The sequence below is a fragment of the Colossoma macropomum genome, unplaced genomic scaffold (genome assembly GCF_904425465.1).
Source record: "Colossoma macropomum unplaced genomic scaffold, Colossoma_macropomum, whole genome shotgun sequence".
In the NCBI taxonomy this organism is placed as follows: Eukaryota; Metazoa; Chordata; class Actinopteri; order Characiformes; family Serrasalmidae; genus Colossoma; species Colossoma macropomum.
The window spans coordinates 35,589,840-35,661,928 of NW_023494791.1; the positions used below are offsets into that span (position 1 = coordinate 35,589,840).

General features: G+C 40.4%; 1 protein-coding gene across 1 annotated transcript; it reads right to left on the reverse strand.

Moving 5' to 3' along the window:
• Positions 1-1,358: 1,358 nt before the first annotated feature.
• On the reverse strand, positions 1,359-43,615 carry LOC118810845 (hedgehog interacting protein). The gene is made up of 13 exons (XM_036574940.1): positions 42,815-43,615; positions 37,641-37,833; positions 29,573-29,717; positions 26,324-26,525; positions 19,367-19,518; positions 18,395-18,568; positions 17,257-17,400; positions 16,957-17,078; positions 15,352-15,475; positions 14,669-14,799; positions 13,303-13,387; positions 5,015-5,163; positions 1,359-4,707 (listed from the first exon to the last, which is right to left on the reverse strand). Exons 1-13 carry the CDS (start codon positions 43,073-43,075, stop codon positions 4,511-4,513), a joined length of 2,079 nt encoding a protein of 692 aa, XP_036430833.1. The 5' UTR covers positions 43,076-43,615; the 3' UTR covers positions 1,359-4,510.
• Between the last annotated feature and the right edge of the window lie 28,474 nt (positions 43,616-72,089).

Consider the following 72,089-nt stretch of genomic DNA (forward strand, 5'->3'; position numbering starts at 1 on the left):
GCGTTTCCATATATCTGCCAATTCAGCCTAAAGCAGTTTATCCATGTTCATTAACGCTGACGTTGTAAGTGTATGAGTGCTTCAGCATGGACTGCATGTTTAATTCTAAGGCATAATATCACATTTGTTGCCAGTTCCCTCCACGCCAACAGAGGTCTCACTCACCTGAATACTAAATCATGCTGACACCTGTTTCTAATCAGAAGCCATTTAGTAGACTATTTAAGTTGTACCCTGACCTAAGTTCAGTGCAAAGTCTTGCTAGGTCTGTCCTTGCGATTCTGAACAGTATATTTCTTGTATCTCCTCTCCGGTTATGACCCCTTGCTTAAGTATTACGTTGTTGATTTCTGGATTGTGTTTTTGGACTGTTGGCCCTGCTCTGCGTGAGGTTCTGACAGTTTTGACCCTGCCTGTCTCTGTTCATGATTCCCCAAATTCCACAATAAACCTGCATTTGATTTCAGCTACTCTCTTCGAGGTTCATTGTTACACATAAAGAGATCAGTCAGTGAACGATATTTAAAGCTGTGGGTGGAGCACACATGATTTTATACCAGAAATGTAGCCAAGCTGTTCACATTGCATTTACACACAGATCCTATCACAGCATAGATCTGAACACATTCCGATCACAAATGCAGTTTAACTCGTCTTTTAAAAGCATATATGGACAACATCCAGATATGGGATGCATTTTAATGCCAAGTGTAATCAGGGCTGTTGAGGCCATTACGACAGACTTCTTGTCTGTGCATTGTAATGCCAGTATATATAGGGCACCTTTATTAGTAGTCAACGTTCAGAGTTTAGGGTTTTGGCTCTGAATTATCTTTTGGGAAATGTTGGGCCAGCAGCCACACTGGCCTGCTTGGCATCTTCTCAACGTCCCTCTGTTCACTGTACCTTGCTGATGGGGATGGGACACTTCTCTGGAAATTTGGCCGTTGACGTACAAGAAATGAGACACTTCCCAGCATTGAGCCACAACAGAAACCGGGGGCACCTATGTAGAGCAAAAATTAGTTTGTACTGGGAATTTTTTTTCTTTGCGGCGCAATGCTGAAATATTTCTAAACGCTGGACAGTGTGGACACCCCATCGCTTCTCAGTAGGCCATTATAATTGCTATGGACAGTTCTGTCTAATCATTGCTCAATCCTGAGTAGAAGCAGCCAAGGCATCGAATGTGCCTTTGTCAAACAAATGCACCGTTATGTTAAACCGCAAGGATCCATAACTGTTATGCCATTCCTTTTGGGTACACGAAGTACAGGGTAATTAATTCGTGGAGTGTTCTGCACCTTTGGGTAAATAACAGTGCAATTGGTCTTGGAAAGAAATCTAGCAGTCTTGCAGCAAGTTTTCAAACATGCTATACACTTTAATAAACATAGTGATATTTCTGGGAGGAAACTGAGATAGCCCTAGCTTTATTTACAATACATGATCAAATTCTTCACATGAAACAGTACAAACATTGTAGACAACTTAAATAACTTTATGGTGTAACTACTTAAATAATGAAATAAAACAAAACAAAAACAAAAAAGGGTTACTCTATTCACACAAACACCTTCCCAGCAGCTCCGATGCAAGTTTCACATTAAGTGCTAATATTACAGAATAGACTTACAGCATAGATTCCTTACACTTACTGAAACCAAGACAGTCAGTTTCAAATCGAAGACAAGATCGTCGTTAGCGTAATTTCTCAAAAGAATGTAACCCCCCTGTAATGCTGAAAGAGAATTAAAAAGTGTCTAATGATGTATATACCCAAATACTCTACTATGTAATAACGTATGACCCTATTTATGAAAACAAATGATCAATCATGAAAAAGAACAAACGTTACAGATAGATGTAAATGTACTTTTGGATGAAATGGATAGTTTTCACATCTCTTTGGATGCAGGTGAAATGATTCAAACCAACCAACCAGTAAGGCCACTCTCTGCTAAATGTGATGGAAGATGTGGTCAGTACAAAGTAAATTCAAGTGCAACAATGATAAAACAGCACAATGAACCACAATCGAGTAGCAGTACATTCGGCAGTTATTTTGTAGAGTCCAGAAGTTTTTTTTCTGCATGGTATAAAATGTTTTATTTGGTCAGTTTGCTATGGGGATGACCTAGCATTGTGATTCTCAGAATAATCAGTCTAATCAAACATTGTTTTGTAATGTTCCATTGGCAATATCATATATGATTTTTTGATTACTCATAGGAGCAAGTTGAACGTATACGATTACACATAGTTTCATGTCTGTAGGCCTCTCTTAAAATTATTATACCCCTCCCCACTGGACCATATCAAAAGTAAAACACTGGCATCATTTACTAACTTTGAGTTCACAGACAATTATGGCAAACTAAATGAGCAAACTGCCTCAGCGTCTCAGAACTGTCTAATGACTGAACCTGGAAAATCGTAATGGCAGATTTTTATGCACAGGTGGTCAAACTTTCTAACGGGTGATGAGATGCTTACAATAGCTTAACATTATCATTTGGGAACTGTGTAAGTGTATGCATAAAAGACAATATACAATATGAATTAATTCATAGGCTTAATGTAAAACTGCTTTCTATTAACACTCGCCTCTGCCATATATTATTACACTTAAAAAAATAGACCGTCCTCTATCAAAACAATAGTAATACTATATTATTTTGCAAAGCTAAGTAGTACTTATCGTAGTACAGTACTATGAGAAATGTACAACACTATGCTTGTTCCCTTTCAAAAAATGTGACTGAATACCATTCAGTGATTAGAAAAAGATGTGGACTTTTGATTATGGAAAGGACTGAGTGATTGACAGTGACCTATTTCCATTATTATTTTTAATAATAATTATAATAATAATAATAATAATCCTTTGTACTTGTGGCAGTGTTACTAGCTCAGAACATCTGTGAAATGGTCTTACATGCTTCCTTACGAACAACATTTATAAGAAACTAGCTTGTTTCTGTGCTGAATTTTAAACAGGAACAAAAAGATACATAAGCATAATGAAATGTACTATAATACATTATTTGTACTGAAAGCAGCGTGCATGGTCATGAAGAATATTGGAAAATAGCATGGTTGATGCCCCGATGCTAAACCAAAGTAAATACAGCTCGAGGGCATTTTCTCAGCGTACCAGTTAAAAGCCATCTCCAAATTAACAGTGTAAGAAATGGAATAAAAGTGACTGTCAAAACATTCTTGATTTGCAACTCAACATATTGTCTTTATATAAAATACACACTGAATACAACCAATCTCCAGGCTTGACTTTTTAGGATTCCCCCAGTGACTTGTTAACTCCCTAGATCATTTCACAAACTGCAAGCAGACTGGCATTAAGTCCCATCTGAGTGACTCTGTAGCACAGGTTTGGGTGAATATGAATATATATTCAGGTGGAATAACGCTTTGGCACTGTGTGCTGTCAGCATCTTTCTTCAGTTCTTCGGACTAACCCTTCTTTTTTTTGCTCTTGGTGTTCACATCTCAATGGTGTAAGATGCAAGACTGACCAAAAGAGTGGATACAGTGAAGTTCATTATATTTATTGCCATGATGGTTATAAGGCTAACCCTTTGGTCAGGGGTAGCGAATCCAGGGCAGACGTAGCTTCCCATGGTACGTGGTACGTTTCAGTCATGTAGACTGTCCATTTGGTTTCCTGAAGTGAGCCTTATTACTTGTTGCAAGTCTCGTATTTTCTTTGCTTTCTATGATTTGTCTTCCATTTTGTGCACCTCTATTGTACATTGGGTGTCCCAATGAGTGTCCAGCCCAGGGGTAGAACATCCAAACTGAGCTCAAATGATGAGTCCAATTGTTTGAGACATCTGAAAGGTCCTTTTCACTGGGAAACTTCACTTGGACCTTACTATAGTGGAAGCAGGAAATAGGGCAATGAGCTTTAAGACTTAAGCTATAAGCTTTAACCTTTGTGGCATAACAAGCTTGCAGTGTACACAGGGAAACATGGTCACTCCATTTAGTGTAATCCCTATAGCTGTGAGAGGGGTTCTTTTGGACGCCCAGCTTTATCACTGCCTATGTATGGCTGTGTATGATGTGTATGGGATAGTGCTTGGAGATCCAAAGCATGTATGACTTAAGAAAGACTCTCCTGGGCAACATCTGGGTTTAATCTTACTCTATAAATAAATCTATAAACCAATGTTACTTATGAATTTGAATTTTAGCTTGGGATTATTGTTTAAAAAATATGTAAAAATGAAAAAAAGGTCAAACTAGGTGATATGAGGATGATTTCAAGTGAATTGGTTGATATTTGCCTCAATAACCAGTTTTTAATGCATCAGCCAAATATGGAGCAATTACCAACATGAATTGAACTCTGTTGGTTTGTCAGGTGATTCAGACACTGGGATGCTGTTGGATGTTGGGGGTGGGGGTGTTCTGAAGGCAAACCCTTGAACGCGTCCTTAAAATTCAGTCTTTGGGCTGGAGTGAACGGCTTCTTCTCCCTGCCCTTTTATACGATGTAACTGGTGAGGTCCAGCAGATAAGACGTCATGTCAATGATGTGATCCAAGATGCCATCTTTGTCTTGGTCCTCTTGTACGCCACGCTCTCCCTTCTCACACTGGGCTCCAGTGAAGCCTTCCTTACAGAAGCACTTATTGGGTTCGATGCAGACCCCACCATTGCGACAAGCAGGTTCACACTTGGCTGGGGAAAAAAGCAAAAACTGGCATAAAACACATTTCTCGCTTTGGATGTGTATCAGTGTCGAGCTAAAAAGAAAAGTGGTGTATGGAGTCATGCGATTGATCCACGGCTCGGATGGAATTCTTGTGTGTGAAAGCAAACCAGCCATCATGAGCCCCTCCCCCAGTCGATCTAAAAATCGGTCCTGGGTGTGAACTTAAGTGTTTGGGACAAGTGTGAAAACACACCTAATTTAACACAGTTACAGTTAATTATACAGTGTGTTTTCGTTGGTGCATGAGCTTATGTGCACGTATGTGTGTCCTACCTCGTATGCAGAAGGGACCCTCCCAGCCGTTGTTGCAGCAGCACTTGCCGGTTGGTGTGCAGTGGCCGTTCCTGCACTCCCGTGAACAGGAACTGCTTAGCATTTCAGGAGCCTCCACTGGCCGCCGGCATTCCTTAGGGACCTGGGGCCTGCGAGAACAACAAACCCCTTGCTATCACTTGGGTCACATTGTGTGTTTGGTAGAACATCCAAACTGTTGCTATACTGGTTACAAAGCTAACCCTTTGGTTTGAGGTAGTGGATACAGGGCACTTGTGGGGCTTGTACATTTTAGTCATGTATACTCCACATCTGCTGATGTGAGCCTTATTATACTTGTTGCAAGTCTTAAATTTGTCTTCCATTTTTTCACACCTGAATGTCCTACATTATACTGAGCTCAAATATTGAGTTCAGATTTGGGTCATCTGGAGGATTTTCTCACTGGGAAACTTTACTTTGGACCTAACCATAGTGGAAGTGTACTACTTGACGTAACAGTGGCTCCTGCAGTGTAGAGAAAACATGGTCACTAGCCCCTAAAGCTGTGTGAGGGGTACTTTTGGACACTCAGCTGTATCACTATGTGTGTGTGTGTGTGTTTAATTCTCCTTCTCACTCCATCTCTTTCTCTCTTGCATTTTTAGCATGATGAAATCAGTACACCTGATATACACAAACAGTGGCACATGTACTTGACCAGCATCTCCTCAGGGTTTAATCAAGTAACTGTATAGGGATGTACAACTTTTAAGAGGATGGATACATGTCTCTTTATTTCTCTCTCTCTCTCTCCCTTAAAAGAAATGAAAACACACATGGACATAGAAAGCAAATTATTATTAGTAGCAAATGAGCCTTCGTATGATGGATGACGCCACTTTTTTTGGCACGGCAACATCTGGAAACGGACACAATAGCGTTTTGTGTGTAATGGGGCTCGAATGTGAAAGTTCGCCGTCTTACTGAGGGGCTGCTGATGAAACTGTGAGAGCTTCGGCTCTTCAAACATCCTAATACCTCACTCCGCTAAGCACACTGGCTAATGAGCCAGGCAAATCTCTTCAAGGCTGTCTATTACTGAGCAGCAGGGCTGTTGACATACCCAACAGGCGCACACTGTAATTGGACTCCGCTGAAGTAGTAACTGTATGGGGAACAGGCTGGAGAGCACTTGGTTAGTTCACATCCTGTGTGTCTCACTGGGAGTGGTGCATGGGAAAGCGAGCGGGTGTGTGCTAAGAACACCCGCGAGAGGAGTGGAAAACTGCATTACAAGCCACTATTTAGGCCATTCCTCATAATCTACACTTAAAACCTTTAAGGTGTTTAATCCATCTTTGGGCCAAAAGAGTTTCAGTATGTGCTTTTATCAATAGTTTGGAAAAAAACAAGTGTTTTCCTCAGATCAAGGAAGACATTTTGATGAACATGAAGCAGTGTGCTACAAAATATACCTATAATATTAGGAAATAGAAGTTAAATGTTAACAAAAAAGATTTTTACACTTAACTGAACAGTGAAAATGTTGTGTCCAAATGTTTGACATTGTATATCGTATGTAATAAGCTTTGATTTGTCTTGCCTCTCGTGATGGGCTGTGGCCTAGAGCCTTTAGTTTTGTACATGCATATGTTGAGGTTGTCAAGATTTTAATACATATTGAAAAAACAAATTTGAAACACTGAAATCAAAAAACGCATTGCCAATACTCTTCTGAACTCTTCTGAGGGTCTCTCATTTACCAGATTTTGTGGAAAACGCAGTCGGTGCTCAAAACTAGGCATCTAGTTGCATCCCATCAGAGTAAAGTGGACGTGAATGGTGGGGTTTATGCTATGGACATACCCACACTTAATTGACCCACCCACCCATGCTTTCTTCTGAAGTCACTTAAATTCTAGGGATTGAGATTTTTGAGGCTTAGTTTGTTAGAGGGCAGCACTGCTTGTACAAAGCAGGCATTGACAAAATTCTGTTGGAGGACTTTTATTTATCTGTGTAATATATAATTAGAGCTCTGTAGAATCACAGAGAGAGAGGCAGAGAGAGAGAGAGTGAGATGATGGAGCTCTGTGCTGCCCTGACAAGCTCAGTGACTGATGGTAGGAGTAGGGTAGTAACAAGAGGGTTCTGGCAGGCTGTACTGGGGTGACGGGGTTGGGGGGGGGGTCTGTGGTGGTGGGGGGGGTAGTTCCCATGCTTCCCATTGCTGCTTTCACCACCCGCATCAACTCTCCCCTTTCTCTCATCCACACTCGGGCTCTTTTTTGTGCTGTTGTGACAGGCTGTATGTTGTTAAAACAAAAAAAAGAGGAAGAGAAAGAAACAGAGATGGAGGGTGGAAGAAAGAGAGGGAGAGAGAGAGAGTGAAAGAGAGAGTGAGAGACAGAGTTAGAGAGAGAGAGAGAGAGAAGGAGGGAGGCACTCCCCGGAGGATTGGGCTAACACTGTTAATGACGCGGGGGTCAGTGCAGCTACTAAACAGTTTGCATTACTGGCAGGGTGGCCGTGAAAACAACACCTGCTGCTACGGCCCTTGACAAAGGCAGCTGGGTCAACAGGCACTGTGGGAATGTATCAACTCCGGGAGGCCACTTGCATAAAACACAGACTGATAAATTAAAGGAGGGCCCGGGCTTATTAGTTTAAGACTGTCCCCGAGCCTGCCGTTCCTGCTGGCTGAATGGGAGGCTGAATGCCTCAGCTGCCTGTACGCTCTTTGTTCCACTAGGGTCTGTTTTGACCTGGTATGCCATCCTGATCTTACATCCAATCCTCCACTGTAGCTAACTACATGCGTAAATCATCACCTCAAACCACTTAGAAATCTCAAATATATTTTTTTACGTAATATCTGACTGGGCATGTGCTGATATTGAAAATTTGTATCTTCATAATTACCTAAACTTTTTGGTTTATGATATTATTATATTAAAAAACTATATGTTTAAAGCTATAGAAACTATATTCTGAATGGCATTTTTTAATAGCAGTACTGTGTAGGTGTTCATGCATGTACAATATGTGCAATAAAATAATCATTAAAAATACAGAACAGTCTTTATATTAATGCTCACTATGTGTATAATTATGATATACACTGCAACCGTTTCTGAGGGGTGTGAAAAATTCTCCAGCATAAAATTCAGCATGGAATATATCAGTAATTTCTGATAAAACAATGACTAGTGTGGAATCCTGTATTCCATAAGTAATGTAGTTTATCCACCTATACAATAATGTTACTTTCTGCAAGCGCTTCACTGGTTTTTCCTATATTATGTTAGCATTAAGCTAAAGGGGTTTCATACCTCACAGCTCTAGCCTACACATGGACCTGAAGCTTGTAACAGACTTTTTCTTTAACTACATATATTGCAGTTTTAAAGTGAGTTCAGTAAACATTTCATCTTAAAGCCCAACTCTGTATATTACTGTATTAGCCTGTTAGCAGACTGCCAAGTTCGTTGTTATACAAAATTATGTTGTATGATTAACTTTACGACTGTATAACTATGTTATGTGTAACTATGGATCATTCTACCATTGCAGTGGAAAATGGTGTCCCACCAACTTTGAAACAATGAAAATGAGCTCGAAATAAGTTTAATCTACGGAAGGTTGATGTCTGTATATTCTTTGCTCTATTCATAGAACAAAACCATGATAATTCTTCTTTTTGATTTTTTTTTTTGTGTTTTAGTCATATTGTGCATGAAAACAGTGTGACTTCACCACTGCTGAAGTAATATTTTTATGTAAAACAAAAATTTTGATTAAAGCTATTGCCTATCCATGATTACTTTCGTGTAGAGAAAAGGAAACTCTAACTCAGAGACATCCATGGTCAGTAAAATCTCTTTTTATATTTCTGATAAATATGGCTGAAATATTGACGCATTCATGTGCTGCAAAAAAGATTGTTTCAGTGGTGTTACTCATTAAACAAACGTTTTAAAAATGTAATTATAAAAACAAGATAAATGCAATATTTGTAATTTTCTACATACAGTGTGACTTTGTGAGCAGCACAAAAGTGGCAGTGGACTACATTTCAGAAAAGCTCAGATTTGAGTAATTTAGTCAGTGGTGTTACAACTTTACTGATGTTCAGTATAACAGATTACATTTCACACCTGAATTACGTATCAACATTCATACCCCATTTGCCACTGCAATGGTACAATGACCCATGTGTTTTTGTGAGATCCCATATTTTTTGCCCTTCTAGCCTAGTGGGATGTGCGTTTTCATTTTTTTTTTTTATGAAATAAAAAGTTCTGTCATGCTGTGAATTGGTAACTTGTTTGAAATGCAGCGTCAGTATTTTAGAACATCCACAATAACATTATCGTGTTCAATATTGAGGTTTACTGAATTAACAATTACCAGCACATTGCTGCTGTTGGAACAAAACATTGTATCTCCAAAATGATAACTTTACAGGAGAAGGAAAAAACTTTCTTTACTTTTAATGTAAGTCAATGGAGCCAGACTTGTTTCTGTAATTTTTGGCCATTTCTTTTGGTCCATTCATCACGAAATTTACACCCAATGTTAAGGGCAATAGACATTTTCAAAAACTGAAAAACTAAATGGAGATAAAAGGTTTTATCCTGACAGCAGCGACAAGTCTATTTCTGACTCTGTATTCCATCACTCATAAAATGGACAGAAATACATTGCATAGCTAAATACAGTTGTAACACCTTTTTTAAAGCCTGAATTTTACTTGTAAATTGGGAAAAATGAGATTTTTGCAGTTAAAAGTTCATTTCAACCCACTCTCTGCTGGGTTATAAAGAATGACATGCATGTGCAGTAACTTAAGGGTCCAATATTTCTGAGCCTTTTTCTTGAGAGACACTTTTATTTCCCAAGGCTTAACTTGTTGGATTTGATTATAAAACATTTGAGTTAGCCATTCAGTGTGGTGGGCTGCAAGAATTTATACATCGACGATAGCAGAAAGAGCTTAATCATGCAGCACACCACGACTTCTCCGTCCTTTTTGTCATCTCTCCATTGTCAGGCGCTCTTTGTGGTTACATTGTGTCAGAAAAATTTACTGTGTATTGTAGCTGTCGGCTATTCAGTGATGCTGCGAAGGGCCTTTGTCGAGGGGAGGAACGTGGTTGAGAGCTATTGAGATTTAGGGGAGAAAGTCAAATAAAAGGGTCTATGGCTAAGCGCTGGGACTATAAAATGTGAACACTTCTTGGAGGCATTTGTTGCCTCCCCTTAATTCACACATACACACTTTCTCTTCCTTGCTCGCTCATGTGCATGCATACCCGCAAACACACACAAACACACTCACACACTCACTCCTTCACTGAATCACACACGTGCATACCTCCAAGCTTGAAGAGAAAAGCCTAGAGTGATTTGTGGCTTCCATAACTAAAGCACTTCATTAAAGGCTTTCAAAGAACCCATTCAGAAAGCAAGAGTTTAGGTGCTGAAATTTGAATAAATTGAAAGGACAAAATCAGTATGATGTGTAAACTTTATATACCATACTTTTTACTATCTTTTCTTACCCAGCATGAAAAGGACAGGCAGCTTTCGATGAAGTTAAAATGTAAAGCATTGGGCACGTTGCCACTGTCACACAGTCCCTTCAGCTGCTTACTGAGTTTCAGCACTAAGAATGATAAAACTGGCTAAATATGTATGGTTCTAATGTGGCACCCTGTCTGTATTTCTATACCGAGTTGAGAAAAGCAACATTTTGATGCTTAAGTGTCACATTGCCTTGTAATCACTTTGCAAATTATAGAAAAGCAGCAAAACATTTCCTTAAGCTAAAGAATGCATGCTGACAAGGAATTGTGTCAAACATTTCTTGACACAAGTGTTAATGTGGACAACAATGAGTACGGACTGGTGTAATTGAAATACTGCTATGTAACCCTTACTACCTTATATTAATTATTAGCGAGTTTTGGGGGGTTCCATGGACCTTCAACATGACACTAGCTTAACTGAAACCAATCTGTGTGAGACCATAAATATTTTTCGACAGTTCCATCTTCTCCATCATTGCCACTGGCCAATAAACAATCCCACAATCCTCCACTGTCCACATGGGACATGCACATGTATACGTTTCAGCGTGCTGTGGCCTATTTATTATTCAACGTAAGCGCACTGACAAACAGACGCAAATGTGTGCAGTCACCCTGGCGCGACATGTTTATCGAAACATCTTAGACATTTGACTTGATGTGATGCATTTCCCCCTCTTCAGGGCCTGAAGCCGTTTTACTCAATAAAGCAACATGGTGGATCAAAATCAAAACATGATGTGGGTGTTTTGAAGGCCTCAAATTCTGCCAGCACACAAGATTAAAACACACAACCACACTAATGCCATAAGACCCAGAGGGTCTCAGGTACCTCACTGCAAGACCACCCCTCATGATAGTGCAAGTGAGGTCAGGGGTGTTATCCCCATCTCCTCCGTTTGGTAATGAGATCCCACAAACTGACAGGGTGTGTAAAACAGCACACCCAACACCGCAGGTCCTACAGACTAAACAACCCCAATCGATGGTGGAAAGAATTGTTCCTCGGAAAAATGCAGCAATGCCAGAAAACATAAATAAAAAGTGAGTCCGAGGGGCCTGGGCAGGGAGGCCCGTGGAAACATCTGTTGCATAATTAATTGAGTTAGTCTTGGGTGGCACTGTCATCACCTAGGAATAATTAGAAAGGCATCGATTCTGATTGTATTTCCCACAAAAAAAGAAAACAGAGTGGTCCAAAACTTCATATGAGGCTGGTTTTTAGGGTAAAGTTTGACCGGACATATTTCCACCATTGTAGTGGTTGGAGTAATCTCACCTGCTACGTACAAGCCAAAAGTTTCAAGTCTCCATGGGAAAAGAAAGAAATAAAGAAGGAAGAAGAAAGTTGCAGAAGGAAGAAAGAAGAAAAAAGGCTTTACGTGCGATTGGTTTGAATTAGAGATTTGACTGATCTGGCTGCGCCTGCTGTAATGTCTTTTTGCTGAAACGATACATCAGCTGTGTTGCTGCATACTGCATACATCTCACACTTTGGCAGTGGTTTTGTGGGAATTTGTACGGTTGGTGTGTTCCCGATACACAAAATGTCTTTCATATGCACTTGGCTTGACTTGAACAACGTATTTTAAAAATCTGTCATTATCAAAAAAGGTTTTTAGTGGCGCAAAACACATGGGACAAATTACGCTATACTGCAGAAGGCGAAAGCATACATGCAAAAATGACTGAGCGCTGTAGTAGGGAATCCATTCACATCTGTATTTGTCACCATGAACTCTGAACACGTCAACCTGAAAGCAGCAAGGCCTGTGTGAGGCTGAGTTTTTGGTGGATTCAGCACAGAACACGCACTGACACATGAACGTTCTGTGCTGTCTTAAGGAAAACATTTGTGCTGTTGACGACAGGTGTGCAAGTCTCGTCAAAGCTCGGAAAATATCCCAGCGGACCACACATGCATCCCAGTTAACCGGTGACGCCTGAACTGCCCTGACAGTGTTGGTGTTAGAAACACGTTACACTAACATTTGGAAATGGTATGCTTACTCTCCAATTATGGCTGAGGTTTGTGTTGGCTAAGGCCGGCAGTTGTGTGATGATTTGTTTAAAGGGGTACGGTCCCTGTGTGTGTGTGTGCGTGCAAGAGAGAGAGAGAAAGAGTAATGTATTTAGAAAGAAGGAATTTAGAAAGTCCACACTAATTCCAAACTCTTATTCTCAGCAAATCCACTCGTAAGAGTCGTAAGCTCACCACCCAAATGATTAGGCTGCAGCAAACCAGCAGAAGCAAGAAACGCAAGGTTTGTTTCACAGTGCAGATTGTACTGATGCTAATTACACTTCGTCCAGCACTGTTTTTGGTTATCGTGCTGGTAAAATGCTGGCTAATGTCATATCCGAGGAGCAGAGAGGAATTCATGTTGAAGACTACTGCATGATTAAAAACATATTTAGTTATGTAATGACATTTTGGAATTCATGTGAAGTTAAGGATTTATACTTATGTTCAATTTGCTTCACTGAGCTACATTTGCTTGTTTCATTATACTACAAATGACAAATATCAAATTACACCTTGCGTATTTTGTCTCTGTCAATAACTGTGATTTCTATGGGTTAATATGATGGTCCTGAAAGGCTCTGATCACCTGGATAAAGTGTGTTACATGAGGGTTGGAAATGCGGAAACTTGGTGGATCTCTAGTAGAAAGAGAGGAAAGGGCATCAAAATACGAACTAAGCTGACAATACCTTTTAGGGTCCACCAGTTTGTAGAGTCTCCCACTGTGTGACTGCATGGCCAAGCTTTTGGTGGATGCTAAGATGTAGACCTCACCTGGTAAAAAAAAAAGAAAGATTGAGAAGAATGTGAGAATGTTTGTGTCTGTGTAATGTTTGTTAGAGTGTGCTGTTATCCATATTCAGTGTTGCTGCATAAAACGTGCTCCTGCCAGCAACCTTCCTGTGGCATTGCACTTGATACCATGACGTGTGGATGTTTTGAAAGGGGGAGTAGGGGGAGTGAGTGGATCCTCATGACTGGGACTATGTGAGTAATCTAATGAGCAGCAAGCCTGCAGCACAGCATCTTGCGAGTAGAGATTGTAAACATGTGTCAAAAGGACTGCCATTTGGGCCTGCAGCCCAGCCCTCAAATGAATCCCTCTCACAAATCAGCACCAAATGCTATCTCACCCTCGCAGAGCCCCCATGGTTGGCAGGCGAAAGGATAGAGCCCTGCTATGCTTGTTCTGGGTGCTTGGAACGAGGAGTTCATGTTCCCCATGATATTAGGCAGAGGGATGGTACAGTATGACGGAACACAAGCATGCTGCGAATCACAGAAAATCAAGAGTAACTCAAAGGTCTGATTTCCAGCAAGCTCTGCAAACTGACCCCATGGTTTTGACAAAGAGCAACTTCATCACCGAACTTGGCACACATTCTAGATAAATGACCATTCTGGAGAGCAGGAGAGAGGCCGTTACCAATGACGGCAATGTTAAATGTGTGGTTTATTTGAAGGAAGTGACTGCAAATGGAAACCGTACACACTGACAAATCATTCTGACCTTTGAATCCTGGTCATATCATCTGTCAGCAGCAAGAGAGAGAGGAAGTAATCTGTCAGGAAGCGAAAGAACTTTTGTGTCATAGTGGAATGTGCCATGGAGGAAAGGTATTTTGTAGTGGGAGTTGGAGGAGGGATTGGTTTTCCATGGTGACCCCCGCTTTGGCAGTCTCTGTTCTGTATCATTCGGATGTCTTCTTGAATTTGACTCTTTTCCTGGAAGTCATCTTCTGTATCCTCTAGTGAAGTGATAACTCTTTCAACAGCAAGGCAAAAAGCGCCCTGAAGCTGCACCCCTTTTCTCACCCTTAAGGTTTTCCTTCTTAGTAACAGGTTTTTAAAAGCCTATTCCGTGAGTTCTGCAATGGAATTTTAGCCCATGAAGCTTTTTTCTTTGAATAAAATTCAGATGTTGATGTTAAAAAACAAAGTAATTAAGTTAAACACAACAACAAATAATAAATTGTTGTTTTGTCACTCAAACCTTTTATATGTACAAAGTAAAGAGTGACTTTTTAAGAGAGGGTGACTGGAGGGCCCACTGACCTAGTTCATCCTCACCAAACCCCAGGATGTGGCCTACCAATGAGGAACCGCATGAACTGCTACTTCCAAGACAGAGTGGCTTCTCCTGCCATGGCCGGTCCTCAGTAGGCCTCTGAAGGATCCTGAGGTTCCTGAAACACCAACATGACAGTGGTTTTACAGTCGAGTCATTGATGACATATCTGGCCCTTGTTTTTTAGAAGGGTGTGGATATTTTCAACAGTTGTACAGCTTGGTGTCTACAAACACCTTGACTTTTACATAAAACAAAAACAGCAGGACACTGATACTGGAGGCAGATGAATTACAAACCAGCTTGAAGTGTGAACAACCTAAGGTCATGGGCAAATGACATGGCAGGAAACTTAATCTCAATTTTCACTGCAAAAAAATCCCTTTTCCTCAGTAGGGCGGGTGAACATGTGTATATTGGCACAGATAAAACCACCGGAAAGATGTCATTTGGCATTTGTAATCGTAAAGATTAGCACTAACTCCATAAAGCTTGGTTACAAGCGCATCAGACCAAAAGGATAAGGAAGATCTGTAAGGACTTATTCTGTTTGTTTGAAAGTTAAAATGATTTTAGACTTTACTGTGTCGACATGCAACTAAGGGGGTTTGCTGTAAAACTGAATGGAACACACTCAAGGATAGCATTGCACTTAACGTAATCAACATACCCATTTTTGTCACCAAATACGTAACTTCCATAAAGCCTTCTTGACTGACAGCCCCTGTAGATGAACCCTCCTACTGGGACTGCACCACCAGTAGACCCCAAGTCGAAGACTGATGGTTCATTTTCTATGGAAACAACCATGCAGAAACACCACATGTAAATTCTAAAGCAGAAAAGAAATGGCACAGCAAGTCTATATACTACTGTACAATTTTGATACAGCACAAGTACCTCTGGCTATAGCTTGTATAGAGAAGTCTTAGTCACTTTAAGCAAACTTCTCAAGACATGTAAGCACCATCGTTCCATGTTTTCACAAGTATTAGTAGGAATATTGACTTCGAAATACCAAGATCCTACATAACTAATTTCCAGTACTTTTAAAAATGAGTCATAAAAATGACAAATTGTTCTGCTGAATAGCAAAGGGACCATTTTCCTGCTTATAATCTAAAGGTTTACCCATGTTTACTGCAATCTGTGGAGTGTGGTTGGAACTAACCAGGACTGGTAATGTTAAAAAACAATGTAAACCTAAAAATTGCTGGGAAAGCCATTTCACAAAATGTCCTCATTAACGTCCAGTTCGTGCACTATTAAGTTCATGTCGTGAAAAATGATTACAGAACAGAATGGGCCACAGAGGACTGCAGAGGTGCCAGTGTATAATGAGCACTTGTGTACTGTGTGTGTTTGAGATTTTGTGTATAGCAACAAAGGTTATAGCAGCTTTGGGAATGGCCAATATTAAAACATTAGTCACTGCACTACACAGTGCAGTTTAATAACATAAATCAGTCAGCGTGGTGATGGGTAAATGGGCCCACTCTGTAGGCTTTCTTTCTTGGGCATGTATAAATGTGTTGGTGGAGTGTATGATAGGGTGGGGCCACACTTGTTGGGTGACCTGGTGGGGTGGGGATAGTACAACACTGCAATCCAAATAATTCCCTGTTTGAAAGGAAACTGCATTTCCGAGAACTTCTGGTATTGATTAGACTCTGAAGTATTAAGGGATCAACTAATGTATTGGTTTATGTGCTTGAACTGCACTAAAGCACAGTCTACATGCACACTGTATCTGACAGCGATAAATCTTGTTCATGGACACAAGCTTGCATTCCCCTAGCAATATTGTGCAAGCAGAAATCCTTTTGAATCATAGCAAGTATTTATATAAAGATTTTCTCCTGCTTCGCTATGTTCTGCAGACACAGTTGGAGATGTCCCAAAGAACATATTTCTCACATTCTCAAAGAATTCACAGTTATATCCCTGAACACTCCAGCCGTTTGGTTTTCAGGGAAAGCAAACAACACATTCAGGGAACGCACTTTCATTACATTAGAGATGCTGCGTGTTCTCCGCATGAACAAGTTTTCTTCATCACATGAGAACTAAAGCTGAAACTAATCTATGACAGTAAAATTAGCAGGAGTGAATTAAGTTTGTATAATGTTTATATTTTAACACCATATTCAGTCAATTTTAGCAAGTAAATGAAGAATCTTAGAAACAGCAGTTATTGTGGCTGACAGTGCTAATTTGGCTAATGCAGACTGAAAGCTAATGCACAGTTGCGTCCTATCAAGCTGTAAAGACATACCGTAGTCTTTCCCTTTACTGATCTGCAGGATCCTCCCTGTTGTTGTGTTTCTTCCTGTGGAGTCAGTGCACAAGATCAGGAGGCTCCCATTGGTGTCCATGCGAAGCTTATCGACTGCACACCTAGGACAGGACGTTGATCTTATTGGTCATTTTCCTACCTTGGATACACCTGATATAAACCAGCAGCTAATTATCAAGACATCAATGAGTCGATTCGGGTGTTCTTCAGCATGGAACATGATAAACCACAGTGGCTGCCCAAGCTGCCCAGTTCACCTAATAATTTAAAATCACTCACCTGCCTGGATCATGCAGCCCATGGGCGAAAATTTCAGGTGGCTGATTGGTGCTGTTGAAGTATGGATTATTCCTGGGTATGACATACGGAGTGGAGCAACATTCTGTGTCCACGTCCACCCTCAGTACAGATCCCGTGAAGTCACTGCAGCAGCAAATATCTCTCTTAGCAGGCTGGCAGAATCAGAGAAACTTAGCAAAAAGCAAGGCGTCCCACAGAAATGGAACCCAGATTGCGTCCCAGTTAAGCCCAGAATGTTAACCGTTATAAGCTGCAGTTTTTTGTTTTGCAATACTGTTCAAATGAAATTATGTAATTCATAGATAATTATGAGTTATGCAAGAAACTGACCAACCCATGCTCACTGTTCGTTCATAATTACTGTTGCTAGCTTGGACAAAAGAGACCTGACAAAAAATCCATGTCCTCAGTTTATCCTCCCAGTGTGACTTTTTACACATATACAAAGAAAAATCATTTTTACATCAATTAAACATTCTAAATATGAGTATTTTGGCAAAAATACTGTGCGTTACAATTTCTCACTGTGTTGAATTAGATCTTTGGCAACATTCTGTAAAGCTTGGCCAACTTGGCAAGAATTGCTGCGTTGAGCATGGATAGGTCACTCACATTTACATTCAGTTTACATTTGGTTGTTTTTTTCTTCCCGATGTTTGTTTCGATGTCAAGAAATAACGTGGCATAAATTGTCAAGAATGTTTTGCTTTGTGCAAAACAAGACAAAAAACAACTTTTCATCAAATTCAAATCATAATAAAATATCTCCTCTTTTACTGTAGAACAAATGCAGCATTGATTTGAAATGCATTTATTATTGCTGGTGATCTTTTATTATTATCATTTAATATTGCTGGTGCAACTTCTAAAGGTTAAGCAGAATAACACTAAACTATGCACAAAAGAAACAACTGTACAAGGGGGTGTCAAACTTTTAAGACATTTAGAGCTGCCATTCTGCTGAGTTTAGTGTTCATTATACCGCATATATGAAGGGCTTGCTAGTTAGCTTGAGGTAAATTAAATGTATTAAATCAAGAAAAACACTGAACCCTATAAAATGACCCTCCATTACTGAAGTCTGATGCCCCTGTATTACAGTGTTCAGAAGAATCACCTCAGACCGTCCATCTCCTCCATATCATCCAGCGTGATCATGCCATCACCCAGGAAGATATGTAGAAGGCCATCGGGCCCGAAAAGCAGTTGCCCTCCTAGATGTTTCCTGTGGAGCTCTGCCACTTCCATTAAGACCCGGGTGGTCCTCGTGTCCACCTGGTTGGGGTTTTTCCTTGAGAGAAACACACGATGTAAAATTAGACACAAGTCTGAATACAACAAAATTACCTATCTATGCCAAATGATCTGAATTATTCTTCATAGTTGAACTAGTTGAACTAAAAAATCTGGAAGAAAAATGTTAGTGAATTAAATATGTTTTTTCTGCGGATTCCCTTGCATGCATTTATTTTCACTGCAGTATCAGTGTTAGTGGCTTAAGGTGCATGAATTGAAGTAACTAATCCTGCCAAAGTGTCATCTTTCAGTGTCTGTGAGGAAATTTCTATTTTCTTAAAGACAAAAATAACAGTTGAAATACATCACTCTAAATGGTTCTTACAGCTCCAGCTAACTTTTCAGTTTGGAATTACCCACAGGTTAAAAATACTATGCCACAGTATCCCACCTACATAAAACTGCCAGGTTTTGAATTGCCATTTGAAAAATGAAGTCTTTAAACTGAACGCACAACTATGATTATCATCATAAAACGTAATAATTAACCTAGCTTTAAGTGACTTTGCTTTAATCGCTGAGTGTTTTGTAATGCAGCAAAGAATGCAAGCACATCAGAATCAGAGCAGGAACTGAGCCTACATGATTAGTGTGCAGAATAGCGTCTTAAGGAGCATCAGTGAAATTGTTAAAACTCAAATTGTTGAAACTTATATTCTGTGACACCATAAGTCTTTTAAATCTGTTACATTCATCTGCTGAAAAACTGAATAAAACTTTTCAATTGTATTTTCTCCATCTCTTAAATTGGTCAGTCTGAGATAACAGAGGCCTGCGAGTGGTCCCTTGTTACCTGGACACTGTGTACTCGACCACACGGAGAATGTGGTCGTGAGGTCCGATGGCCCAGCGCTCCTGGTTAGTCGTATAGGAGACGTAGAGCTTTCCGTTTTTCTTGTAATTGGGATGGAATGCCAGGCTTAGCAAGCCCCTTTCATCTCCTCCCTGCAAGTCAGATGGGGAGCACAAAGAATCCAGAAGTTAATTATGTCCCTTTTTTTAAACCAGCGTAGGGCCAGGCCTAAAGCCAGGCCCCCTGTGTCCCTTTCTGTCCCTTCCTTTCTTATTCTCTCCTTTTCTATCTTGCGCTCTCCATATGGGAGCCAGTTACCCCCATGCCCTCTTGCTTTTTTTCTCTCCCACCCCCCTCCTGCCTCTCCTTGACTACTGCATTACAAACGATTATAAAACATTTGACTCCAGCACCCCCCCCCCTTCAGCCACCCCCTGTCCTGGTTATGTGCGGCCCGTCTTTTGGGCCCTCCCTGCAGCCTCCACTGCACAAGTGATTTGTGGGTGTAATCTTTGGGGGATATCCGTGAACGCAACGCCGAGCGGCTGAAAGAATTTATTAGCTCGCTGGCAGTTCATAGAGAGCACAAAAGTCCAGGAGTCAATCAACCCCAAGCCATCAGACTCCACCTCCCTCTCTCTCTATCTCTCCCAAACCCACCCCCACCCAACCTCCCTCCTTCTCTCTTTCTCTCTGTTTTTTAATCCGTGCAAAATCTGCAAGAGGAAGGGGGAAAAAAGGAATAGAAACAGGGGAAAAAAACTAAACAAAGAGCGAACTGCCAACTCCCACTGTCTTGGCAACATGTTTAGAAAACACTGAAATTGCTTGTGTAATAGGTAAACCTTTGTCTCACCCCGGAGGCAGCTACATCACTTGTCACAACTCTGGTGGTCCACTCATCATAGTCAGCTGTAATAAGCAGCTGTATCATTTCAGTCCCTGGGCAAAGCAATCAGGTTGGGCTTTCCTCTTTTCTTGTGCACTCCCTCTCTTTTCTTTGTAACAAAAATAAAAGGAATGAACAGAATGCCAGGCTTATGTGTTAAGAATGAGTGAATGAAGGTGTTTCGAGAGAAACCCCTGGCCTGTTCTTGAATAAGGATCGCCGTAATTCGGCGCTCTGGGATGGGGATGGAAGACGGGTGGAGCGTTTTTGCACCACAATGAGCCGAGTGCTGGTCGTCCAGTAAACAAATACGGCGTGCGTGGAATTAGGCCGTTTATGTCAGTCCTGCAGCATTCCTTCCCGATATCTCACAGGAATTAGGCAAAGAGAGGTCTTCTGTTGACTGCTTGATTTAACTGTGTGGTTCAGCACCCATAGCGAGCCAAAACACACAGATCATAAACTGGTCAGAGAGGCTCTGTTAGGCTGAGTCGAACTAATCCAAGTTGGACGAGCCAGTGGCACAAATGTGAGCGCGAGGTCCGCGCCATCTCTGGAATGCTCTGGAGGAGAGTGTAAAAGATCTTTAGAGATTTGAATAATCACACTCGGGAGCCCTTTCAATCCAACCACAAAAGCAGGAGAGAGTTGTGAAAGTTGACAGATAAATAATGACTTATGGGCTCAATGAGCTCAAGCAGACATTTGCAGTTTTTTTATTAAATGCCTGTTTCAAGTGCAAGTTAGCAAGTGCGGTTGACGGCATGTATGCATATAGAAGAATGGCTTTGATTGCTAGAACTGCCTTGAAACACTTGACCCAAATGTTGGACTTCTGATGCACTGACCTGAATCCCAAAATAAACACCAGGGAGGTCAGGACGGGAATTCCACAGAGTCATATGATCTCCAGCCATGGACCACCGAGAAATGGCGATAAATTAACTGAAATATTAGCCTTCACTTGTGATTCTGTCAGCAAGTAGGTACACTCTAGCAATGACAGTGGGCCATAAGAAACAAACACTAGTTTCAGGTCTGTTCCCCTGCATCCACACTAACAGCCCTTACTCCATTCATCATTAGTGTAACATAGTGAAATATCAGCAGAGGTGGGTTGCTGGCAGCCTCATGTCCAGAGAGCAGGTCTGCTTAATTGGAATGCTGGCACAAGTTGGTGCCATCATCTAAAGCCAAGGCGGTTTAACCACATATTTGCAACCCCCTTGGGATTTTATAGGTTGGCAATCCTGTGAGACTTCTTTCTGACCATAACGGGGGACTTTGCTTGGCAGGAAATAGACAGGGTAAGATAAATATCTGCCTATTCATTTTAGCTCAGATTGGATTTAAATAAACATTGTAAGAATGAATGAAGTTCTGGTGAATTTGCAGTGCATTATGCCAAACCACATTCTCTTCACTACTGAAAAGCTACTGCCATTACTGTGGTGATGTAAACTGGTCCATTTGTTCTTAAAAAACCTCAAAAACATGCTGTGTGTGTCTCTTTTACAACATCCACAGAAGCAAGGGCAAGCAAGATAAGGCTGTAACCATCTCTCTCGCTAAGGATGTTAGCAAAATACCAACTAGAGCCAGGAACTGAGAACAAAATGTGCTACTGCCCCCCCTCAACCGGCCACTGGCAGCTGCTTGGCTTTTTAGGGCATGATGCATAGCTTAGCTTGCACATTGTTGCAGAGCACCTTTTGATCCTTAGGCACTCGGGCAATTCTATATAAAGAATCCTGGAGCTAATAGGAGAAATGAAAACAATGCCTGCCTACATCAAAATCTTCAAAAAATTAAAACACCTCTTTTGCCTCCCTAAATCCCCCATACCCTTACTTATGTGACAATGTTGGAATGGTGGCAAAAAAAAACCCTCTTTCAAATGGAGAGAAATGGATCATATCTCAGATAATAACCACTACTTGGAGTTGATGCAGTCTGGAGCAGACCACGAATCTTCCTAATGACTTCAGCCGCACATACTTTATTGTTCCTCAGGTCAGTCCTCAGACCATCTAAACCTTCCTCTGGAGCTTAATACAATGCGGGAGAAGTGTAGTGAGATGACAGCAAAGGCAGTGGTCGTTTCCTGAAGTGATCTGTTAAAAAAGGGGGGTGAGGGGGAGGAAGGAGGCCATTTGTCAAAGCTGGGGTACTTATCTGAGACAGGGCTGAGAGCCCTCCTGCACATCTGACTGAAAGAGCTCAACAGCTGTGTGTGTAGTGTGACAGAGAGCATGACATGCCGTGAACTATTTGTTTCAGCAAGACGTACTTTATTGCAGCTGGCTGCCCTTGCACTGGCTAATATACTACAATAGAGCTGCACTCACATTGCCTACAGATGTCTTCATTGCCGAGCACGTCTAGCAGACACAACAGCACAGCAGTTCTGTGCTTTTGTTGCTAACAGTTCAACGTGCAACGAATCACGGCTAATCACCATCTCCCTTGCGCAAATCTTTTAAAAGATCAACACATGCTTTGAGTTTTTCCACGTTACTAGGAGGACTGGAGTTCATTTCAGCATCTGGAAGAGGCTGACTTGACGCGAGCCCAAAATGAGTTAATTGGTGAAGCCCTGGCGGTTAACGGCGCTCATGCTCTGCTCAATCCAGAGCCTGTTAGTGGCTGGCAAACCTGGTAAACACCCCGCACAGCTGTAATAGCGTGCATCCTTAAAGCAAGCAAGATCATTATCCTGCTGTCCCGCTCATAACCATGCCACAGCGGTGAGCGCAATGCACAGCTGAATCAGGCACATAAAGATGCACCAGCCAAAAAAAAAACTTTCCTCAAATGGTACAGCGAGGAAGTGCAAACACTTCTAACAAGCTGATAGCTGATTGGCTCAACTGCCTGTCAGATGATATTGTTTAACTGTCTCATTTGGGTAGGACAATTATGGTACCTAAAGAAAGAAAAATAACATTATAATGAGAGGCAGGATGATTTAATGATCGTGAGGAGAGAGAAATGAACAACGCAGAGTCCTGGCTTAGAAAAACATGATTAATGGAGGACAAGAGGAAATTAGTGACAAGGTCAGTGGTTTCTAAACCTGGTGCTGGAGTATCACTGCTTTGCATATTTTAGTGTTTTCTCTGCTCTGACACCTCCCCACTTGAACTCAGGAAGGGATTGTTAATTAGCTGATTATCTGGATCAGGTGTGTTACATCCAGGAAAACACCAAAACAGTTGTGAGTTGGGAACCACTGGACTATGTGAACTATGCCAGCAATCTGAAAAACATAACACGCAGCCGGAGAGATGATGACAGGGGGAAATGTGCGTGTGTGAGGACAGACAGGAGATAGGGTTTCATCCGAGAACACCCACGGCGCTCAGGGAACCTCCCGCCGGCAGACGGCGCATTGTTTCCGAGCAGGTCGGCTTAATTGGCAGTTGGGGAATTGAGGGTCTGAGGAGATGTAGAACATTAGAATCAAAGTCGTGATAAAACACTATCGTCCTCCTAGTGGCCAAACAAGGGCCCAGAGGGCCTGGGGCCCAACCGCGGACACAAAGGGAGTAATGTCCTGTTGATGCTTTGCATAAACAGGCAAGCTCGTTGCAGCTCTCTCTGATAACGGCCTAAACTTCACAGAATAGGGCTCCTGGGATCGAGACTCTCTTAATTGTCATAATGATTGTTTTATCCGCAGCCAATTATGTTTCATTACGATAAGGTGCAGGAGGCCTTCCCAACTGAGCTTTTGCATGTCCAATTCAAGGAATTCCATAATCGTTCTTTCTCCCTTGGAAAAATAGGAGTAAAAAAAAAAGAAGCATGCAAAGTACGCAAACTTCCTGTCAAAACGCTGGCTGCTTCCTCCATCTCCAGACACTTTCTCAAATAAACTCTTTCAAACGCACAAACGCTGCATTTGCTGTGGGGACGGATAAACATCCGCAATGGCACACGCCATAGCTGAGGCTGACAGACGTGCACAGGCTAATTCGACAGCTGGACATGTACGGGAGGATATCCCATAATCATGTAGCTAAATTTCAGACTCATGCTTCTATCCTTCGCAAACAAGGATATAAAGTTGCCTGTACTGGCAGTGTACATGACAGCATGAAACCCCATGTCATGGGTCGAGAGCACAACTGTGCATTGTTGCATCCAAGCTCTGATATCTTCCTCAATTCACGCTTTGCCCCGGGGCAGCAGGAACAGGGGTAAAAGCAGGGGATTCATGGAAGTGCATGTAGTGATTGTGTTTCTTTAAAGTTCATTTTTTGTGGGAGAGCTTCAGTGCTCTCTCCTCAGGTCTCGTCTGTGAAGGTGCCAAAGCAAACTGAAAAGCAGCATATCTTTCAGGGCGAGCGGTAGCCTCCAGTTTTCTGGAAGTCAGACTTCCCTGATGGTGGGAGGCCAGGCTGGATGGATGTCAGATAGGTGCTAATTCTCCCTCAGAAGTACAGACATGTCCACAGCTTCCTGTCTGGAGCAAAACCGCAAAGCAGTGCGGTGTGCGCGAGCGAGTGTATGTGTCTCAGAGGGAGAGCTCCTCTCTGCTCTCTTCAAACCCTTCATTATGACCATGCCTGACACTAAATACATACGTTTAGTCCTACCATACAGGCCCTACATGAAACACAAGCCAACTTTTAGAAACATGTGCTCACACACTCACACTGACCTGTGCTATTCTAAGAGCTCTTTATAGTGATATTACAATCAGTCAACAGTATTACTATTAAGGTAATACTTCTCTGGCTTAGTTTTCATTGTTGTAGGTCTCTCTCCTTACATTAGCCTAATTCTGATGTATTTATTGCCTGTTACTATATCTTTTCTGCAAAGCAGCATTTTTAAAAAGCCAGAAGAGCTTGTCGTAGAGCATAACTGTTGGGTTATATTGAGTTGGGTTATGTAATTATATGTGCATGAATGTGTCAAAGGTTATTATGAAGAGAAAAATATACCAGGACGGCCTCAAACCAATGCTAAGCCTCAAGAAGGGAAAAGTCACAATTAGCTAAAAGTACATCACAAACCTGTAGAGTTCTGGGACAAAATCCTGTGGACTAGGGGTCGGTGATAGGCAAAATGCAGTAAAACAAAAATGCCTAGACTTTTTCACAATACACAACACGTATCACAATATTTTGACGGATATAATGCACTAGTAGTGTCACATTTAAGAACTGCCATTAAAGACAACAGATACAATGGTTATTATCCTGTGTTTCATATATTGCAGCACACTTAATCCAAATAAACAAGAGTGACTTTTAAGAGAGCTTTATAATAAAACATGCAGTCGGTCAAGTACTGACAATATCTGCAACATACTCAGAAATGCAAAGAGTTTATCAAGTTAACAAAATGTATCACAATAACAAAAAAAACGTCATAATGCCCACCTACTATGCACATGAGACAAAGATTGGCCTGTACCAGAGTGATGGAGTGAGAAATGTAGGGAGAAATGAAGGAACTGCTTATTATCAAAAGCAAACTGTCTCAACTGTGCAACGTTAGCAGAGCCGTTTATGGCTGCTGGTGAAACTGGATCACTTGCCTATGTTTTGTCTATATTGATGCGATAGCTGATGGCAGCAGCAGGATGAAATTCAAAAAAATACCTCGAAAGTGTGACGATGACTAGAAAACGTGGAGTTTTTCCAAGTCCAAAAAATGGACTGTCACCCAACTTAAACTCAACTGGGCATCATTACCTTCACTGTAGACAAGTGCGAAGGCAAAAAGGTCCTGAAATAAGCAGAAACTGAAACTGCATTACAGGCGCGGCATGACATTAGCCAGAGTCTGTGATATCTGTGGGCCACAGCCTTCAGGCATTAACTGAACTGCAGAAAATTGCAGAGGAGTCATTGATTGCAGAAGCTCACAGTCTGCACTTTAACCTCATAGTCACTGTTTTATTTCAAATCCAGTATGCTTGCGTACAGAGTCAAAACAAGTCAAAACTGTCTAAGCGTCCATGTTACTGTTAATGTGATTGTCACTGAAACACATTTATTTGTAACATATACATATATTTTTCACCCAAAATTAACTTTGTATGTAAGTTTTACCTTAATCCCTGTCTGCACCAGTTTATGGATGTCCAAGAAGGGCTCTTTGAGGAGCTCCATGTCATGCGTGAGGATGCGGACGAAGCCCTCCTTCTCCAGGATGAAAAGGCGTTGAGACCCATCCCCACAGTGCACCACAGCCACAGGCTGCCGAAGCCCACTAAGGATCTCCTGGGCGCAGTAGCAGTTGTGCTTGTGCTTCCTGATGAGGAGAGTGGTCAGATTAGCAAGGCTGTTGTTAACGTGAGCTTTCTCAACTGAGGATTTTAAAATGATTCCAATCACTAAATCAGTGACAACGCAAATATGTAATCCATTTAAAATTAAATCAAATATCTAAATCACACACAAAAATGGCTGCTAAAAAGATTAACTGTGTAATACTGATAAATGTACTCCATATATTTATGTATTCGAATTGAGCATGACTGGCCCTGTAGGAAGAGCACTGACTGAACGATTGCTGTCGAAGTTTGTTTAAGGAAGACAAGGGGTGAGATTTTAAGCAGTGAAACAATTCTTCCATTAACCCAGATCAAATTTGACATTAAGGAAAAAGGCCGAACAACAAATATATATGTTATATGTGGGCATCTGTGGTACAGGTGCACTTATTTGAAGGTTTTGGCAGGCTAGGAGGTATTTTCTATTGGGAGCAGAATAGTAATGGAATAGAATGTGTGTCAGGTCCCTCTAGTTTAGTAGAATCACTTAACAGATGACTCCCTGGGTATATATGCACCATTGGGAGCTGATTAAAGATTATGATGCTGAAAGAGGCCTCAAGACTCACAATTAGGGGACCAATCAGGCCTGTCATGATGATGAAATTTTAATTGTCACACAAATAATTGTGAATATTTTGTCTTGAACTTTTTATGGCACTACAATTTTACAGTCGTAATGCATCTAAAATGGCTTATTAGCTACCTTGATTATAAGTTCTTAACTTATAATCGCTTAACTTATTGGCAAACAGCTAATCAGGATACATAACATACTCGCACAAATTTCTGCAATCACACAAAATCATGTAATGTGAACCAAAGCTTACTTTTTTTTCAAGAATGACAATATGAGCAAAAACATGTTCTGTGGCTGTTAGCATAAATGCTAATGCTTGTATTATGACGTATTAGTGATACTTCTAAATATGGCAATTGACACCTGAACATTCCATTTTGCTAATGTCATTCTACTTCTGGAACAGTGCTTGGTGACTTTATCCTCACCTAAAGGAGTAAAGAATCGTTCGTGGGTTTCAGCTGCAAGTGTTACCAAACACAGAGAAGAATTCTAAAACTGCTGACAGAAACAGCTCAAGCTTATATATATGATCTATTTAGCACTGTCTTGTATTATTACACCTGTACTTTTGTTGGTTTCCTAAATCCCCTGACATGTATCATAATGTTTTCTGCTTTTTTTAGTATTTTTATGTATTTGACTCAATGGACAGAACAGAACAATTCAAATTCTTTGTGTTGCAACACAAACATATGACTGTGAAATATAAAAACTACAAAATAATCACAGTCAGATCAAATAATCATGCCTAGGATCAACGTAATGTCACCTAAAACTGATATTTTCATATCAAGGGTTTTCTTCACAACACATTAAATGTCACTTTCAGGTGTTTTTTTCATGATATGTGTTGTTATGAGTAGGCTTTACACATACAAACGTATCAGTGCTAAATTAAGAATTTATTTATTATGTTATTTTTTCAAACCTCTTTGAATAAACCTCTTCACATGTCCATCCACCAAACACAGGTGCTGATTCTGACCTGTTAGATTTATTATATTTAAGGATGAATACTAACAAATTACACTGGTTCTGCAGTTTTGCTATGAAAAATTACATATGGAAAATCTTCACTGCAGTTTAACTCCACTGTAGTGAGTGTAGTGAAATAGAACAGTGGGTGTTCATCTGAAAAGTCAGCAGTTATTAGTGTTGTTTTCTATACTATGTAAATGTAATTCAGTAAACATATTCACATTCTGTTTACAGGCTGAATGAACAGGTACAAGTCTGTTCTTCTGATATTTACTGTTTGTTTCAATGGCAAAAACATAAAGTATGTCTTTGCTTTCTACAAAACAAGACTGTACACACAATAATAACTTTTCTTAAAAATCAAAACATAACACTTATAAACATACAATGAATATAAATATGGTATCAACTGTAAGTTTAAAATTCACACTTTCAACAGAATTTCTTGGTTTGGTTAACTGAGTTATGAATGAGAAATAATTAATATAAAATTACCATATGCTTTTGTTCATTTTAACCAGTTATCTAATGAAATGTATATTACTGCAGATCCCCAAAGTGTGCTTTCAACATACTTTTGGATGTCCAAACTATGCAAAGAAGAGTGATTCACTACTTCTGGCAAAGAGCAAATGAAATGAACTGGTGGGCTCCAGCTCAGTGCACAGACATCCAAAATGAATGAGCAAATTAACTCAGAGGTCTTTAGACTCAGGCTGGTTGAAAGCCTTGTTCTAAAGACAAACACTGTCCGTGGTGCTACTCTGGTTTTATCAGCTGAGGTAGCGGCTTTTAAAGACCGTCTCTGATCATGTCCTTTCACAAAAGCTTAAAGTCCACTGGCCCAGATCAGAGCGGCAGCAGTATAAGCACTTTCTTTGTGCCCTTAAACCTGGCTGAACCGACACTGGACAAACACACGGAGCTCAGCCATGGGAAGGGGGGCAGTGGGCCAGGCCACAAGCACATGCAGGAATATTTTGACGCATAAGGTCATTCATGCATGTCGTGTCTCTAGTGACCTCTGCTTTCGTCCAGAAGCAGCAATCGATGGCTTGCTCGAAGGGACACAGTTAAAACACTGAATTAACTGCCGTGTGAAAAGTATAAGTGTTTAGTAATCACCAGTAAATGAAGGCAGTCATAGTTACTTCAGCGCGTGTAGTTTGCTCATTATGGAACACTGTTTATCAGATGAAAATCCAGCAATTTGCTGTAGGTATTATGAACCAAGTAACTCTTCAGGGGTGTTTGAGCAGGGTAAAAGCCAAACTGTGCTGGAATAAGGCCCTACAGGACTCATGATGGACCCACTGAGTTATGGGTTTTACCAAAAAGCAAATAAATGTTGCAGAAACGTACAGCTTAGCACTTAAAATGTTTTCCTTTTTCATTAATATTAAATGATTTTACTTATCAAAAAAGAAACCCACATATCAAAGAAATGCGGTCGCGTGCACGTACCTGTTGATTGCTTCTATTCTCTCATCTCCTAAATAGTTGGAGTCTTGGCCCCGTGGGAGCTTTTGGTGGAAATCAGGAAAGCACAGGCCTCCGTCCCTCCTCCCGTAGTACTGGCAGAACTCGTCCACGTCAGCTTGGAACAGCTCTACCAAACACAGACAGACAACTGCGCTCAGCCTGACATACACACCACACAGTCTTTAGGGGATGATGTCATCACCTCCAAACCCGGCCGAATCCCCCGTAGGTAAAGCTGTTCCCCAGGCAAGCTCGCGCAACTCCAGACACTTCACCACAGGCTCAAGCTAAAGCCCATCTGTGGCTATGGTGCAGCAGTGGGACACTATGAAATGTCAGCTTTAGCAGTTAATGTTATTGTTGCTCACTTCACAAATGTGAACCAAACCGCTCTTCAGCCTGAATCAATGACCTGGAGGTCACAGACAGCAGAGAACTTAACTGAGCTCAGTAAACTACCCTGCTCTCTGATTCTGTGATATCAGCACAGCAAGATACAAAAAAAACACTTTCAGTCATGTGTGGCCTGCATGTGGAAGTGTTAGACTTTCTGTTTAGCTGGAACATGTAGGTCAAGTCCAAATAAATGGTGAAAACACACCCAGGTTTGATTGATTACGCTTTGCAGATTAGATGTGCTTTTAGGGAAAACACCCTTACTTATTTCTCTATTAACAGCCAGCATAAATCTCTCAACATTCTAAAAGATACAAAATGTTGGCCAATAAGGAGGCATGAATGATAAAAACTGTTCGTGTGGTGTTTGGTTAAACTAACAGTTCCCTGGATGCTCCCTGCAGTATGAAAAATTGGTATCAACCGATTAAACCAAATTTTTACAGATCAGTATCAGCTATATTGAACATAATCAAATTCAGATGCTTTACTAAGATTATTAAGGCTATTTCACCTCTTTTATATTACTTGTTTTGCTCTGTATGTGCTATTTATGTTGCAGAGGTGACGTAAACAGTCATTATCCACAACTTACGTCAGGGAGGCATGTTTTAAGTAAACAAATGGTTTAAATGTCTGCAGTAAGGAACTTTTTTATAGAAAATAAAAACAACAACAGCTAACTAATATCTGCAGTGCCAGCATTTTGACTGCAGTTAAACTAGCTAGCATTCCTCAAAACATGATTAAACCATAGGTAAAGTGTGGATGTTTTACGCTGTTATACGTTTAATAGTAACAGTGCATTCAAAGCAAGGAGAAGCCTACCTTGCACATGTTAGAGCAAAACGAAATATGACTACATGAAATGTTCATTTCAATAAGGCGGCCAAAAAAATGCATGAGTTCAGATTGCATCATTGTGTACTTCCTCCTTTCATGTGCAGGAAATGTGTATGTACACGATGGTTTATAAACTAAATTATTAGACACACAGGGCCCCCTGTACTAAGCTTTTGGCAGTTTCAGGTGCAAATCAGATGTATTCATCCCACACAACATCCAAAAACCTTGCAGGCTATATGCATTATATGCTATATGCATGGAAAACATAGGAGGATGGTGCAGAAAAATGGGAGAAGATATTGGAAGTGCGGCACATTACATAGACCACAGGGTTTTTCTAACGTTTAGGCACCAATTTGATGAGAATTTTTTCTCTGCCTTTTAAAATCAGGTTTAAATGTACAATAATGTCTCAATGTCATGTTGTTGGTAAACTCCTATAAAACTGGCACCTAACATAGTAAAGACACAAGTCCCTGCTGAATAACAATATTTTAACTCTCAGTTTCAGACTGCCTGTATGAAGAGACACAGCATAAAATGTGCTTTGATGCAGATGCAGTAAGTCCTCGCAGGTGGTGTTTCTTAAACTCTGTTTTTTTTAGGTAGACTGGAATTACACACACCTTCAATGTTTTGGTGGCAAAAACAATTTCCTAACACTGCTATTTCTGAACTTTCATCTTCTCTATTGTCTCAGACCTGCGGACTGTTGAGTTATTTCACTGTGGCTTTTAAACCCTGTGTGCAGTTAGTAGGCGGCCCCATGTGTTTCAATTTCAAACACATTGTGAGCTCATGTTGCAGTCACGTCAAGACACATTTTGTGCTGCACATGCACAAATGTACCTCTGGTACTCCTTATTAAATTGGGATCAGGGCAAAAAGAAATTATATTGCATGTTGTTTGTTATAAAACTAACAGGCAGACCATTTCTTTCTCTTTCTTTCTCTTTCATTGCATTTGTGATAAAAAAACCCAAAGTAAATAAAGTGGTCACTGGATATTTTAGTTATATTTGAGAGCTGTTTATTTCAACTGGATGTCTGCCTTACCTCTCGCTTTACCTTGGTGACATTTACAGCATAGCTAAACACTATTGTTTATAATTCTGGTATGCACTATATTCTAGGCTGTAAGTGTTTGTTGCATTTATCCCTAATGTACTACACAATATCATCAAAGCACGCAACAATTCTGCTTAGACTATATGCAGGTGAGAGTTAAACATTTATCTCACTATCCATGTTAGATACAGTTTAGCTTTAGATCTACAGTCAGATATAGATAAGAACTTTCACCCCATGCAAGCCATTGTCATGCGATCTAATAATTCGACTTGCCGTTTAAAAAAAAAAACACTCCCAACATTCACCCCGTTTGCGAAAGACACATCACTTATCCCTACTAACAGCATTGCTGAGGCATTTCCAGCAATGTCCTTCCGTCTGTGGGCCTGAAAGGCAGCACCCGGACCTGGGGGTGAAAATCGCGCTGCCTGAGTATCGTTAGCAGCCCCACAGTGGCTTAAAAACAACCAGGCTGATACAGTTTCCTCTAAGCTAAACCCTCATGGGGGGAGACAGCAAACACACCAGGGATAGAAACACAAACACACTCCTTTCCTTGCTTTCATCTTCACCAAGTTCCTCCACACCGCCTGACAAGTGTGTGTGTTTGTGTGTGGTGGTGGTGGTGGTGGCGGTGGGGGTGACCACACCAACAACAGAGGTGATAGGATATCCCCAAACATCTAAACACAACACAGAGATCAAACACACACCCCTACACAGCCATGCCACCCACGCACAAGCCATAGTGGTTATCTTAGGCCTGCTGGAGTGTGAGTGCTGAGATAGGTCTAAAAGTTACCGTGCGTCATAGTGGTATGCGGGAGTGAAGCAGTAAATGCCTTTCCACTGCCCATCAAAAGTTTTTCAAGGTATTTTTCATAAAACATTACACTAATCTAAATGAGTATTAAATGTGTTAAAAAGTGTTATGATAAGAGAACCATTATGGGTATTTTCTTAATTGAAGAGCAAAAAAGTCACATTTTAAAGGAATTAGAGGTTTCCCCAAACTTTTGGCAGGCTGTGTTCAGATGTATAAGATATATTAGATATATTTGCCTTTGTCGCTGTTGATAAAGAACAGTATTTAGTAAATCGTCACTGTCTGAACAAAACTTAGTATCTCAAAATGGTAACTTTACAAGAGAAGGAAAAAACATTCTTAACTTGTAATAGAAGTTAATGTAACAAGATTGTTTTTTAAAATCATTTTGGACTGTTTCTACTAGTCCATTCATCATGAAATTTTAACACAAGGTAACTGGAATTTTAAAATTAAGCAAAAAATGACAGAAATATAGATACAAGGTTTTTGTGCAACACTGATTAAATTCTCCTCTTTCGATTGACCCAATCATTTTGTTGGCATTGCACCATGCTGCCCTTATTGTTGGATGATCTGCAATAGTTCCTGAAAGAACATGAAAGCACATTTAGAACTGAATACGCATCAGTAAGAGCTGTTTATTGATTGGTTTAATCATAATAATAATTAATCTTAACTGAAGTGTAAATTATATTCCATTTTATTCATGTTTTCTGGCTCAAAAAGGTGATCTGTGACACAAAGCACAGTTTAGTTTTCTTGGATCACTTTCTTTCACGTTCTTTCAAATAAATGCAAAGATAGCTTTGAGATATCTCATTAAACTGCACAAATGGAGCATTTCTGCACTGATCTTCAAAGGTTAGTATATTTCCATGGCGTGTCTGTAAGCAAGCAGGTCAGTCTGATGCACCACCATTCATTTTAAGCCCGCTGATCAATACTGACATCCATACAGGCAAATACTTTGGTTTACTAGCACTAAAAAACTTTCATCAAGAGCAAAGATTAAGTCAGGCATGTCATTTAAAAAGCATATTATGCTATTCAAAAGAAAATTTGGAATGTTTTAAAATTATAATCTTCAGGCTGATAACGTTTAATGAGGCAGTGAAGCAATGAACTGTAACCTGTAACAGTCTAAAGTTGTGGTATCCATGCTGCTCTAAGACTGTAGAACACAGGCCTGTTGCAGACTTTTGTTTTTGCTTCAGTCTTGCACAAGAAACTGTTGAAAATATTTTTTTTTGTGGGGGGAAAAATAGGGCCGTAACATTAGAAACATTCAAATGAAGAAAACTTTTCTGTACATGAAAAATCGTCCAATTTGGGCAATTTATTGGGAACAACATAACTAAAAATATGACAAAATTACTGTGTGGCCACACACTGTCTCTGCCTCTCTACAATACGTCACGGTTGTATTGTACTGCCCTAAGAGGGAGGGGGGGAGAGAGAGAGAGAGAGAGAGAGAGAGAGGCTGTGTCCACATCCCCAGCACTATGGTTATACTTCCATCTGGTTATCTTCCAAAGCAACCTGGGTGGCCACCCAAAGTACTTGACATCTTGATGCACTTCAGCAGTTTTACATATACACAACCTTTGTAGAAAAATAAATGTGTCATTCGTCACCACATATGCTGATTTTGGAGGGGGAGGAGGGAAGGGGGGCTGAGTCTTTAGTCTTTTTGGCCTGGACTCCTGTTCTCTTGCCTTTACTGCTTTCAGGCATGCCTCTCTCTCTCTCTCTCTCTTCTTTACAATTCCGTACAAGGCTTCTGAATAGACAGAATTGATTGTTTTTGAGCAGCAATCAGTTTTAAATGGACAATCAAATATAGTGTAGATTTTATGTTTGGTGGGGGGGGCGGCGGCGTTGATTTACTTGTGCGTGTGTGGCCTGTGTTCTGGAGACCGTTGCCTGTTTGCATATCTTCCCCATCTAATCTGTTATGCCTACACAGATAGGAAGAGGTTTTGGCCCAGCAGCCAACTCGTGCATACCATTCCATCTGATGGAATGCACCAAACAGTGACAGTTGCAGCCCTGTGCACTGACCCACCCAGGCAAACAGAGGAAGTTTGTTTCTGATGTCATTCATGCTATGGAGAAAACATAAACCCTGATATAGCCCCACTCCTTACCGAATTTTTTCCATTTCTGCCCAGCAGCAAGCCGGTGTTGTTTGTGTTTTTTTGAATGTACCACCAAGAAAAACAAACTGATGATGTGAGTGGCCTTAAACAGCTGGTATTTTCCGCTGCATCATGCAGAGTGAGCGTGTGTGTGTGTGTGTGTTTGTGTGTGTGTGTTCTCCTGGTGGGGCAAGGTGTCAGAGTCAGTCATGTCTAGACCATAGTTGCGCACACACACACACACACACGCACACACACACACATACACACACACACACACACACACACTCCGAACACATCATGGTGAGCTCCAGTGACGTAAACCCAGAGACTTGCCAAAGAAGCATGGGGAAGAAACTGGTCATAAACCATGCATTCACAGCTCCAGATTGAGGGACTTTGTTTGGGGTGTGTCCACTCATGGGTGTTGAGGTGTGTGTCTGACAGCTGGGACATGAGAGTGTGTGTGAGAGCACCACTTGGTCCAGGGCTGCTTAGAGCGGGGAGATATAGATGCACAATAATGGTAAATGTTCGCTGCTCTAATATTAACGACCGGTAAATGGTACTTTACATTTGAATTTCTGTGTTTGGGATTTTTTAAATTGTGCATGGCCAAATAACCATTTTTGACCACAAACTCATGCATGTTCACCAAATTATCTGGTAAATAATAAACATTGTCAACTGATATTTAACTCAGTGTTTAGCTAATGCAATAAGCCACAGAACTGTAACAACACCCCATGATAAAATCCTTATAACACCTCGAGTGGCTTATTGCTTTTATAAAATGCCAACAACATAAAATATGATAAAATACAAATGCTGAATGTATCAGTTAATTTCTAAATAATAATAAACGCAATAAACAATTCATCTGCCAAGAAATGGAGTTTGTGTAGCGCAGGCTATCTACGCAACTGTAGAGCGCTGAACGAGGACAGGAACTTTCAGTCACCCATCAGTGTATACTGCAGTCTTTTCATGAACTTTTACAATTATATCATAATATGTCAGTGTTTAACGTTGAAACATTAGCCCTATAGGTTTTAATCAAATTAACACAATATAAGTATTATAATAATACTATTAATTTCTACTAGTGCATCTATGTGATTTGAGTTTATTGCAGATCTATACAATACAAGGACATTTGTAGCTTGTAATACATTAATGTAAATATTTTTTTACTTTGTATGCTGCAGTTTTACAGTGTTTTAAAGTAAATATTTCAGTTCAATTCCTAACTCTAACTCTGAATATAAATGGCAGGACATATTAGCCTGTCAGCTGTTTGCTGAGTTGATCAGCCTGTTTCTAGTTGTTAAGAAAATAAGTAAACAATCCCTGTTTCTTACATAGGGCCTGTTATGTACCATTCCAGGCCATTTATTTCATGTATGAAGGACTGAGTTTATATTTTGTATCTTTAGTATTAGATATGTTGGCTTTACATGTTAAGTAATTAACAAGGCTAGTGACCTTTTTTTGTTAATTCTATTCGTTACTTCTTTTACTGAGTGCCTTGCTATCCCTTTGCTGCTGTAGCACTGTGAATTTCCCCATTGTGGGACTAATAAAGGATTATCTTATCTTACATGCATGCTGATGCCTGGTCCACATATATATATATATTTTTTTATTTTTTATATACGTTTTATAAATCTGAATCTCTGGGTGTTCTTTCAGCCAACAAAGCATGGGATTTGCATCTCTGACCATAAATTCATGCATATTCAACAAATTTATCTGGTCAAATCCAAGCACTGGTTAAGCGGCTTTTACCACATTTTAAATTGCACCAAAAGCCAGAAATATTTAGAAATTCACATAATCCTTCCAGTGGAGGGACTGAAATGCAGTGTGCCTGGTGCTGGAGGAGCTTAGAGAATTTCCAAAGCATTGTGTGGGATGGCATTGTGGGGAAAAAAACACAAGCAGTAGGCCCTGAACGCCAGAGCTTAACTGTTGACTAATTAATCACTCAGCTTTGTTAGGGTTTGCCAGAAGCCTCCAGCACCATATTTGTGTGAGTGTGTGTGTGTGTGTGCGTAGTGTGAGTCATGACCCATAAACAGCAGTGGCCAGTACAGCGGGATAAGGCAATACCATGGCACAGTGTCTTTGCGTAGCATCTCTGGAATGGTAATCCTTGTATTCTAACCTTTACTACGGTTTTCGTCAAACATTTGGAAAGGGTTTGGATCTGACGTCTTTTTCCGCAGGCTTTGGACTAAGTAAGCATGCTATAAATGTACATGTACTCACGGAACAGAAAAGGTGGGGAGCTCTAGTGCAGAGTAGTACAGTCGTTCATAGTAGTCTTAACTGTTCATCATGCAAGGATAAAGGTGGAATTTTGCTAAGATGCTGCTGATTCTAAAAACGAAATATTTTTCTACACAAGCGTTTGGTTCATTGTTTCAATGCAGCTGAGGTTTTCGTAACAACACAGACACAAATCTACACTGCCTGTGAAAAGTTTGGGGATGCCTAGCTTAATAAAATGTTTTTACTGAATCAGCATATTTGCTTTGTCGGTTGGTAATAACTTGCTGATGAAGGAAGGAAAACAATATCACACGTCTAAATAATTGTGAGAGTATTTGTGACAGTGCGACCTTGTGAATAATGCCAAAGGTCAGATATTTTATCCCCTTTTGATGTCAAGGCAAGTTGTCCATCACATCTTTTGACAGGCAGGGTGAATAAATTTAAACCAAAACATCAAATATGATGTCCTTTTCATATGTTGTGTGTGTGTTACCTGGTACATGTCCCCTGCAGGTGTAGTAGAACTCCCGGCAGTACTCAGGGCAGAGGCGGGGCAGGTCAGGCTCGCGGTACCGTGAGGACTCTTCCTCAGGCGAGTGGAATAGCATCTGGGCATGAGGAGAGCAGCGGGCACACTTTATCTCCTGCAGCAGTCTGGAACATTCCGTATTATTGGTGGAATAGATCTGAGAAGAACAGGCAAGGAAAGGTTAAAATTATCACAATGATGCTGCCATAGAAATGTTACAGTTTATTTAAGTCTGAGTTTAACTGTTCAGTCTTCATGCCTTGGTTTGGCTATGTGGGAATAGTATTCCTCCACACGTGATCAAAACAGTGCAAAGGTTTAATCTGTATAGCCACTTCAGTCTTAATTCCAGCCCATTAATTCTATGATTCACTGTAAAACTGAATGGAGGAAGGCGTTTGAGTGGTCATAAAAGTGTCAAAAAATTGAACATTAAATATAAATTTATGAGCAAAGTAGCTTCTCTCTAACGTTATACGTTCTCATGTTTAACAGCCATGAGATGTCTGATCTCTTTATTCCACCAGAGGGCACTGAAGAGCCTCCATCTTATGCATCAGTCAAAGAAGGAAGCATAGAAAGACTACTGCAGTCGCCTAAAGGCTAGCGTACAGTGAACGATCGCTTGACGCGACCAGCACATGGTAGCGAGTAGCCTTAAGACCCCTGGGTGTAACTTCACTTACTTACTTACTTATTTATTCATTTGTTTGTGATGGTGGTGGTGGGTGGGGTTATTTCGAATATTTGAATATTTTTCATATAATGTCTTACAAATTCCAATATCAATAATATTTGACTGAAATACCCACCCCTAGTGAATTCATCCTCATCATTTTGGGCTAAAATATGGTAGATATTTGATCTGCTCAAATATAATGACTTACACTGGTTGCAATTTGGGAGCGCTAATGTGACAAACTGCATGACGTATTTTTCATGCTTTAATTAACTCAGGGGCTGTAGAGCATTTTAACGTGTCTTGCACCAATTAAGCTGAGTTTTAGATCAAGATTAGTTAGTACAGGCTTACAAACTGTTAATCTGCTGTTACATCTCACATGCTGACATCGTTCTGTGCCAAAAAATTAACGAAGCAGAGTGAAATGGAGCACAGCGAGCGTAATCGAAACGTTACCAAACAAATGTAAGCAAATAGATCTGGGTTGAGAAAATTAGCAGGCTTATTTACGTAACAAATTAGCTGTAATAAAACAACGGTGTAATGGGCCTCCCCTCGGCAGGCGTGCGCCTGTGCCCCAGCAGCAGCCGCCTGGTACACACTCGCGAGCTCTGTGTGAGGTCCGTGTGTAAACACCAATTTAGAGATAGACAGGCACATCATTCCACCGCTGGTATCAACAAATTAGCGGTCTGTCCAAGTCAATTAGAGCTGCAGAGTCTACATACACTGTGGACTACCTCAATAGGAACCTATATCCTAAAGAATGTTCAGGTTTTTCCTTAATAAAAATAGACACTGGATGTAAAAACAGTAGCAGCAGCCTTGAAGCCTTAATTTTCTGAGTACTTTTGTCCATTTTTACAAATAGCAGTATCTCGTATAGCATCAGAAACCACATAAACAAGTCTGTTTGAGATTACTTACATTGATTTGGCTTGAGGCAAGTGTGTGATAATTCAGAAATGCCCAGTGCTAACTGGTGGAGTATGAGCTTCCATTACTTGTTAGCTATGTTAGCTTTAGCTCCAGTCCAAAACTAAATAAGCAAACTTCAGACACCAAACATGCCTTGGCTGATTAACATTTAAGGGTAAAACTGCAAATACGGACATTGATGCCAACCTATCACTTTAACCCATTAAACGGCCAACGTTTATCATACACTTCTATAACTTAAAAATAACTCCAGTTTGCATTGTAGTCTATGTATTTACTGAATAATAAGCCATGTCATGTAACCAGCCTGGGTTTTAAGGGGTTAAGTTACTACTGCCATTTAGAATAGACAGGTAAGAAAGGAGGGATGGGCTAAAGAACTGCTCCCATGACCACACACATGATAAGAAAGATAAAACTATTATAATTCTTCAGGACATACTGCATGTGACAAGCCTTTGCAGAACCAGGCTGTTACAGAGAAGCATCTCAAGCTCTCTTCCCTTCTTGGTCTAGTGCTCTTGGTTGGTTCCCCAGCTCCAAATCGCCCATTGATTTAGTGAGCCATGGACTGGCACATGGTCCATGGAGAGGAGCATTTGTGTGCTCTCAACCATGCCCTGTGCCCATATGCTGCTGGGATGGGCTCCAGTGATGCCATCACCCACATCACAAACAAGAGGACTTTTGTTTGTTGTGTTAGGGGAAAAAAACACTCAGAAATATATATGTGCTTTACAAATTTCTGTGGTTCCTAGAAAAAGTGGTGAAAATCATCAGTGCACGTAACGCAGAGCATTTTGAAGTCATATGTAACTCTTGAAAAATTGCTCCAAAAGTAGGCGTATGTTGCATGTACGTACTAACTCCATTACTCAACAGAGAGCGATTAAGGCCAGTTCATACACCTAGGTCTACATTAATGTCAGTGCTGTAAATGGTTGATGCATTAAAGGTTGAGAATAATCCATTCTAGTTCTTTTATTAAGCCGACTTTATTTTTCAATGACATAAAAGTCTACATTTTAAGTCATTTTCAACACATGGTGCACATTCTATGGCCTGATTACAAAGACAGCAAATGCTGCATGCCTGTTTATTATTGCTGTCCTTGAGTTAATCAAGAATCACCCTGACCGATCAGTGGGATATGTGTTAGCAGCTGGTATGGTTACTTATTAAGACTTGCACAATTCCTTTTGTCAGTGAAATTGCCAGAACAAACATATAAACGCACAAAGACACACTTGAAAACAATTGCTTGTCATTCACCCTCAGACAATGGAGACCGCCGAAGCCTCACAAGGTCACGCCATAAGAGGCAACCAGGAGGGTGGGAGTCACATTGCGTCATGCCATGCATGGATAAGCAGGAGTGTGTGTATATGTGTGTGCAACTGGAGATTCATGTCAACAGCATTAATAAGATATGCAGTCACAGATCACTTTTGAGACTTTTGGTGGAATCCCAAATTAACCTGGAACCTACTTTTTTTTTGCCTGCCCCCCCCCCAAAAGAAGCCAACACAACTCGGGCGAGTGTTTAACAGCTTAAGCAAAACACTCTTGGCCCTCTGGGAATAGGTGTAAGTTTTGCGAGGGGGTGGGGGAGCAGGACAAACACTCTCTCCACGGCATTAACACTTGGACAGAGCCGAGGACTTGGGAGAGTGATGTTCTCCAGCTTCACCCATTAGTGAAACTAACAAACACAATGGTGTTGTTGTTATTCTTTTGCCATAAGCTAAAAAGACTCCGTGTGTGGGCAGTGTAGCAGGGAGGAGGAGATGTCGACTCCTTTTTGTTCCATTCAGCCTCATTCCCATTTGCATGACTTGAGCAAATTAAATGATGCAATATGGCTTTTTGTCACAAACCAAAGTGCAATGCCACCCAGCCACATATGTTGATTTGCTGAGGCAGTTTACATGAGAAAAGAGGCACCTCTGCATTCACTATAGAAGCTGTTTTTATTTGCTGGATGGTTGAATTTTCACTTGCAGAAGCCCACGAAACCAAAGTCACATAGAATACACCTCAATCACACCTAAATCTGCATGCGCATAAAAAAACAGCATGCTTTAGATGTTTTCTGCATGATTTGTTCAGATAATAACACATGAACACAGTGACAGCTTTTCTACTAACTTATTCATTAAGTTACATCACTTCTACACATTTTAATGGCCATATGTGAGCTTGCTCGAATGCTTGACCGCCCAGACAGCCTGTATCACATGTGATAAACACCTCACAACCTGCGGAAATATTTCATTCACAGGAGCTGTGCACTTTAAAGAGGAACTCCACCGATTTTTCAGAATTCAGAGTGGTATGGTGTGAAATGCTTCGTATTAGGGAAACCTTCCAAGTCAGAACTGTTCACAGCAGTGATGATAGGAACCAAACATACACCTCTAAAAGCTCCTTCAGAGAAGGTTATTACATGAGATGGTTATGAATATGCTGATGTCTAGTAAAACGGCTATATTTGCACTGTAATCATTGGGACCTTTGGTTCCTATCACCACCACTGTAAAGAAAATCTGTGTTGGTAAGTTTCTCTACAAATTAAATCACATCAGATCAATCTGACTGACTTTGAGTATATTTTAGCCACTGAATTATGGAGAAATTTTGAAAAATCGACGGAATTCCCCTTCCAATGAGACGCGTGCGTGCATTTTAGCCCCATCTAACAGTTAACTCACTTCGTCTTATGCAATGCTGCCCATGTGCTGTTTCTGATTGAAGCGTTTCATCGCCGTGCACGAGCACGTTGCTATGAGAGCTCAACGAGCAGCAGCAGTAGTACAACAGAAGGTAAACACATCAAAACATAGCCCATGCATGTGAGCAGACTTCGGTACAGGCCGTGAAAGTGAGACGAGGCTGAAGTTAGCTTCTTACCAGCTTCTTAGTCGAATTTTCCGTTCCACCTTAAATTGTGCGGCAGTTACATTCTGGCGCATGCACGCCGAAACGCCACTGCTGCGCCATTTACGGTGGAACGTACATTTCGAATATAAAGCTGGCGAATAAGAAATCAACTTAAGTCTGGTGAACGTGAACACCGAGCACTCCAGGGACAGTCTTGGCCACCATGCACACTTGTTTACCTCCATGCATGTGAGCAAACTTCAGTGTAGCCCATCCATCTCACCAGGAGGGCTGCCCACCACGCTGATACGTTTACTTACATGCATTTGAACCTTGCGTTCTACTAACGTACACTTCTGTGCATGCGAACAAACTACAGTATAGCACAGTCACCATGCATGTGGACAAACTTCGGGATAGCCCATGCAACTCAGTCAAACTACACGAGCTCTAACTGGAAGCTTGGCCACCACGCAGATCTGTTTACATCCATGCACACGAGCAAACTCAGTACAGTCCAAAACTACAGTATATCAAACTAACGCTGCCTACAGTACGGGCTACTCTTACGTTCATCTACGCGGAGCCCTGGCTGTTTCCCCTCAGCCTCGTCCCTTTCCACAACCTGCTGACCTACCGTGGTGTCTCTCCGGTGGAGGCTCTGGTAGGGCGCTCTGCGGACGGGGCAGCAGGACACTCGCGGGTAAAGCCTGGAGCACACGGCCCCGTCCTCCACGGCCACTTTGCGCTCCTTCTTCTTCAGGCGCCTGGGCAGACTGCCGTCGTAGCATCTCCTCCTCCTCGGGCTGAGCTCGCCCTTCTCTCCCAGCCTGGCCTCGCCGCACTCCCACAGGTTGGCGGCCACGGCCAGCACCAGGACGAACTTCAGATGCCTCATGGTGGAAAAGACCCTTCACTTAAAAAGGAACTGCCGCTGCTGCTGAGCAGTCTTTGCGAGAACAAAAATGCAGTTAATAAAGTTTATTTGAATACTTTTTTTATTCCAGTTCAGCCAAACATAAAAAAATACGTGAAAGTAAAATATGTGGGCTTAAATATTGGTCACGTGAAAGGGCACAAGTGCTGGTTAGGATGGCACGACACAGGCAAAAACGTGTTCTTGCATAATGATATGCAAAACCCAAGAAAAGAAAGACAGAAAGAAAGAAAGAAAGAAAGAAAAAGTCGATCAAAAAGGAGTCTGTGCAGGTTTCCTCGCGCACACAAAATAAATCCCCCGTTTAGTGCTCTCAGTGGTGGGTGCAGAAGCAGCAGCAGCACCGTGTTGCCTCCTGCAGCGCCTTCAGTGCGCTCACATGGTGCTCGGACTTTTCCACCTTCTTTTTAACCAGCGCGCGAGAAGCGAGAGGGATGACGTGCGCAGGCGTGAGAGCGCGCGCGAAGGAGAGAGAGCGAGAGAGAGAGACGTGGAGAGAGAGAGAGAGAGAGAGGCTACCTGTTGGGGCAGGACGATGAGCCGGGGTAGCCTAGGGCTTCCCAATCCTGATCCCGGAGTAGCCCTGCCCCGTGCAGTGTGCGGTTTTCCCTGCGCTAACACACCCAGTTTAAGCTCGGGAATGAGCTGATGAGTTGAGTCAGGTGTGATTGGAGCAATGTGCAGTGGTGGAGAAGCACTGGGAAGCCCATTCTCCCTAACTGGGCATGGTCATGGCTGGATCTATATGGGTGACCTAGGTGTACCAATAGATTACTCCAAAAACCTGCACAAGTTTAAACCTACTGTTATCTTCAGATTTACTCAAATATCTAATCCTTCGGGTCAGCAATTTCAACCTCAGTTCTTGTGGGAATTATGTTTTCCCTCCCCCGAGTGGTGTGATCTATCAGTGTTTCTCACACTTGTACTGGTATGGTTATGTTAGATTAAGGCCTAAAGCAGAGGGAAGTTTTTATGAAGATCATAAAATTACATGTTATAGTGACCTCAATATCATCTAAAACAACCAAAACACGTGTGTAGAATATTGATATTTCTTATGTTATACAGAGCTAAAACAGTGTGGGGTCAAACTGACCCCAAAGAACACTGAAGCGTAAAAAATATATACATATAGTACACTGAAAATATATCATCATGTTAATGTTTTGTTTACCCAGTTGCACCCGTTGAAATGAGAAAAAGTCATTGAATATGAAGCAAAAAATCATGTCAGTCATTTATTTGGAGATGTTGAGCACTGACCGGGGTCAAATTGTCCCCAAATATAATAGGAGGGTTAAATGGTTTTGATTATGTGATAACACATTTTTTAATTTTTTAATTTACCTAAAATCTGTTCACAGACCCCACTAGTCTACATATAATAATACAGTTGTAAATAAAAAAAATATCAACATTATTATTTGGCAGATGACTGCATCTGTGGTGTTGGCATCTTATTCCATGTGCATTGTGGCATTAAGGATCACTGTCAAATGAACTGATGGCCTCTCATTTAAATGCCCAGCTGATTTTGATGAGGTGTTTGCTGAGAAGCTAATGTTAGTTCAGTTGAGATATTTTGCGAAGAATGAATGGTACAAGTCAGCTAAATGGTGGCAAGGTGAATCAGTGAATAAGTGGTATGTATGATTGAGAGACTGTAATGTTTGCAGAGTGCACTGGGACAGGGCACCATTACTCTAATGTCCAGGAGCTCTAAAGGGTCTTAATCTGGCCCTGGGCATGGTGAGATAGGGTATGTGGTTGCTCCCTTTCCCCATAACCGTGAACAGCTGATTGGACATGCAGTCAGAGCCATTTCACCTTACTTGCCGTGGTGTGATGGGGCATGTACACTCTTAATAAAGATGGTTCTTTACGGGGTGTTTAGTAAAAGAAATAGTTCTATATAAAAACCATGAGTTCTATATAGAACCACTTTATGCTTAAATGGTTCTTCAGATTGATGGAGAAGGTGTTGTATACGGTTCTATATGGAACCTTTTTGAAAAGAGTTCTATATAGCACCAAAAGGGTTCTTCTGTTGTTACAAGCTTGACATTGTAACAATAGCAGAACCCTTTTTGCTGCTATATAGAACCATTTGAATAGGAGCAATCCCTTTTTTAAAATACCCTTGAAGAACCATTTTTTTTAAGAGTGTAGATATAGCTGTTTCTCCTAACAGGCCATTGTGTGATGGGGTACATGATGGGACCTGTTTCCCCTAACTGGGTGAGGTTGATGGGACATGAAGTCCGCTGATCAAGGTGAGATGGCGTATGTTCTTTGGAACCATTTCCCCCTTACTGGACATATGCTGTACAAAGACCTCTGTTATGAAAAAATTAGTTTTAGTCACGATACAGGTTAAGGGTGGAAGATTTGGAGAAAATATCTAATTGCAAATGTTCTGACCAATATTGTGATTGCAATGAAAAGTGTGATTATTTTTTATAGATTAAGATCCAGGCCTGTTTTGGCCAAGAACACCAGAAAATCCAGTTTTTCTGGCTTGAGATCTGAACGCTGCCATTTACAGCCATTTAGTTGTAGTTTTGTTGTCATGAACACAGCACTTAGGTGTTTGGTCACTTTTGATTGGTCTAACATATCTCTAGGCAAAGCACAAGCTTTGTGTTACTAAAAATGAAGACAATATTCTTAATGATATAGGCTGTAATTAAAGTGGCAATTTGAGAGTGCAGTCAATTGCACTCTCAAAATTTTGACATCAAAACGAATCGTTTAGCCCTAAATACTGTCTGTTTCTTCAGTGTATAGCTAGTCACTTTTCATTTCACTCTAGCCGAACCACTACAATTATAAAATAGCTTTGCTCCTTTTAATTAAGAGTAACGTTCACATGGAAATGCGTAAAAAAATCAGAACTGACATTTGGCCACAGTTTCCTTTTCTGTGAAAAGCTTACGGTGTCATGAACGGTTTTGCTTATTGCAAACTCATTGAAACATTTTTTGCTGATTTAGATGTTGGAACAAGGCCTGTGTCTAGCATACCCAAGGGAATGAGATAATGGAATTCTTTATCTGCCCTTTAACGTTTTTGGTCATTAAGTGCAAACAAACTCTTCCAGGGCTAATCAGGCGGCCACAGCAGGACAGTCTCAGTTGATTAAAACATGCTATGCTATTACGCTAGTGGGGATGTTAGAATGCCTGGTATTTCTGTTCTTCAGAAGGCTCCTGATAAGACAGAGCCAAACGCGGGACAAGTCCTCTTTTCTTCTCGTCTTCAGAGAGATCTCCAGATTGTCGGTCCATAGGGGAATGTCCTCGGCAATAAAAAGAGAGAGAGAGAGAGAGAGAGAGAGAGAGAGAAAGAGAGAGAGAGAGCAGTCCTCAGATCAGCTCCATTACCACACCTGCTCTTCCTTGGGGGGTCTAACCCTGACCAGAAGTCTCACTGCTTATCTCCAGAGATCAGGAGCTGCAGGAATCCACACTGATTGGCCTGCTGGGCAGTGATGGAAACAGCTCAGACCTCATAGCACTTCCATGATGAAAAGGACGCTGAGAAACTATACTCAAAGTAAATGTGCTGTTATTCAGAAATAATTTAATTTTATAAATTCCTGCAAGACACTACTACTACAGTAAAAGGGAGAAAAATGTGTTACACTAAAAAAAACAGAAATATATTAAATTTTCTTGAAACAAATTTGTTTTATTTTATTTTTCAGTTTACTTTGTTATAACAATGATGTTGAAGTAATATATTTTATTAATCAATGTATTGTTCATTTTTTCATTTCTGTCCAGCTCACGGTTATTTTCTTCAAAAAACTGACCAATTGTCAATTCATACATGCAACATGTATTTAGCTTTAGAAGACTCTACTGCCCAATCCCATTTTACCTCTTGCCCCTACCACTTAGCCCTTACCCCTCCATTTGGCGTGTTCACACCTAGGGGTAGGGTGTCCCGATTTTTGTTGAGATAGAGGGGTAGGGCGAAGTGTTAGGGCCACATGGCCCTCCAAACTGAGGTTTTTCAGATGCACACTCCAAACAAAGTGTTATTAGAAAAAAACAAAAACCCGCAAGATGGCTGCACAAGCAACCGAAGAAACCCACAAATGTGAGTATTTTCTCTGTTAAAAATGACCATAACCACTGTATTATCTTAGTTTATTGTTGTTTCAATGTATTATGGTCCTTTTCTTCATAACAATCATAAAAAATTGCTAGTAGTATGCTGATGTCTTGGTAGCTAGCTGGCTAAATTTCCCGATCCACCCTAAATGGTTACATTCTAGCACCTCAGGAAGAAGCGGGCGAATAGCTGACTTCAGCTTCATATCACTGAAAAATTAGAGGTGAGTAATAATAAATAATTGTTGTCCCCCCCATTTGAAGGCATATGATGCCCTAAATGTAACTAAAGCCCAGCAGCGAGGTTACTGAACTTTACCCTCCTCTGCTATCACTGTAGACTGGCAGGGTTGCCTACACAGAACCGCTAGCCTGTTAATGTTTTTTTATTTGAGGGTTGTCTAATTTCGTAGAGGACGATTTCAACCACTACCTCTTATAATTCAGTTCCAAGGGGCAATGTGACAAAAAAAAATTAATTAATATATATATATATATATATATATATATATATATATATATTCAGTATTTAATGTGTCCATCATTTGCCTTTCATTCTTTTCAGGAGACAAGTTTTCAAGGGAATCTGCTGGGATCATTTCTTGGAAGCATCTCCAAAGTTCAGTATTAGAAGTTGGTCGCATTTTCTGCTTCTCACCTTCCAAGTAATGCCAGACATGTTCAATGATGTTGAGGTCAGGGCTCTTGGGTGGTCAGACCACTGTTCTGAGAACACCAGCCGCTTCTTTGTTTGATAAATATGTCAGCAGTGTGTGTGGGGTCATTTTTGCTTTTCTTCCCTATCAAAATGAACTTCTTTCCAATCAAACATTTCCAGAGGGTCCTGAATGATGTATTAAACTTTCTTTGTACTGATCAGCATTTATGATGCTTTCAGTCAAAACAAATCACCAGCTCCTGATGTTTTTATACATCCTCAAACTTGCAATGATCCTCCATGCTTGACTGATGGTTGTAGACATGGTTTGAAGAGTCTTGCATTGCTTTGGCGGTGTACTTACTGCCTTCTGTTACTTACAAAGATCTCAAATCAGTCCGTAAAGCCTTACTCCACATCTTAGATGTCCACTTTTGTGTTGCAAATGCTTATTGTCCATTCCCATTTTCTCTGCATCCTTTAACACTTTTTGAACTTTCTGAATTGTTCACATATTTTCCTTAACTTTGCCCTTTTTATGTGGACTATCTTACATCTAATGTCTCCAGAAATATGTCTGTGAGACATTTTAGATCCATGTGAGAGAGAAATTTGCAAGGCAGCTAAGGTGTGTTTGGGGTATTACTTGAGTGAGTATTCACATCTCTGTGAAGGGGAGCATAATGTCAGTAACTGTTGTCAAAATTCCATGATAAACAGACCAGTAGTAATAGTCCAAAATGACTTGGAACAAAATCTTGTTCCATTATCTTACTTTGAAAGCTGAAAATGTAAAGGTTTTGTGTGTGTGTATATATATATATATATATATATATATATATATGTGTGTGTGTGTGTGTGTGTGTGTGTGTGTGTGTGTGTGTATCAAGAAACATAAATGTCTGTAAAAGGTCTCTTATTCACTATTTAAATAAAGAATGACAGTGGTGAGTGAGCACAGTGAGCATTAAAGCACAGATATAAAAGCTAAGGCTCTTTGTAAAATGCACCTCAGTCAGGTCCGAGATCAGTGCTGTAAAAGCTGATTGGGATGGAAACATATGGGAGGCAGCTGTGGATGGAGAGGAGAGGAGAAAAGAGGAGAGGAAGATAGAAGAGAAAACAGTACAAGAGAGGAGAAGAAAAAGGATGAGGGAAGAGGACAGGAAAATTGACATGAGGAAAAGACAAGATAGAAAAGGAAAAAGAAAGGAGAAAAACACAGTGAGGGAGAGAGAGAGGCCAGCAGCACAGTGCTACCACTGGCTAAAATAGACTCTGCTGGTTCATATACACATCCCAAGCTCTGATGTGGCTGCTCACCAATTCAGTAATTGATGGCTATAGTGGATTATATACAGCACAGTACAACATAGTTATACCTTAATAATAACAATAAAGGAAAGTTGTTGGGATCATTTATCATTATGTGAATGAGATCATTTGAGATCATGCGGGAAATACTTCTTTAAACTTCTTAAAGTCACAAATCGCTGTGGTTGGCAGTCTATTTCATTTACTGCAGTAGTAGATATTCACCACATACTGACTCCGTGGCCTTACCTGCCCAGATGGTTGCTAAGGTAACAAAAGAAGAAGAACAGACACCTTAGAGCATTCCAATGCTTTTTGTTAGTAACATCACAGTGAGTAGCAGCCATGGCCCTGTTTTTACCAAAGGGAACTTTTAAGCAGTTGTTTGGTGAGAAATCAAATTTGCAGTTTTCCTCTTCAGCCAAGACATGTTTGGTGTCTGACATTTGCATTGCAAGTTTTGCACTGGAGCTATGAGGCTCCAAAAATAAAAACTAAACAAGCAAGTTTTGGACACTAAATATGAGTTGACTGATCAGCTTCATCAACGTTTGACTGGTCATAATGAATATGTTTTTAATTTACCAATAAAAAGGCAGAAGCAAGGGCCATACAACTCTAACACACAAAACTCCTTTTTCAGCCCAAAATGCTGAATTGCAAACACAACCTAAAGACAAGCTTTCCCATACAGTACTGAATATATTTACAATCATTTGTTTTTCCTTTGGTTTTTATATAAAATGCACTTTAGCGGTTGGGAAGCCAAGCATGTATTACCAACTAGGGTGGCCTGTTCCAGAATATTTCCTGCTTTGTCATGTGGGAAAGTCCCTGGGTGTTAAATTGGTTGTCTCACTCAGAAATGGCAAAGTGTAACTGCAGTCGTTCAGCCCTTTAAGAAAACCACATATCGTCCTAAGGCCTGGACAGCCCCTGACCACACAGAGAGCAGCAACACTCTTCAAGTCAATGACTAGAAGTGGCAAAACTCACTCATGTGATCATCTAAAGGGGCATTAGAGGAGGTAATAAGGGCCTGTCGGCACTCCCCGTTCTCTTCATCCGCACCCCCCCACACCACCACACACTTGTACAGTTCATTATTTTTCTACAGGTGTGCACTCCAATATTCTGTAGTGTATTTCAAGCCTCGATCAGGGCAAGATAGTTTCTATACTGCAGTGTCAGCACTTCTAGACATTGACCAATGCAACATCTGTGTGTATGAGTACATTTTGAGAGTAATGAAGCTGCTAAAGATTTCAAACTGGCACTGTGCCCATGTTTCTTCCTGACTGGGGCTTCAGCCTTCAGAAATTGGGGCTTTGGGCTTCAGACAGGCTGCTAACCTAGAAAGTGTGATCTCCTCTTAAAGGGATTATTCAAATCAAATATACACACAATTATACACTATTCCCCCTTTTGCCAAATAGCCAAGATTGTTTACATTTGCTTTTGAAGTTTTGGAGGTAATTGGAGTTAACTAGAGTGGCTAATGTAGCTAAAAGTAATGGAAGCATATACTCCACCAGTTAGCACTGTGCAAATACATGTCTAAATCATTGCACACTTGCCTCAACCACACCAGGACATTATGTTATATCACATAAACTTAATTGATGTGGTGTGTAACACTGTATGATACTGTGATATAAAAATAGACTATTTTTCATTTTAACATGATGTTAATTGTTATACATTAGCTGAAAAAGTGAAGAAGCAGACTTCACCAAATATGTCTTGACTGATAAACTAAGTTTGGAGAAAATTGTTTAAATTGCATTTTTTACTGTACTTTTGTTAATCTGCCATAAGTACAATGTAGAAAAATGTAAGTAAAGTACAAAAATACCAAGTAGACAAAGTAAGGTATTCAAATTACCCAGTGAGGGGATTTTTATATATGTATATTGCACATATGCATATTATAAAATGTATATTATACATTTTTTTCATTTTAACTGAAGAACACCTGCTGAAGACTCTTATTGTATTGGTGATTGGTGTCCTTGTTCTTAGAAAAATCCTTCTCTACCTTAAGCGGTGGTCGACACTGTCTGCAAATCACATCTGTCTCAGCTCAGCTGTAAGTGCGCTTGTACGCCGCAGGTCCAGCTCAGTTCAACGGGGAGCTGTACCTGCTGGGGGTGGGGAGAAATTTCTCAGAATCACTCCAACCTATCGAGAAGCACATGTACAGTGAAAAAGAGTGGCCAAGCATGCAGGCGTGCACGCACGGAGACTGCATGCCAGAGCAACTTCTCTCTGCAGGCTTGTAATTATGAGCGTTAGAGAGTGTTCATGGCAAAGCGAGCAGAGATCACTCTGAATTTAACTCATCATAATTACGTGTGTGTGGCGTAGTGGAAGAAATGCTTGGTTCCTGAGAGCAGACATGCATTCATTCATATTTGACTGGAGTGTCACTTATACTACTGTATATTTGGGTGGGGCAGGCTTTGCGTTATGCCTATTAACTCCTTCAACTGCAGACTTAATTCTCACTAATTATTTATTACCTACAGTAAAACCAATACAGTCAGAGACCACACTTTTGTTTATTTCATTTCCAGCCAAAACAGGCATTAAATATAAGTTATGTTTCAGTGCCAGAAAATAAGCAGAAGTCCATCAGTATTAACTTGTCCGTTCTTTATTTGTGTGCACTCTTCCAATCTTAAGCCTCTGGGGTCTAAGGGTATTTTCTTGATTTTTGCGTATCTTTTAAATTCACCTTTAAAGGCACTTGCACATAATGATACCCACATGTTTCATGTGAAAATGCTCCATTATCTTTGTTGCTACTTTCCAAAACCGCTGCAGCAACTTGAACAGCTGTAAACTCTTTGCACACCATTTCACATGTGTTTCCTTTGTCGACTGAATGAAGAATGAAGGGTTTCCGACATGACGGGTAAGTCCTTAGTCATTTCCTGAGTGCCCATTGGTCAGTTTCACACAAAATGTAAAAGAACACAAGAATCCATCAATTACACACAGTGCAAGGCAGATGAGATGTGTATCTCAACCCCTCTTCACAGCCTCATAACGCCAGATCTGAGTCACGTACAGTCTTCCGATAAGACAGATTTGAAAGGGCGATTCTACAGATTCAGGAAATGAACCTTATTTCTGCCTTGTATTATTGCAAAGATAGAATAACATATATAGAAACATCATGGACCCCAGAGGGTTAAAAACAATGAATGTGTATACATGCACTCAATAATCTGATTATAGTTGGATTTTTGCAGTTATCTGATTTTTAAGTGGTCATGTAAACACTATACTCCGATCTAGAAATCCGATTAAGAAATCCGATAAAGAGAGCTGGATTTTAGATCAGTAATCAGATTTCTCAGTACATGTAAACTCATACTCCGATTTCTATCGGATTTCTCAGCCTGCGCATACGCAAGAACAGATGGTGGATGTTGCGAGATGGCAGCAAAATGCTGGTGGGGTGGTGCTGAAATCAAACACGAAATAAAGGATTTAAATATTCTTCATCTTCTAGATGATGTAAGTTCATATTTTCAGGTAAAGTGGCACAATATTTAAAAAAAAAAGCCGTGACATGAGTTTTACGTTATGTTTACATCACGTCTTCTTCTGTGAGTTTATTGGCCCGAAGACCTGAAGTTTCCCATTATCTGATTATTAAGTGCATGTAAACGTGTTGATCTGATTACTGACAACATCTGATTTTCTGCAGTTATCCGATTATTGAGTGCTTGTATACGCATACATCATTGAGTTACAGCTCCTCCCAACAAAAATTGTTACTAAAAATGTCACTGACGTAACGTTACATTTCAACGAGATGCTAACATTCACACAAGCAACTACCCAAACACATCTCAGCTGCCTTGCAAATCTCTTTCTGTTGCGCATCTAAAATGGCTAAAGGAGATATTTCTGATGATATTAGATATAAGATAATCCTCATGCACAAGGAAGAGGAAAGTTAAAAGAAAATAAATGAAAAAAACAGGAGTTTCTAAAACTGAAGTTCAAAGATACAGAGAAAACAGGACTCCTAGATCTCCTAGACCAAAACTGTCCACATCTAATAAACAGTACTTCAAGCTTTCGCTTTTGAGAAAATCAATCTACATTCTTCCTTCAACTCTGAAAACACAGGTGTTTCTGTCCATCCTTCTGCTTGGAGAAGACAACTCAAGAGTATGAGTCTGAAAGAACGTGTAGCTGTCAAGAAGCTGAGAAAAGTAAAAAAGAACATTTGCACTAGGACACCAAAGGTGGACATCTGAGATGTGGAGTTCTATGGACTGATCAGTCTAAATTTGTAATTTGGGATTTCTTGGATTGTGCAGAAAATGCAACCAACTTCTAAGACTGAACTTTGGAGTACAGTTTTCTTTGAAAAACCAAAAGCTGTAATAAATGGCACAGCAAATATTGAAAAAAATATATTGTATTTAGCTGTAGATGCTTATGTATAATTTCCTGTTGAATATGTTTTTCTTAATCATGAGAAATAAATGACTTGTATTTAATGGCTATTTTGACAGGATATTAATTTAATACAAGAGTGGTCTTTGACTTTTTGACTTTAGGTTATGTGTTGAGAAATCGCTCTGTAGGCACACATATCTTTCCATGCAGTTTAAAGAGCCAAAATCTAGTTTGTACCATTTGCTGGGAAGGGTGTCATAAAAATACCCATCGACCCTAATGTCATTTAGTTGACCTCTGGTTACGTGATATTAGAAGCACATGCTTTAATCTAGCAGTTAATGGCCCTGTGTTCTGCTATCTGACAGTAATGGTAACAGTAATGACCCAGCGTTTCATACACATGCTCTCAGATTCCGAGAGCGTGGAAAGTGTTCTTGGTGTTCTCAGTAGTTGTGACATGTCTAATGAGGTCCTGCCATCTGTTTATGAATGCTTTAGAGAAAGGCGGGAGGGAGGGAGGGAGGGAGGGATGCAGTAGCCCTTTTCAGCAGCGTGCGCAGGCCCCAATTTCCACTTCAATAGCTCTAAACACATAAGGACGTTTTAAGTGTGGTGACTTACGCGAGGAGTTGGCCTCCACTAAGGGGAGTCAGTGTGTCAGTGGCGGCAGTTGTACTGCTGGGACGACTGCCCAAGATCAACAACCTCTAAATCAGTGGCTCCAGCCATCGGACCACACTGAGTTTCCCTCCGTCCTGTCCTCCATCTCTCTTTCCCTCTTCATCACTCTGTCCTCTGCCTTTTTCTTCATTCTTGTCCACTCATCACATTCCCCTGTTGATCTATTGGTCTCTCCAGCATCTTTCTTTTACAATCTCTCTCTCTCTCATTTTTTCTCTCTTTCTAGCTTCTCCTTTCTCCTCCTTTCCCCTGTATTGTTTTTAGCCAATTCCTCATACCCTGATTTTACCCTGCTTGAATAAGTTAAGCCACCCAGAACTTTCTCTCTCCAAAACCAGCACCTCATAATTATGTGCATGTGGCAGAAAGGAAGAAGCGTTCAGTTCCAGGCAGTGCATCCATTGGTACATTCATGTATATTCCACTGAGGTGTTGCATATACAGTGTGTTTGGTGGGGTGAGCTTTGCATTATGTCTATTAAAAAAACTGCAAAGTTTCAGGGAAGGTGCCATAAAAATAGCCTTTGACTGCAACATCATACAGATTGTACCACTTCCTCTTTGTACCACTGGTGGTGTGGTAAAAGCACCCTCTTCCATCCAAGTGGGGAACCCTTAGGGCCTTCAAACACTTAGAGAAGGCCTAATGATTACTGTGAAAAAAGTGGATAACACTCAGTTTAGCTTTAGCCCTCTAGGGTCGATGAACTCGCTGGAACATCAAATTGATGTTTCTCAATGTTTCTATTAATATCTTGGCAATAAAACAGCACAGAAATACAGTTCAAACAATTCCTGACTCTGTAGAGTCTGCCCATTTGATTCCATCGTATTGCGAGATTGTACATGACTCACATTCTGAGTTATGAGGCTGTGAAGAGGGGATGAGATGCATGCATCTGCCTCTTACTGTGTATAACTGGTGGATTTTGTGTCTGTGATCTGCCTATCACCAGTATTTGGTGGATTTCTTTGTCCGAGGAGGATTTCTCTGGGAGGAGAAAAGCAGACTGGAAGAGCACTGGGGCTATGTTTTTACAAGAGATATTAAAAATTTCTAAATTTCTCACCTTTTCAGCTTTAGGGCCAAATGATTTCTCAACACAGTTCTCTCGGTCAAATGGGGCCTCTTTATAGAGAGAGCTGATATTGTTCTGGATGGTTTGATATATAACGTGTGGGTATCATGTTTATGCAAGTGCCCTTAAGGGCAAATTTAAAAATATACGCAAAAATAAGGAAAATACCATTAGACCCCAGAGTTAATCACCATGCTTGTTGTATTTAAACTGGACAAATATTGTTGGAATTCTCTTATTTCATTGTTAGGTTTTGGTTGGGAAGTTATCCAGTCAGATTATTTTTCTCTGTGGTATCTAGGTAGACACAGCCAAGTGAGCTCTCCCACTGGTTAGGACTGATGGCGTGAGATGCCATCCACTAACATAATAGAGAACAGCCTGTGGAATCAACTAGTCAAATTTTTATTTTCATGGGTGGAACCAATTTGTGAGAAAAAACATCACTCTAGGCCTTCTAGAAGTCCTAGATACATCACTGGCAGCCTAATCAATGTGTTTCAGTCAGATGCTTTCATGAAGGAGTCACTGTAAAACTGCTGCAAAGTCAAAATATATGTTAAAACATGAAATGTCTTTTACAAATTTAATTCTTAATCAAGTTTAACCAGGAACAGTCAAAAATGTTCACGTGAATCACTGTTACCTTAGCACTAATAAACTCCTAGAATCCCATAGGGACCCACTGGAAATCTCATCAGAAATTAGCATTATTTTAGAGGTGTTTATTTTCACAGTTTTGGCGTTTATGGCCCCACCTGAAGGCCTAGCTCTAATGGTCATTGTTGGCCACTGCTCCATCTAGTTACGCAAGGGAGTCAGGAAGCAATATGCTCTTAAAGCTGAGGGCACAGTGAGTTAATGTTCTTCAAATAAATGTTGTGTTCTATATTTGATTGTTGGGAATCTCTCCCAACCACTCGACCCAAGTTCTCCCCCTACTCATACTATTGGCTCATTTGGGTTATCAGTTCTTATTCTAGAACAGTAAGCCAACTTTTTGAGAAGGTTGATTCAGTGTCCTCTGTGTTTAATTGTTAAACATGACGTTTTATTCCTAGCCTGTGTACACCCCTCCATTTTTTCATGCCTGGATTGTATAGTGAAGGTGTCATCAGATGGGACAGGTGCTGATGCTGGTACTGGACTCTGGAGGCAGAAGTGTAGCACTGTGTTGGAGGACTGTAGTGTTTTACTCTACAGGAAGCATAGGCTTGATCAGTGTGCCCAAACCAGGCAGCTCAAGGCACGTCACAAAACCATGTCTCAGGGCTGTTGTCTGACCCTTGGGCCACGCTGGCATTTTGTCATGGAGGCGTTTTCCCCCACACCCCTTTCATCATCTGCAAAATCTCCCACTCTCTCTGATTTCTCCGAGGACCACAGGGAACCTGCAGCTGCTCACTCAGAGGTCTAGCAGATTGGCTAATGTCGAACAAACCACATCATTTACGTCTATTTTATGCTTGGCCTCCCGAACCTCGTCCTGATCACAAGACGCTCCGCATCCCGAAAGGCTAGCGCAGGGCTAGCACACAGATGGATGTCTTTTATTCTTCCTCCCTCCTCCTTCTCCTTGCTGTAATTATTTGTAAATGGTGCCAGTAGGGGCCAACAGAGCGACCCGTAGATGTGCTGCCCATATGTGTGTGCAAATTGCAGGGAGGCATCATTAGGCCTATGCATCATGCTAACGAGTGGGAGGAGAAGAGCGGACTGGAAGAGCGCTGGGGCTGTGGGCAGCAGCGGCGTTGATGGTGGTCCTTCCCCGTGATCCTAGCAGTGCCCCACGTTCGGCCCATCTGTTCCCACTCGGCCCGCTTGGCTCTCTATCAACAAGGCCTCCACCGTGGAGGGCTTCTACAGCCTTCTGGTGGCCAAACAAAGCGGGACGTTCTACCAGTGCCGGCCTGAGTCCTGCCAAGTGCTCAGAGCAAATGTACGGGCAGCAAGAGGGAGGCGGATTTCTCGGTGTAGACCCCCATCTGCAACTATGAACAACCTCTGGACTTGGCACATTAACCCCATAGGACCCATTGGCAGTAACGTCTGTTCCTCACTCTCGTAACTCCCTACCCTACAGATTAGTTTCATGGTAGTTACAGAGTAATTTATAGTGCTTACTGGGTAATAAGACTTAAGTTTATTAACTGAATAATGGGCCTTGAACTGATGCTTGACTGACGGCTGAGAATAATGATATAGACGCAGTTGGTAACGTTTTGTTAACATCTTGGAGTGAGTCTGAGTTCTATCAGTTATTTTAAAAGCAGGTTGTATCCAGTTCACTGACTATAACAGAGTTCTTGGACCCTTTAGTCTTTCAGGCTGGAAGAGATTACTCTAAAAATATTTGTAAAGCAGTGGATTTAGAATATACAGTAGGACTGAATTACATCATAATCTACACAAAAAGGTGGACATGAGCTAAAGCAAAGGTGATGAATTATGCATATGTTTATATTACGGGAAGTGGGCTATATTTTATTTTTCCATTACTTTGGTTACGTTAATTCTTCCCACTACTTTGCAAAGGGTGGCACTGGCCATAAAGCAGGCACATCACATCCCTCTTAGGTTTACGGAGTCCTGGTCTGACCATTGAATTATTTTTGACTTCAAAGTGAGAGTTCTTTGCACCCGTGACACCAAACTTGAAATTCATATCAGGTAATGTGAACTATGATGAATATGTCCCAGATGTTATGCTCATGAATATACCATTATTTGTCTGTGCACCCGATCCAAAGTAGACAGTTTGCGATTGAACTGCTTCACCAACGTCTATACAACATTGATGTACAGCGTGTGTGGGAATCGGAAATGTGACATGGATATGCTGTTGATTCAGTATGTTCCGGCTGAAGTTTGTACCCATATCTGATAGTGCTGAAAAGAGCGGTCGTCCGGCGGGAAGTTGTGTGCGTAGGTGTGGTACGCTAGCTGCCATTCTTTTCCTTTCATCTCCATATGAGAGGTCATGTGTTTGCAAACTCTCTTAGTTTTATTGTCCCAGGGAAGTGTTTGAGGTCTAGTTCAGCAAGTAATAAGTGTTTCCCTTCCTCTCTCCCTCTTTCTTTCTGTGTTTCATTCTCTTTTATATCACAAAAATCTGAAGTGAAAACGTACCTTTGTCTTGGATCTGATTAACCGGAATGACTCATGCCTAATAGGCTCCATTTCCCATGCCAGGAAGTTTTTGTTGCAGTTTCTTCCCCCCTTAGGGGAAAGGTACAGTAGGTCTAGCAGAAACCACGACATGGTGGCTGCACTGTGTATTTTCCCTCGCCACCCTGAACGAAACACAAACTGCGGCTGGCGCTGTGTTTGCTGATCCAGCCTGTGGAAGGTATTCGCTTGTTTTTTCGATGCCACACAGATAGTGCCGAGATAGTGGTGGCCCCAGAGCAAGTGCCTGTACACTTGCGCCCGTGTGTTCGTGCCCTCTGGCTCAACCTGCTGCTCTCTCCACACTATTGCTTTGAATTCCTCCGCGCCTCCAAAGAAGTGCCGCTGCCAGTGAACTCATGTGTCTGTTATTCATATCGTTTTACCAGCATTCTAACAGCATCCATCAGTTAGTCATGCACATGTGGGTGTTAGTCAGCTCCAGGGGCCGTAAGGTTCTCATTAGCCTCCGGGTGACGCGGGTGTCAGGGTGTTCCTCCGAGTCAGGCCGGAGAGTGGCAGTTGGAGTCAGTGTGATTGAGCAGGCGAGACCCGGGCTTCAGACCTTTCCCAGCGGGCCTTCACCCTGGCAAGGATCAGGTCACTGCCCTGTAAGCATCATATACACACCCCTTCATTCCACAACTGAGTCATTGAGCCAGAGGGGTAAGGGACAGACGGATCTGAGCTTACACAGGAAGACTGTGACCTCCTTCTCCACACACTTACATTCAAGCACAAACACTGACCATGAAAATATACATGCAAACCACAGACACTGAAACATGCACATACTAGCCTTAAGAGCTTTGTGTTGGATCTGATAACCGGAATAGAGGAAAAGGAATATATGTGAACCATTCTACCAAATTAGCTCAAACTGCAGTCCCACAGTAAAAAAAAACTGTTAAACAAACAGTTAAGGTTTCAGACCTTTGCAGATATTTTCAAAGATTATGTTATGATCTATGTAAACCCAAGGCACTCATTGAGATGGTAGTAGGCTAAATATATACAAAACAGTAGATAAATATAAGCAAAAATTTGATAGGAAATCATAATTAGAACTTTCTATTGGGGGTGTCTGTCCCAAGCCCTAATCCCTAAATTTGAACAATTTTTACTTTTTTCATATTCCATTGTTTTGAAATAAATGTGTAGATAGATACACATCTATCTGAAAATCAGTGTGTAACATCAAGAATTGTCACTACCAAAACACATTGTCTGCAGTTAAATACATTTTTGAGTTTTAATAAAAATATCATGATTTTATGTGTGTCCAAATGTTCAAAGCTGTATTTGCTAGAGTTATAGAGTTATGCAAATTTGGCTAAAATTATCACAACCGAAACAGTCATTACTGAAACATTTGGTAAGGTTTCAGAGGCATTCTTATAGTATTTGTAGTTAAAAAAAAAGGAAAATTCAATCATTTATTTTAACAAAATAAATACAACTAAGCCATTTGGTTATTCAAAGCAAAAGGATTTCAGTCTAAATCAGTCCAAATCAGTTAAAAATCTGAAATGTGTTTTCAACTCTGACTTTGAACTAATTCAGTAGAATGATCTATATGAATATTAACTGGGCTTGAACTAGAGGTGGGTAGTAAGTAGTTACATTTACTCAAGTACAACTTCTTACCTAAAATATTGGTGGATTTGTATTTTCAATTCATAATATCTCTACTCAAATATATTAGTGAATAAAGGAATCTACTTTTTACCTAGTTACATTTTAGCCATTCATATTCCGTTACTAATTCTTTTTTGTATTTACTTTCATTATGTTTTGATGGTGACAGCATCTGTACTGCTTTGAGATCGGTCACACCTCTGACTTTAAAGCTTCTTTTAGACCAAAAGAATCCCAAAAAGAGAAGAATAGTGAGTAACAAACTTCAGTTCCAAACCTCAGATGCTGGATTTACCAAGAAGTTCCACAGCAGTTCTATAAGCTCCTCGGAATTTGAGTAGTTTTTGAACCAATATTTTTGTACTTCTACTCAAGTTGTTTTTTGGGAAGGTTGTTTTACTTATTATTATGCTCAATGGTGCATGGTGACATAACCAAACATCAAAACTCAGAAGGCATTTTCAAGGCTAGGAAAAATCATTACCACACACTCATAACACTACTGAACCTTTTCCAAATGTTTCAGTAGTGACTGTTTCGGTACTGATATTTTCAGCTAATTTTGAGCATCATAAATGCTATCCAGTACATGAGATTTGAACAGTTATACAAACATAAAATCATAACATTTTTCATTAAAACACAAAAACATTTACTTAATTGCAGAAAATATGTGTTTTGGTACTGACAATTCATAAGAATATACACTAATTTTCAGACTTTGGGACACATTTACTTCATATTTACTTATGTTTTGTTAGTAATGTGAAAACATAGAATAAACCTTCAAATTCACTTTAAAAGAAAGCAAAAATATCTGAAAAAGTTAAAAAGTACAAAAAACAACTGAAGTATAATTTTGACAAGTTTAAATATTTATGGGTTAGCATTTGGGACTGCCACTTCCCAATAGACAGTATCCTATAAATTATCATTTTTTAACATCTCAAATGACTTTAAGTACATTATAACATAATCTTTGTGAATATCTGAAGTCTGATTTAGTTTTCTTACACTGTAAAAAGTGGCTTGTCAGATCTACTTAAAAAAATTACTTAATGTAGTAAGCAATTGAACTAGTTTTATTCAACTTAAAAAGCTAGATTGATTGAAAGAATCACTCATTCAAAGTATTTATTTAGATTGAATAAAACTAGTTAATTTACTTGTTACCACTTGAAGTAATTTTTTAAGTAGATCTGATGAGCCACTTTTTACAGTGCACTGTGGGACTGCAGTTTGACCTAATTTGATAGAATGGTCAATATACAATTATTTGACTGCACACACTGGTTGAATTCTGTATTAATCTGCTTCACATCATACTTAAATGTGGTAGAATGACTGTATTGCAAGACCTCTCATGGCGAATTGCTTTTTTCTATGGTTTATGACAGTATATGATATACTGTTATCAACAGAAAAGAACAAAGGAACATTGCTTAACCACAAACAGTAGTAGCCATTTTATAGTCTGAATTCTGTCTGCAATTTTGTCCAGTACAAAACTAAAGAAGCAAACTTAGGACACCAAACATATCTCGACTGATCGGCTGCTTTCGGGTAAGAGGAAAATTGTGTAAAATTCATATTTGGCCAAACTTCCGCTTTAAGACTTTAGATATACACACATTTGCACACATGCAGAAATATACAATACCCTCATATACAGAAAAATAAACACAAGCATATACACAAACACACAGGAATGCCCACACTAACATGTACAGACATGCAATACAGTCTCTCTCTCATTCTCTCTTCTTCCCTCACTCACACACACTCACACACACACTGTCTCTACCAACAAACATCATCCCCTCCAAAGCCCCAAGACCGTGCTTCAGCCAGGCAACAAATTAAGTAGCGCCAATTACCATAAACAGACTCCACATTCGGCTGCTTTTGTGTGGGAAAGCTCATTTTGTAAATATTTCAGGGAACAAAGTATAAATCAGGACAGTGCAAAACCCCAAGTTTATCTTCGGCTAATTGCAGCGATACAGCCATGGGGACTTGTGTTGGTTGTGGTCCCTTCTCCGTTTGCATTCCAGATGCTGATAGTGGAGAGAGGACCACCAAAGACTCTAAGTACGCTTTATTGACTTAAGATGTATAAAGAGCCTGATAAAGAGCTTCCCTCTCTTGGCCATCCGTCTGCAGGGCTGACAGTAGGCTGGCTGTATGTGCTCAGAGTGAGACAGCGGGCTGCTACCGCCTCCAGCTCCTCTCCACACATTGAGACAGATACTCACTGTACACATTGACTCACTGCATATGAGCTCAGTGCACACAGACTTAGTGCACATACTGACTCACCACATATGAGCTCAATGCGCCTGGACTCCCTTCCACTCCAACCCTGGAGCACTCAATTTGGATATGTTGCAAATGGACTCTTTGCACACAGACCAACTGAACACTCCACTGCATATGGATTCACTAAACACTGACTCACTGCACATTGACTTACTGTACACCGACTCACTGTACACTAATTCACTGAACACTGACTGACTGCACACTGATTATAGCACCTCACTGAATATGGGTGCAGTGAACACTGCCTGACTGTACATTGACTCACTGCACATTGACTAACTGTACACTAATTCATTGAACTCTGACTCACTGAACACTGACTTACTGCACACTAATTCATTGAACACTGACTCACTGCACACTTATTATAGAACCTCACTGAATACAGGTCCAATGAACACTGACCCACTGAACTCTGACTTAATATACACTGATTCACTGCCTAAGACTCCCTGGACACTGACTCACCACATGCTAATTTACTAACTTACTGCACATTGACTCAGTGAACACTAACTCACTGCACACTGATGCACTGAACACTACCTCACTGAAATGAGTCAAATGCACACTGACTCACTGTACACTGACTCTTTTGATCTGAATTACCCACATCTGTCACTGAACATTAATTCACTGCACATGGATTCACTGGCTGGGTTTCCATTCAAATATTTCACAAATGTTATGTGCATTTATGAAATTTTGTCAGAAAAAAAGTGCGCTTCCATCCACTACAGTTATGCGAAGACACTTTAGATGATGTAGGCTACCATGATTAGGGGCTGCATCAAAAAATGCAAAATGGAGAGATTTAACTCGGGTTTTTGCTTTGAGTGGAATTATCTTTACAGCCATTTGCCATCTTTTAATGGCCGTATTGTTCGCAGCTCAGAGAGCAATGGCCCACGTAATGAGTGCTGAAATTTCAATGCCACCGCAGAATCATGTGACTTATGGCTAAACTCTTTTGGATATATTTGGGTTTTTTTGTTTTTCAAATTTTTTTGCTTTTCAAATTTCAAGTGTTTTCAGTTCAGGTTTTTTTTGCGCTTTTTAAAAATTCACAAAAAACTGGTGGATTGAAAACCCACCACTGACAAACCCACTTCACACTCATTCACTTCACACTGGACCAATGTACACATCAATTAACTGCCTGTAGATTCACTGGATAAGACTCACTAGACACTGTTTCACTGCACATTAACTCACTGCACACTGACTCCTTGAACACTGACTCACTAAAAATGATTCACCAAACACTCACTCACTGCACAGTGACCCACTGAGCACTGAATTCACTGCACACTGATTCACTGCACTGCTGCATGTTCGCTTACCACCTGTCTGTGAATACCACAAAGAACACATTATTTCCTGATGATAGATGAGGTGACAACATCAGCTATAATAGCGAACATTTGTTTCGTTTGAGTTATACTCTAGCTTTTGAGGAGTCTTTTCAGACATGTCCAGATTTAGCCTGTTGTAATGTACAGACCCTATACCTATGTACACACTCCACTAAATACACTAGTGCCTACATGTGTTTACAGTACAAACACATGAACGTAGAGTTTTTAATCATGCATGCATTTGTTTTGGAAATGAAAAACAAAGACAATAACCAAAACTTTACAATATGACTGACCACTGAGCAATAACAAACAATACTGCATGTACCAGAAACAAACCAGCTAACAGAAGAACTTCAAATCGCAAGCCTGTGTTTTACACTCAACTTGGAGCGGCAAATCCAACTGCCTTGTTAGACAAGAGCCAAAACAGAAAGCCACAGGAAGGTGGGGATCTTTGGAGTGTGAATTGATCTAATTTTTATTTTTCCCATAAACTAAGCCATATAAACTGCCCCCCCTCCCTTCCCCCAAAATTTCAGACTTAATTGCTTTTATGGGAAGCTCATATGCCTTTCAGGTGAGCTAAACTCCTCTTGGCTCTCCCGTTATGTGAACACTGTTTTTGCCTCTTCACTTTAAATACCACATTTACTTTTAGGTAGAATAAAGATAATCCTCCTTTGTTGTAAAATCGTTCTAACACACAGTTCAAACACAGTTTTCACAATAAATGGTCTTAAATGCTGGAGTTACGCATAACTGCTAATTTACCAACCTTTAACGCTGAAGACTGATGCGCAGACTGCTAGTCACACAGCAATGCAGACAATGAAAAGGCAAAGAGAGAGATTTAAGATGAACATCGATAATTTGGAGATGAATGGATATATTTGCATTTATAAGCACTCAGCTGGTTTCCTGATACATTTAATCTACAACAACTCGCAAAGCTAGAGTCGCTTTTCATTCACCAGCTTCTCATTAGGATTCTCCCATTCCACCTTAAATGGCGCAGCAGTACAATCTGGCGCCTCAGGCACCATTTAAGGTGGAACGTGACAATTCAAACGAGAAGCAGGAGAATGAGAAGCGGCTTCAGCCTCATAAAAGAGACATTTTACAAGAAACTTGCGGAAAAGTTTTCTGAGATGCGAGAAAAGCGGCTATAGCTGAGCTAAAGGTTAAAGCAGAGCAAAGTAAGTCTGAGTTTTCGTTTATTTGTTTATTTCGAGTTATTTGTACATACTGAGACATACTTACAGCCAATATAGTAAAACGGACATAAAATGTTGTTGCTTCCTGGGTGGTTTCATCTTTGCTGAAAGGACAAAATGGCTCTTCTTAACATTTCGGTTGCCGACCCCTGAGTTAAGCCTACTAGTAAGGGGTGATCAGCATGTGAGGCCAGCGTGTGACCGTTTGCTCGAACTGCCTGCGGCTCAGTCATGATTGCACAGTTGCCACCAGCCCAGTTAATGGCCGCATTCTGTGGTTCAGATTTTGATCAAATTGTCTGAAGCCTGTAGCAAAATTTCAGCGAAAATTTTCGCTACAGCTACACAAAAATTTGTAGGCGCTCCAGCTATTAGCTACAAAAAAATTGTAGTTAACTACAAAAAGTAGCGTGCTACTTAGCTACTCCCCCATCCCTGCATTCTGAATGTATTACAAAGGCATGACTCTATAGTAAGAGAGTCTGGGTGCTGAAGTAGCCTGTCTGCAGTCCAGACCTGTCACCCACTGAAAACATTTGGTGAATAAAAATAAAAATACAACAAAGGAGACTTGGAACTGTTGAGTAGCTGAAATCCTACATTAAGCAAGAATGGGAAAAATTTCACTTTCAAAACTACAGCAATGGGTCTCCTCAGTTCTCAAACAGTTACAGACTGTTGTTAAAAGAACAGGTGATACAACACAGTGGTAAACATAACCCCGTCCTAACTTTTTTTGCTGACACCAAATTCAAAATGGGCATATATGTTTCAAAAAAACAGTAACATTTCTCAGTCTCAACATTCGATATGTTGTCTTTGTGCAATTTTGAATTAAATACGACATGCAATTTGTATTTATTTACATTTTGCCCTAGTGTCCTAGCTTTTTTGGTAGATGAAAAACCTGCCTCTGAACACTAACTCACTTCACACTCATTAGTTTGTACGTTTGTTCATATTTTTCAAAATGCATCTTGCCGTGTGTGCCAGTCTCAGAATCAGAATCTGAATCTTTATTTACCAAGTATTAGGAATTTCTCTTGGTGCAGGTGCGTCGCTGTCCAATGAAAACCAAGTATCTCCATTTTTGTTGATTTTTATTTTTCTACATCATTTCAACACACCAGCTGTCCTTAATGTTGTGTGAAAATTTTATGATGAACGGACCAATATAAATGCTCTAAAACCACTTGGAATAAAATCTCTTCATATTAACTTAAATTGAAAGGTAAGAGCGTTTTTGTCCTCTGCTGTAAAGTTACTATTTTGGAGATACTAGTTTTCCTTTGGACAGCGATGATATATAAGTAATATAAAGTGCAATGGGAGATAGGTCCAGTTACAGTCAAGTACTGAAGTAGATGTATACAGTTTGTATACAGTATATTTATAAAATATGTATGTTGCGATAAATTACAGTGACTTTCCTCTGACTGCAGTAGAGGAAAGTGGGAAAGGTTCTTATTCAGAAGTATTATTTGAGTATCACATTTATAGATGTAGGCTTTATTTATTTACTACTTATTTCATTTGAGGCGCGCTGTATATCATTCCATGAGCCAAACTACAAGGCCATGCTGTGTGTTTTGTATTAAGAGCCTAAATGAAACGTGACGTTATGTTCGTGTGCGCTCGGCCCACCGAGGTGCTGCAGATTGACCCAGCCAAGTCGAAACGGACCTGCTCCGACGCTGCAGCAAAGTGGCCGATTGATCATAAATCACTGGCCTGCAGGGAAGAACTCGCAGAGGCCTTTCAGCACTTGTCTTTCCTTTGGGAGGGCTCCTTTTTTCCTGTCCTTCTTAACCTGCGGTTTCCACACCGCTTTGAGGGTGAGTCGACTGCCAAATATGAGCACTTTACAGACTCCAAATATTTGTATGGTCAATTGGACAGTGTACTGTTGCGGTTGCGGCCCCACGAGTCACATCTAAACACCCTTTGGGCTTTCTGCTGATTTAACTCTTACACCACGCGCCGGGGAGCTCTTTGCACTGCCATGCTTGTTTCAGTATCTCTATCAAGTTTCATATCGTCCACTTTCTCCTGCAGGATCCAGTATGTCTCTGCTACTCAGCCAAGGCTGCATTTAGCACAGCTTCCACCTTCCAGCTCCATCTAATTAGGAGATCAGGTTTTGTAGAGCAGGCCAGAAATGGTCATTTCAATAAAGAGATGAGAGAGATGCGTATATGGTTAGATTTTGTCTATTTTTTTTGTTATGTTAATGTTAGTATATCACTGGTTCTCTTTGATTCTGGCTTTAATGTGTGTAAAGCCTGTTTCATTTAAGAAGGGGGGAAATGAGCATTGTACGTTTAATGTGAAACCACATTGAAACCGTATTTGTACATAAGTTTAGCATTTACAGGACAATACCAACATACAGTTAGGGGAAACTGGCAGAAAAAACTAAAGCCACAAAATAAAAATCTTATAAACAAACCATTTGAAATTCTCATCATTTGTCAACTGATTTTTTTTTTCATTTATATATCAAATCATCTTTTATCAGCACTTTAAAAAATGTAATTAAACTCAGGTACACCAAGTATTATACATATATAATTAAGGGTATTACAGGACCTTGTCTGATTGAACTTATTTGAATGAACTGTGTGTCTTTGTGTCTGTTCATTTGTTGGATTGTGTGTTTTTGTGCTGAAATTGCCTAATAAAAATATTTTAAAAAAAAATTAATAAAATAAAATAAAATGAAGCTTATTGATCAGTTTATGTTTTATTGATTCCAATTCATTTTAATAAGATACAACAAAGGTCAAATCACAGTAGAATAAAAACATACTTTTTTAAATAACAAAAATGTATATTTTACACATTATTTCAACAACAACAACAACAACAACAACAACAATAATATAATAATAATAATAATAATAATAATAATAACCATCATCATTAACAGTAATAATGTAAAGAAAACAAATGACTTTTAGTATTCGCTTGATCAGTGCAACTGACTAGAAAATTGCAAACTACTATTACATGATACAACAAATTAGGTGTGGATTTAACTCACATTCAGTAAATGTTCTAAAAGTAGATTTAGCCCCATTATTTGATCAGGGGAAAAAATATAAAGAGGGGGACGTCTTACACAATGAGAATTTAGTGCATGTATGCATGTGTCTGTATGTATTGTATATACTGGTTTTTGTATTATGTCAGTTATAAGTGCGTGAAATATGGCTCATGGCTGACAGCACAAAAATCAAGTTTATGAGCTATTAGTGAGCTACTAGTTATTTTTACTATTTATTACTATTATTAGCAAAATAGCATCTTGATGCAGCAAATCCAGGTAATACTCTTACCTAGGACTGATGCTACTGGGCACTGTTGAGTGTTCCATCTGCTGCCCACCAACGAAGCCCGTCACCACACTAAATATGTGTTTGCTCACGTTGTATAGGTTGCACGTCAAACCTGGAACACTGTTACAGGCCTAATTCAAATTCAGTTTGTGTGCCTTTATAATTTCAAGTAGCTTTGACTGCTAGCTAGGTGCTTAACGATACAAGGCCCTGACTTTCAAATATTATTTTCAACATTCGACACAAATAGGCAGGATGGTATACAGATCGTGTCTCGATAATTGTTTAGCGAATTGTTTGGACTACCAGTGTGTCACATCATCTGAAACCTGAGTAAATATTTATCAGTGGAAAGAAGGACTTTGGGGTGGGGGGGAGTCTGTATGTCTGGTCTTGGAGGGGTGAAGGCTCAGAACGGCCCAGCGTTGGAGCTGACGTTGACCCTGTTTACCATTTAGGGGCCCTGAGACTGATAGGATTGTTATTGACCCAAGGGCCATGTTTGGGATCTGCTGAGTATATCCCTTGCGTTAATCTATACAACAGGACCAATTATAGCCTCCAAAGGCCAAACAATACAATCCATCAGTCACAGCCAAAGGGGTGCATGGGTAAACAAGGATGGGGCAACTGCTGGGCTGGGTGTAAACTAGCCAACCTGGGCACACCAAGGGTCAGCGCCAGTGTTTAATTGTCTTATTGGGGGGGTTGGTTTGTGTGTATCGCTTGAGCAGAGAAGGCCAAATGAATGATTGTTTGTTCTTCCTGCTCCCCCTCCACACACATACACCTCTGTTTATTTGAACATGGATTGTATGCCTTACCGACTTTATATCCCCCATCCTTGTTTGCGCTGGTGTCTCAGACGATGTTCTACTCCTGATTTCCTTTTCTGGGTCTTTTCCCGAAAGAGGGACATGAAACTGAGCAGAAGAGAGCAGTGAAGGGAGTCTGGCTGCAGTACGATGTGCATCAGTGAGAAGAAGCTTCTCTTTTAGATCAGGGTTTGATGACTTTTGCTCTTATTTGGCCAAAAAGTTTGTCCCCTTTTCCCATTAACCCAAATGTAGTCCCACATAAGTAAATCTATTAGAGATTACTTCATTCACAATGCAGCACAGTGCTAAACTGGTAAATATAAGCCTCCATTACTTGTTACATTAGCCTTGTAGCACTAGTGCAAAACTTAGGGCAAACTTTAGACACCACATATGTGTTGGCTGGTTTACTACTAATGAGAAACTTTTATACATTTAACTTTCCATGAAATGAATAATGCTGAAATATACTTAGATTCTTTTTATGTACTTTTCCACAGGTGTGCAAAGGAACGTCTGTAAAGAGCTAGTTACACATTTTAACTGCTGAAGCTAATGGATATTTTGCGTTAATATTTCAGTAAACATTGTTTACAGTTTTAAACAAAAACTCCCCTTTTCAGTTATTTAGCATTATGGTACAGTGTTGCTTTTAGGCAAGACGCCCCAAAGTGGGCCCACTCCTTACTTGGTCTATCCCAGGGGTCAGCAACAAGCTGCTCCAGAGCCACATGTGGCTCTTTTACTGCCCTGTTGCGGCTCCATGGCTGAATTAGACAATGAGAAACTATCAAACACTAAAAAGCCACAAAGCTGAAACTGTCATTCACCAGCTTCTTGTTTGAGTTTTCCCATTCCACCTTAAATGGTGAGGCACCAGAATGTAGCTAAATGCTTCACCATTTAAGGTGGAATGGAAAATTCAAACAAGAAGCTGGCGAATGACTAACTTCAGCATCATAAAAGGTCAAATGTTAAGAGACATTTTACAAGAAACTGTTCTACTCTTGCGGAAAAGTTTCCCACCAGAGATGCGAGAAAAGCGGCTATAGCTGAGCTAAAGCTTAAAACAGAGCAGTCTGTGCAACCAATCTCTACCTTAACTTTCCCGTGTCTAATGTCTCTTTTTTGTCTATTTATCCTGAGGAATTTTAGGAGAATCGCCATTAAGTCCCATGAGCCACATTTGAGCAATAAAATTTGCCTCTGGGATTTTATAACATAAACAAATTCATAAACAGTAAGTTGAGATTAATGACTTAATATAAGCCTGCAGTTTAAGGGGTTAAATAGACTGGGAGAGACGGCAGGCCAAAGAAAGAGATAGTGACAGTGAGCATCACTTGTGTGTGAGTGGACGGATGGGGGTCAGTAGCAGCCAGTGCATGGTAGCTCTGGGAGTTCAGTTTTTCCTCTGGACCACCGGGCTGGAGTTCTTCCCTCTGACCGCCCCGCTCATCCATCAGCCTCTCCAGCTCCAGCAGCCGCTCTTATCGCTCCAATTAGAGCCCTCGTCGCCTGACGGCTACTGATGTCTGCCATCCGCTTCCACATCCCTGACCCCTCCAAAACACAGAAACAAACAGTTCTCCAATCAACCCAGAACAGCAGGCCTGCTCTCGCACACAAACAGCACGCTGTTCCTGCAGTGTTTAATAACCTCTCAGACCTCCGTGTGACTGAGTGAACGTATGAAACTCATCCATGTGGTTTTCAAGCTGTTTGAGTTCAGTGGGATTTCTTGTTTCGTGTGAAAGTGATTTATGGGTCCAGTAAATATGAACTGTACAGCTAAATATGCTCTGCTCTGTTGACTGCCACTTTACACAAATACATGCTTTGTGGTATCATTATAGTTTATTTGTGGTTTAGACTATAGTATATAGTATAAGCTATAAAAATGTATACATGTATGTTTGCCCATAAGCTTTTCTTCATACCTTAAATATAGTTTTTTAATATCATCAAATTCATTCTGAGTTAAGCCCATCACAATTATTACATAATTGCCTGTACACAATAATTTAACTAACTGCAATTGTTTTCCACAGTTTTTAGCTTTCACAGTCACATGTTTGTGTAACAACAAAGCAAACAGAATTGGCAGATAGCTAAAAATAAAAGAAAGCAGGAAGTGCTTTTATTGAGTCATAGTTCCTATGAAAACAATGAATGTTCTAACCAATCCTGTAACACCTTTAGAGGGCAGTGATGAGTAATGTATGTTTAGTTAATCCAAAGTCTTCATAGGAAAGTCTGCTCACTCAGTTATTTCCAGCTATAAAAGGGGCTTCTATCTCTTTGAATGGGGAGAGACCAAAATAGTTAAATAGTTACCGTTTCAAACACATATTTAAAATCACTGATAAAATCTGACAAAAATCTTATAAACAGTTTGCAGCGCTTGGTTCAGTAATGCATAGAAAAGTGTTTTTCTGATCGTTCTGGCTACTGCGGTACAGTGCAGAGCAGGGAGGCTTTCTCTGCTCATGGCATAACCCGCAAGCTGTTTGTCTGTTTTTCTTGAAGGATGGGACTTTCTCCACAAATACATACCATGGTGAGTGCTACGAACTTTCCCATTTGTATTTCATCCAGTGACTAGCCTCCTCCTTTATAATGTTTCTGGTTGTTTCTGTCAACAGTTGAAAGATCATCTCAACAGCTTGGAAGCAAAACAGCTTATCAGCCAGCAGTTTTACAGTATATTATACAGTTATTCAAAAAAAGTAATCCATTACAAATTAGTAATTATTTCTCTTGAACTGTAATGGAATTACTTTGCTTATTACTTCCTGGAAAAAGTAATTTCACTACTCTTTGCTTTACTTCTATGTT

Coding starts and splice junctions, on each gene's coding strand:
- LOC118810845 (XM_036574940.1), bottom strand. CDS start 43,075: ATGAGGCATCTGAAGTTCGTCCTGGTGCTGGCCGTGGCCGCCAACCTG. Junction 19,519..26,323: donor TGGTGCAGACAGGGATTAAG/GTAAAACTTACA, acceptor TCTGACTTGCAG/GGAGGAGATGAAAGGGGCTT. Junction 17,079..17,256: donor GGGCTGCATGATCCAGGCAG/GTGAGTGATTTT, acceptor GTCCTGTCCTAG/GTGTGCAGTCGATAAGCTTC.